The sequence below is a fragment of the Prinia subflava genome, chromosome 3, assembly GCF_021018805.1.
Source record: "Prinia subflava isolate CZ2003 ecotype Zambia chromosome 3, Cam_Psub_1.2, whole genome shotgun sequence".
Lineage (NCBI taxonomy): Eukaryota > Metazoa > Chordata > Aves > Passeriformes > Cisticolidae > Prinia > Prinia subflava.
The window spans coordinates 2768851-2840939 of NC_086249.1; the positions used below are offsets into that span (position 1 = coordinate 2768851).

Here is a 72089-nt window from a genome sequence, read left to right on the forward strand (position 1 = left end):
TTTTGAAAATCTTCTGCCCTACAAAGGTTTCAGCCCAGTTAAATGTGGCTACACTAGGCAGTGGAAATGCAGCAAGTGTAATTTTTTTCTTTAGTTCATTTTTAAATGAATACTTTAATCTTTTTCTTTTTTAATTTTTTTCTTTTATCAGTGACTAATATGATTTATACAACTGCTAAGTGATTTATATTCTGTTTGCATGATTTAGTGTCCTGCGTGAATGCAGTTTGGTTGAAAATGGCTTAATGAAAAATGGTTTCTTTATAGCATAGATGGAGCTTAATCCATGTTTTCAAAAATCATTCTGATTAAAACCTTATAAGGATCAAATCAAGACAGTGTCTGTTGCCAAGGTATCTGCTACAAATATGGTTCCCAGGGAAAAACTTAAAGGCTTTATGTCATGAAAGAAGAAAGAGTTACTTTCTGCAATGTAGTGTTGATGAGAAAACTTTATGGATTTCCAGCTCAGACAGCAACAAAGCAAGCCTTTGAGGGGAAAACAGGGAAATAAAACCAACCTGATTAAAAAATTAAGAAAGCCCCTGAAGACCAGCTCAACTGATATTTTATGCCAAGTAAGACCACTGCCTGTGTCCTAGTTTTTCAAATTCTATACCCTTGGCCCTGAGGAAAGGATGTGAAGGCCCTGACCACATTTTCTGGCCAGCTGTCCTTGGATGGGTGTGTGAAATTTTCAAATAATTTTGGGTAAGGTTTTATAAAATGGGCTTCATATCCAATGACTTTGTCAGGGGGTGGCGATTAGTGACACATTTAATTTAAAATTGCCTCATCTTCATTTGAGTATTTGTTTACACGACTTCTCTGCTAAATGCCACAAATATTGAATAGATCCCTGAAGGTGTTTAGGCTCTATGAGATGAATTGGAGTTGGAGTATTTATGGCTTTCTTTTCAGTTGGCGGCTGTTCTATAAGGCAGGATTTTCAGACCCAAATATACCCTACACTCAACAAAGATTTTATTTTTCTTGGTGGTATAAGCCAAAGTTTTAAGCACAACTGAGCAATTGCCATTCTTCAGCTGTGTCCACTGAGAATAAGTTTGATACAGGGGTGTCAGCACAATGTTGTGCTTGATGCTGGCATGTTTCATGATCATCCCCCATGAACAATGTTTTTTACCTGCTGGCTTCATTTTTGTACACCAGCTTAATGATGCAGGTAGGGGTTTTTTTTTAAGTTGTTTTGTTTTTTCATTGTTTTCAGGTCAAGCACCGATACAGTCAATATAATCTGTAATTCAACTGATCTCAAATAAACCACATTTCTGTGTATAGTCTGATAGAAAAGTAGCAGAAACCTCTTTCTAATGGATGCTGCAGACTGTCAGGAAGCAAAGGTTCCAGAGCCTGGCAATCCAAAGCAAGAGGAGCAGTATCCTCACAGTATTCCCAGCTTGCAGTGGCTGCCCTGCTGCACCGCTTTGGCCCAGGTTTTGCAAGAACAGTGGCCCTTCTAATGCCACAGCCTAAATATTCTGGTTTTTTCTGGACTTTGCAGAAGAGAACTACAAGACTCTCCTCCCTTCCCACACCACTGGTGAACATGTGGGCCCACTGGGTACAGCTCACTGAGCGTGGGTGTGTTGTTCTGACTGCATATGCCTTTAAAGCTGAGCTGATCTGCCTATATGCAAAAGAGAGATCCGTGTTTTCAGATGTTTATCAAACATCACTGAGCATCCAGAAACCACAGAAAAATGGGCCCCATCTGCTTTACCTCAGAATTTCAAGGTGGAAGACAAGACATAGCAGGGGAAATGTGGAACAATGGCACCTTGTCCTACTGCAGCCTTCTGCCATCCGTGCCACACAAAGGCAAGCTCTGATCAGACTTGCCAGAGTTGTGTCACATGTAACCAGGGTGTGACTGCGTGTCCAAAGACACCAGAGCAGATGTCGTGGTTAGGGGAGGAGGTGAATTTTTCCAGGGGGATGTGGGCAGTCCAATCAGTAATCAGCTTTTCTGCTGGCACCTGGATTGGTCACTCAGAGGTTTGGACACGCCTCTGAGGACACAAAGAGTTAAAAGCAGGAGTCTGAGGGGCTCGGCCATCTTTTCAGATCCTCGTTTCAGCAGAGAGACGTGTCAGGCCTCCTTCCCCTGCCCGGCCACGAGGCTGGGTGGGGGAGGGGAAACACGTGGTCGGCTCAGGTAAGCCGGAGCCCCCCCGGGGGGGGGAGAAGAGAAGGGACAGGACTGGAACTGAGCTGCCCCGTCCAGGATGGAGGGGTGGAAAACTGTGGAAGTGCCTTCTGTGTGTGCTCACCCCCCTCCTCCCCCCAAACTCCGGGAGAAGGTGCTCAGCCACGTGGGAGTTGCCGAGCCTGGGAATGCCTCCGCCTGCACCCTGCTGAGAAGAAACTGTTAACCCTTGCTTGGCAGAAAGAAACTTTTCTTAGACATTGATTCTCATGACTGGTGGTTTTTCGGAGAGAGGGAAGCGGCCTGGGACCGAGATGATAAAGCATGATTGGAAAGAACTCGATGGAAGAATGAGAGGAGTAGCCTTGGAGCTGGACTTTTCTTGCATAATGTCAGCCATGGACCGAACTTGAGTCTCTTTTGAACATAAACTGCATTTTTGGGTGGATGCAGCTGCCCCTTGCTTTTGCTACAGTGACTGGCACTTGAAGTGAGTAGCGAGCAGAGAAGAGAGGGGGAGGGTGAGGTGGCACCCTCTGCCCTCAGGGCAGACCTGCTCCTGGAACCCCGGCCCCTGGGTGAAAAGGGGGAGAGCTTGGCATGCAGCATCCTTAAAAGAGCCCTGTATGTAGTTTTGGCCTATGAGACAGCGGTGAGAGCGCTGGACATAGGAAAAAGAGAGAGTCACCCTGGCAGACTTCTCCGGGCGGTGCTATGGGTGACATGGAAACACATAAGGGGTGGACCCGTGTTTTCTGAGGAACAGTCTGTGGTGCGAGAGAGACTCCTCTCTCCCTTGCTGAATTGAAGATTAGTTTGTTTTTGAGTGGTGATGGTTTGATCTAAAACCCAGGGGTTGGTCTGTGAAGAGTGATGGGTGGGGAGGTAGAAACTGGGAGAAGAAAATGTTCTAAGAAGTTTTTATTTCTGTCTCTGTGTGTGTTTAAGAGTATTTCTGTCCCTGTTCTTATGTAATTAATAAAGTTTTGGTGGGTTTTTTTTTGTTTTCAAGGTTTAAGCCTGCTCTGCTCTGTTCCTGATCACATCCCACAGGAGTTGTTAGAGAAAAAACATATATTCATGGGTGCACTAACATCTGGCCAGTGTTAACCCATGACAGCAGAAAACACCACTGATCCTGCCCAAACCCTGTTACCACGCTGCAAATAAATAAATGCAATGGTCTAGAAGCATCTGTTGGGGGTCAGCTGCCCACTAACCCAGTAACCTTTAATTCTTACTTCAGCTTCAGGTAATGAAGGGCATCCTCCCATCCTTGGAGGTATGGGAGACTACCGATTTCTGCTCCTGCAGCAGTTTGGAGAGGGGACAGCACTGCCAGACCTGCCTGCCACTCATACCTCCTGCTTTTCCAACCAGCATCTTGCTCATCCAGCTGCAAATCAGAGTTGCTCTGCCAAAGAAGAGTAATGTGCAGCAGGTAAGAGGAATAGACCAAGGCTTCATGACTATTGTTTTTTCACAGCCTTATAGCTTGCTTTGCCACTTGCATCTCTGCAAAGTGATTCAGAGCAAAGCTCGCAGAAACAGTGCTAAGTCTGTGCATTTAATGAGGTGGTGGTGAGAGTGATTATGCAGGGAGCAAATGGTAAAGAGAGGCTGGAGCTTGTATTTGCACTTGCTTCAGGTGGTTCTCTATTCTTTTTGCAGTCCCTCACCCTTCAGCAAATGCATTTGGGTGACTCTTGGTGCACAGGAAGGGAAAGTTGCAGTCAGACTGTGGAATTACATTGGCAGGTTAGACATCTGAGGCATGTTTGTGTGGTCAGGGGAAGACAGGCACACAGGTGAGTTTTCCACAGCTAACCAGGATAAGCAACAAATAGGAGGGATTAAGTGTCAAAGGAGGCATTGTCTCCTAAGATGGCTGATGTAAAAAATTGACTAAACAGTAAAAGAAGTTTAAAGACGTTTATCTTAACATGCAACGTATAGGCCGCGGTTCAAAGAAATGCCTTGAGTGGAGTTGCAAGCCCGCTGATCTCTAAGCACATGTTTAGATATTCTCAGTAAGGACAAACATACCTGCCTCAGTGCTGTCCTGAGGAGAGGCTTACATGATGAAGGAAATGGTGAGATTGTTTTCCCTGCGGCAGCAGAACTTTGATTCACTTTTCACCTTCTTTTTCAACAGTCTGTTTATTTTCATTGAGCACTGGTTTGAATTCCTGTGTTTTGGCAATAACAGTCCTGACCGTTCCTCGTTCCTTGTGTTGTTCTCCCCCACCACTGCCACCTCTGAAGTTAAGTCTGTTTTTTGTACTTTCTGTGTTTGCAAGTGGGGGAGTGGAGGAGTTGCTGACAGAGATAGCCAGTGATAGTTACTAAATGTGTCTACTTGGTTGAAAGTAAAGAAGCATATAACAAATGTTAAAGGGAACAAAATGGATTATTTGTTATTCCTGGGGGGATTCTACCCTTAAAGTGATGCCCCAGAAATCCAGCTGGAATGTGAAATAAAAGTCAAAGGCCCCCCACAAGTGTGTTAGCAGAGAAAGCTCCTCACAGTGAGGGCCTTTGAAAATTAGAACTCAAAACTAATATTCCATAAAGGAAAAATTCTCCTAAGGAAACAGAAAGCAAGGAAATTTAAGGCAAAATAAGGACTGGTCACAGTATGTAGGTTGTGCAGGATCTATCAAGCAAAATGATGTTGACACAAACCCCTGATTATTTTCACTGGGCAAATACACATGCTCACACTTTATTTGGAGTGGCCTTAAGTTTGCCTTGAGATCACCAACTGAGCTTTTAAATTAACACAGGATGCTCACACTGCCATGGGCCATCCTAATGGCTTTCCAGAAAACTGCTCTTTGCATACAGAAAAGGATGTGGCAGTGTTTTCTATTTCTCCTTCTGTCTCCCTGAAAGGCATCAAGAAAGTTAAGATAACATTAGGGAGAGAAACATGCACCGGTCAATATTCTGAAAAATTATATATATTAGTTTTCTGGGTATTTTTCCTATGCTCTTGAGGTTACCCTATCTGCCGCCTTCTCCCTCCTCCCAACTGATCCTCATTGTCCTACATGTCAAAGCACTTTCTTTAGTAAAGAATAATCTTGCTGTGTTGATTTAACACCAGCAAGGCTCTGCCCCATTAAACTCAGTGAGAATTCATTAGTAAGATACAAAGGACATGGGTCTTTCCTTTACAGGCCAGAGGATCAGCATGTCCTAAACAAAAGCTGTGGAACATAGACCTGGAAAGTTCTTCTTATTCTAAAAGTAAACAGAGCATTAATGGGAATTGTACTGACTTACCACTTTGCTGATATGCCTCAAACGTCCTGCTGTGTGTGAGAAAAGGGACCACCTTTGTGTTTGCTGGGTCACAACCTTCCCTTTTGAGACAGTCAATGAGTTACCCGATGCTGCCAGTTCAGATGTCGTGCCAGTGACCAGACAATTGGATTGGCCATGACAATCCTCATGTAATGAAGCTTGTCCCAGTGCCCTGAAGTCTTTGAGCACAACCTTGTAATGCGTTTTTCTCCTGGATACAGTTCTCTTCTTAATTATTTTCTCTCAAGCCTCCATGAAAAGCATTCATGCATTTTCAGAGGGTGGCACAGAGTGATGGAAGGCACATAAACTATTTGTCTCAGCCTCCATGTCAGGTCACACAGCTGGGAGGTAAAGGGGAGAAAGTGCATTCTTCCCATTATATTTTCTGGTGCCTCCCATCCATGCCTTTTGAAAAAGTCTTGGTAGTCTAGATTTGGCTCTGCTCCACTAAAAATATTTACTGTACATATTTGATTTTGAGAGAAAATGAAAAGGTCCAGAAGATATCTGTGCAGTGGCTGCCAGTGACTGAGTACAAAAGGGGTGTCACATCTTCAGACATGCAGATTCTCTTTCAGGCTGGAGTGAGATTTGCTCACCAGATGAACCCTAATGATGGGGACAGTGGATCTGGACACATTCCCACCAAGCAGTGAACTGACACTATCGATCCATTTTGTGTGAGTCATGAACAAGCCTTCAGATTGCAGGGATGTTTTGTTATGGACCAAACTGAATCAGTAGACAGAGCTTTTACAAGGCCTGCTCTCCATTTCCAACCAGCTGGTGACTAATCTGGACCATTAGAATTTGTAAAGTAAGAAATACTTGCATACTTATGAACTTAGTGCCCTCAGTCCAACATAAACAAGGGATACGTGTGCTAATTACCTGCAAGTAAGGCTGTAGTAATTTGTCAGTTCCTAAGATTTGCAAATTGATGCAGACGTTCCAGAGAGAAAGACAGATTATCTGTCCACTTCATCATAGCTACTTTTAAGAGCCTTAACCAGCATGTAATGGTTGTGCTGTGTGGAAGACACAATACCCCAGAGCCATAATGACACTTTATATGAAATTAAGTGTACTTCAAACTCTTCTTGTGCATCAGCTGAAATTTGTCATAGAACTTGACATGGAAAATATCCTGAATAGCAAAATGCCTTCAGTAATATAAAATTATGGTACCCATTCAACAACCTTTCAATAGGTCTAAAGAAAAAGGTTTAAATCCACTTTTTAGTGTTCAAAACTGAGTTGTTTATGCATGGTTTTTTGTTCATTAATTAAAATCAGTGTGTCTTCATCTACAGAACTCATAAATGGATCAGAGATTTTATAATAAAACAAGTATTTCGACAGTAGATGTCCCAGGAATGTTAAAGTGCTTAAAGAGTACTTGATGGTTATTCAGTGAAATGCCTCAATACTCTACCAAATCTGTAATGAATCAACACCTCAGCATGAGATTAGGACTATCCATATTCTACAAAACCTGAAGTGTGTTGTCCTTTGGAGTAGACATAAAATCCATAAACACACTGACTATTGGTCATTAAAGAACCCCAGGAAACTTTAACCATAAAGATCTTGTAACAGATGGTCTGGGTAAAGAATTCTAACTCATGTCTGATACTCCTCTGTTGGTATAAATCAGCATTGTTGCTGTGGCTTTGGTAATACAGCAGAGATTTGCACCAAAAATCTTCCTGGCCCTGGCTACCTAAACAGTCCCCTGTTCTTTTAACTGGATGTGTTATTTTTTCTCCCTTCTTCTACTGAAAACAGAAAGCAGCTTTCAGTATCTGCATTTATGGGTGATGGGAATCAAGGAGGTTTTTGTTAAACGTCTCCTTATTCCTTGTGGTCAAGTTATCTCCCATTTTCTTTATGGTGTAGGAACTTGCACAGGAAAAAGTGATACAAATACAAAGGCACAATCACCTAAGCTTAAAGCAAGTTGGGTTTTTTTTTATTCACCAGCAGGGAAATAGAGGCCTGAAGTGAATGTCAAGTTCTACAAAATCACAATGTTGGGCATTGTAATACTCATAAATATATATATATATATATATATATATATATATATATACATCCTGGTGTATATAATTCAGCAAATTGCAGAGCAATGCATAGCCAGGCTTCAAGTCTCACTGCTACTGAAAAATTGTCACTCATAAGAAGCTGGATCCATACCTAAGTGCTGGGTATTATGCTGGAGTATTTAGGATGTACAGTTAATTTCAGGGTAATAATTATAGACAGAATCTCAGATACTATTCCTGATAGCTGAGCTTAACTTTTCAATAGCTGGTACATCTCTGATGAGGTGATGCCCAACTACACCACTGAGAACCATCTGAAGATAAAGCCACCTGCACGCAATTTGGTGCTAAGCCACAACTCAGCATTAAAAGTGTAGCCTTCTGAGGCTTCAGCAGTGTGGGGCCATCTGGAATTGTCTGCCTGTGCAGAAGTTCCTAGAGAGTTTTTCCAGCACTTCCAAAGGGAATAAGCAACTTAGAGGCATTATCTACAGCCTGGCTTAGACCTGCTTCACAGCACCAGGGGAGCTGACCCTTTAACAAGCATATACAAGTCATAGGTTTGTGTATGCTTATTCTATTCCTTTTCCCTTGAGTTTGTTGGAACCCTGGGGACACTTCTTCTTCTAAGGCAGATTCAGACACAGCCATTTAAATCAGTAAGATAAAGCTAACCAGGACTGATGTTTGCCTCTAGATTTTAGACAGCAATTTACAGCTAAATTTATCATAAGTAATATCATTAATATCATCTTAGCACTTCTCATGATTATGAGTTGGCTCACTTTAAATCACCAGTCCTGTTATCAAGGCAGCATGTGCAGCAACAGCTGCAGTGGATGCTTCCCATGGTAGGGCCTCTTTTATATGGCCTTTGGTGATTAGGACCACCACACTGTCTCACAAGGGCTGCTTTCAAACAAGCAGAAATGGGAAAATGATGGTTCCAAAAAATGGAAAATCTGCAAATGCAGTCCTTGACTGTTATGATGTTCTGGCAGTAGCAAATCAGAATGGTACTCTAAGGGGGCATCGCACTGGCTTCTCCAGGACAGTGTTTGGCAGCAGAAGGGAGGGAAGCTACCACCTTCCCTTTATCACATTAACTTTTATACCTAGTTATTATAAAATCCATCCCAAGAGCTGCATCAGTGGCACAGAAGTTGCTCATGCCATTCTTCTCTTCATGTATAACACTGTTTTGTTGGGACCTTCCGGAGGAGAGAGATGTAGTTCACCCAAGAAGCCTTAACATCAAATAACTTTCACAGTGTTATTATTTCTATTACTGTAGTGCATGGCATTTATAGTAATAGAACAGACCCCCACTGTGTTAGGGACCTTAAAAACAGAGTATAAAAAGACACTGTTTTCCTGAAAGAGTTTCAAATTAATTATCCTTCTTCATTCCGGACACAGTCTCTGTACCTACAGCAAAGAAAAATCTTGTTTGCTTATTTATTTTGGTTGATTCAATTTAGAATAGACAGCTCAGTTTATTTTTCCATTAAAAAGATGATGCCAAGCTGAGTGCTAACATACATGAACTACAACCCCTTTGTTTTTAGTAGGGGAGGAAGGAGGTAAATGGTTGTGATTAATTTGGCTCATCCTGGTTGAAAAACAATAAAGATTTGTCTTAGCTGGCCATAAGTAGAGTGGATACTTTAAACACAAGCAAGCTACCTCTCAAGCTGTGGGTGATAGATTATCTGGGATATGGTAAGAAAAATTAGCCAACACATTTACCATACCCTCTAGGAAGGCCTGTGATTAAATTTAACATAGCTGACCTTGTTGTCCTAAGTCTAATGAGCCAGAATGGATAGAAATGTCCTTGATCCAGCTGGTGGTTTTTAGTGTCAGGCTTTAGTCTTATATAATTTATCCACTTTAACCCCAGTACTGGTGCAATTGTTTAATGCACTGGCCTGTCACCTTTCAAATGGAATTTTTGGTCTGCTTGATGTAAAGTGAAATTAGACTCAACTGCTTGCTGAGGCAGTGATACAGAGCTTCAGCCTAAGACAGCAAAGCCAGGGTTTTACTCTGAGACCTGTACTGGTGCAAAGGTGAGGGCTGAGCACTACCCAATACACTGAAATTTGTTTCAGAAGTGGAGGGAAGTATCTTCAATACAGCTTCTGCAGGAGCTCCCTGTTTGAGCAAATGTTCATTTGTGCTGTGATAATTCTCTTTTGTGACTGCTCTTTCAGATAATATATCCAATTTCTACAAATTTGTGCCTGACTTAACCTAAGTATTGTGCATCGTGTATCCAGCACATGCTACCCAAAACAAGCAGAGGCAAAGAATTCTCAAACAAAAGGATTACAAAATGCATTTTTGCTGCCTGAGTTACGTTTCCAGTCTAGAGCTCTAGTCTTCAGTCTGTTAAATCTGTCTCTACAACCATGAAACAAGCATGCAACTTTCTGTAGCAAAATTTTACAATTTTTCTGGCGTGTCAGATCTTTCACCGTGAAAAGAGATTCAACCCTTCCTTATGCAAATCCTTTCCCAGAGCTGCAAAAGATAGCTGGCTTTTCCCAGCCAAAACTGGCCAAGGACCCACAGGTGGTGCTTAGCTGAGACACAACAGCACATATTGGTGCAGCTCTGGGAGGAGCTCTGCAGAACGGTGAGGGAGGGAAATCAAATCCCAGCAGATGCCCAGCCTTTCCTCTGGGCAGCTGGGACACAGAAAGGGGCATGGAAGCTGCTGCTCAAGCCACCAGGAAGTGTCCCATGCTGACATTTTCTTGTCCTCAGGGGCAGCAATGCAGGATGTACTTAACTCACAGTGTGGAGGATATTCCTTCTAACAATGGAAAAAATCACACCTGTGTTTTTACAGCCCACAGGAAGCTAATAGAGTGAGGCACAGCACTATCATGGCCACTTATGTAATTTCTTCTGCTTCCTACACTCAAGACCAGTAGAAACCTTTCAGGAGAGCCTTGGTTTCTGTTCTTTTTCCCTGTCTCTTATATTATGTCTTGATAGGATATTTCCTGAAGAAGGTAAAGGTAGTTTTCCAAAAGGTTGGACCCAGGACCCCTTCCACTATCTAGTGCAAAATCTCAAGGTTTTTTTGGTGTTATTTTTTTGTTGTTGTTGTGTTTTGTTTTGGTTTGGTTTTTTGTTGTTTGTTGGTTTGGTTTGGTTTGGTTTTTGGGGGGTTGTTTGTTTGTTTGTTTGTCTTGAAGCTGGAGTGAGGATGTCCCTCAGTTCCTTACACTGAAGCAAATTTTAAATGCCTTCTGAACTTGGGGACATTCATATTTAAAGCTAAAGCCGTTCACTTTATCATTACAGCAGTTGTAAGTTTTTCAGTGGGGTTGCATTTAAGCCATAAGCCATCTCCTGGACACTTTGTACACCAGATGAGTCACAAGGAAAATTTTGACAAACTTTTCAGCAGGGCGAGTCAAAGCAACAGTAAATCAGCTGGCTACTAGAAATAAATATAGTTTCTGAGTATATGTCTATGCTGCAGCACTTCACAAAGCATAGGAAATGCTCATGCATCCTTCTTGCTATTCCACATTTTTGGAGTCAGTACTGACTCAATGTTAAAATCAGGTTCTTCCTAATGCTTACATCGTCTAATTAAGAAAACAGATTTGAATAGAAAAACAAATCTGTTTACTAGAATAATAAGTTAGTGTTTTTATTTTAAAAATCCAATTGATTTAAAAGAGTTTACACTTATATATTTCCACGCTTTTCTGCCTGCTGCTGATCATGGGATGGAGTGTGTATTCATGTGTGTATATATGTGTGTATATATATATGTGTGTGCTTGGGTTATTTTTAAGTCTTTAGCCTCAACTATTTGGAAATATTCCCTTAGGTTTGTACAGAGTATAATTGCCCAGATCAATGCCTGGATGCATTGTAGCATAAAGCAGGGATCAATTACATGGTAGAAGCTACCCCTGCAGGGAGCTGCCCCTGACTGTTGCCTGAACATGAAGCCGGTATCTGCCCCTGGAGGAGTCCCTCTACACTCGGTCTTCAGTGGATGCAATATAAGACACCCAGTGAAACAGATAATTAAAAGACCATATATTTTTTGCCTCAGGGGGTTGTACAGTTTGAAAGTAAAAGAAGGCAGAAGTGGGAATCTTCAAAAACCTGAATGGCAAGAGAAACATCTGAGAAACAACAAGGTGGCATTCTCAAGCATTAAAGGTGGTGACTGATGGCCTAGGATGAAATCCTCATTGATGGAAGCATGGTCATCAGTTCAGTTGAGACAGAATTTTTCTTGTCTTGAGAAGATGATCTTCCTAGAGTGGACTTCAGACATTTGCAGAACATTATTTTAAAGATATTTAGGTGTCTGATTTAATTTTTAGATGTAGAAATGGCTCTACATGTCTCTGACCCTGCAGTTTTGAAGTCACTGATGTTTAATCATTGACTTAGTGACTGTGAGATTAGAGCTTTGCAGCAGAAGAAAGATGAAGCTTCCAGTATTGATATTAACGTTCTATCTACTCTCCACTGAGTCAAAATAACACTTGAAGAGCAGGTTTGCTGCTCCTATACTTTTTTGTGTAGTAAAGCTATGGCAGGAACAGGTATGTTCAGGTTCTTTCATAGGTACAAAAGCATAAGGTCTTATTACAAGAATTAGCTTTCTCTATTTTTGGGAATAGAAAATACTGTGAACAGTATCATGTGTAAGAGGACTTTGGTTTTCAGACAGATCAGGCTCTGGTAGCTTAATTTTTCTGAGTTCTTTTTTCATTATGTTGGTTATGGAAATCCAATTTTTGTTGCTGTTGTTATTCTCATTGTCTTCCCTTGGCTTGTTCATTTTGCTTTTTGGCAGCCAGTAATAGTAGTGCACATCTTCCCAGCAGTGTTCTTGAGCCTGGGTTTAGATAAAGCTTCAAGAGCCTGATCATTTTTGTTCTTTGATCCAAGTGGGGTTTCTGTCTGAAGCTGAAGAGGCTGTTCTTACCCTCCAAGTCAGACTCTAAAACAGTGCAGTGGGGTTTCCATTCTCATACATGAGTTGCGAAGGACCTGGCCAAACCTCCTTAATTCAGTGGAAAGACTCTCTTTGAGTTCATCCAGAGCTGGATCAAAGACAAATGAAGAGGGTATTTTTCCTGCTAGGCAGCATTTCAGTGTTGATGCTGTAACTGTCAGACTGAAGGAGATGATGGAAGGAGGGGTACTGAAAGTAAATGTCAAAGGGATAAAATATGGGTAGAAATAATTTAATTTTCCTTCTTTCTTGGGTCAGTTCATTTCATCTGGAAACTGAATACAAGCTCAGCTCACAGATCTTTGCAAAATCTTCCAGATATAATGTGATTTGGGAAAATAAGTGATCCACATTTTCTTGATGTGACAACATATGGGTATTAGCATTTTTTCATTTCTCCAATCAATATATGTAGAACATGCAGAAGGAAAACAACTCATGCAATAGGACTTGGATTATTTTTTAATACTGTCAAGGTTGTATCAGTCAGCAAATGAGATAAAGAAAGGATAAGTCAATTTGAAATTACATTGGACAGCAGTGAAGCACTCTCTCCTCCTCTCAATTTGTGTCAGCTTTTGGATTTCTTTTGTAAAGAAGTCCTAGTATTTTAGTAAGCACATGGAGAGAGAGAAGGACATGAAGGAGCACATGAAGCACGTGTAAGCACATGAAGGAGAGAAGGACTCTGGATTGCTTCTCTGCAATCCCTTTGCAAGAACTATTCTTTTAATTTCCCAGAGGTTACCAGCATACTAACTTTTTTTTCTTTTTTTTTCTTTTTTAAAATTTGAATTATGCAGAGTAGGAGCAGAGAAATCTTGTTCAAAATACTTTTATTTTGCTCCTTGGAAAGGAAATTCTTCACGATTAAGAATATCTAATTAAAAACTCTCTGTATGTGTATGTGTGTGTGTGTGTTGAGGGTTTTTTTTTTCTTTCTCTTATTCACTTCATACATCAGTTTCTCTGGCATTGCCACAAAAGATAAAATTTATTGTGTAATTAGATTGTGGTGTAGGAAAAAAAGGATAGTGATCTGTATTAGTCTAATATTTTGTAATGTTCCCAAGCATTTGTCCATCTGAAATTGTTCAAGCATGGCAAAAGAATCAAGGGAATATAATTTGACTTTGCTGTAAAGAAAACATTAGAACACTCTCCTGCTCTCCAGCAAACAGTACAAACAACAAACAGAGGCCAAAAAATACTAAGATACAATTAAGGAGATACAATACATGTATCTCAAACTTGTAGTTAGGGCTGACTTAAACAGAATTTAATATACCAGACACATTGCACTGCAAGTGAATTCTCATTTCGCCAAAACACTAACAGATGTTTAATCAATAAGATGGACCATAAAGGGCAGCACAATTAGTAGGTCTGAGAAATGTTCTCCTGTGATGTTAGAAAGCTGTAATTATGGACCAGATTTCATAAGTGTTTTTCACAGATGACACACAATACCAGTATTCTAGGTTATAGAAAAGTCTGCGTGGCACTTTTAATACAATTACAGGAACAATGACACAACAACCCTGATCTTAGAGAATCTTTTTTAAACAAATATCAAAACTGTCACTGAATTAAAAGAGAAATAAAAAGCTGAAATCAGCTCCGTGCTTGACCCAGTTCCTTGCTGCATTTCTTGTCACATTTTTGCTCAGATGGGCGCAGAAAACAGCCTCACGTTCCCCAAGTTGCCTCCCCTTATACCTCAAGGCAGAAAACTCAAAACTCTGCCATCCCCCTCCTCAGGATAGGAGGTCACGTACAGCTGATGCAAGCCAGGATCCTGCCAGCATGAGACAGGACAGAAGGGAATGGCCAAAGCAGATGAAAGCATCCTGAAGGTGCTCTAATTTTTCTTGAGGAGCAACACTTCTAGGTCTCATCAATACCATGTTTTTATATTACATACTCCAGTGTGATTGGGACTCCAGCTAATCAGCAGCCCATCATAGTCCCTCTACTTAGCTTCTGTGGCAGGAGGGAGAGGTTCTCTGCTCCTGGAGAAGCACAGAAAGCAGAACTATTGAAGTGATTTTTTGAGTCCTTGAGTCCTTGATTTTTTTGACAGTGCAATCACAATGTTGAGCAGAATGGCAACTGGGAACATCACTGGGTTCATGTCTGTGGTGAGAGGTTTTTTCACCCTATCTTCCCTTCATAATTCCCTGCCTTGTCAGAATATGTGAAAACATATGTGAATATGTGAAACACTAGAAAACAGTGGAGGAAGTTCAAGTAATCAGTATCCTTCTTAAAATAAAATAAAAGTCCTCTGTGCATCCTGGTCTTGAGTTTCTCCAGCAGAGAGATGCCATTAGTTAGACAAGTGTTCTCCCATCCACACCACATTCGGAAACATAATCCTCCTAAATTGCTGGGATTTCAAAAATGTAGCCTTTGTGCATGAATTTGAACTTCCATATTTAATGGTTTAAACGAATCAATACAGCAATGTTGAACAATCTGGATTTGCCATACTTAACCTGTAATTACAGCTCCTTACTGAAAGTTATAGCTGGGCTGCAGCCCTTCAAATCTTAGATTAATCAGACTCAGTTTAGCGTCCCTTCCTATAAATTCTGGAAAGTTGGATTTATTTCGATATAGTGAATCATGAAGGTTTTGGCAACAACCTGAAGAGTATCTTTTTTCCATGGGAAAGTGAAGCAAGAAATATTATTGGATGGATTATGTAGAGGGGAAAAAAGTCCCCTTCAAAGGCATGTTCTACAACTTAATTAATAAATAGTCCACTGATTGGCTGGTGCAGTGATAGGTTTCATTGTAGCTAATGAAGCTTCATCAATGTACGCCAGATGAGAATCTGAAAAATAATTCTTCATGTAAGATTTATAAATAGTGCAGAGGAAATATGTTGTCAGAAAATGTGAACAGTAGCCCTATTAATGCATCCTTTTAATTTAGCTATTTCCAAGGAGCATACATCTCATTGCTCTGGGCCTGAAGTAGTGGGGGTCACTTTATCCCATGATGGATGTCCCAGGTGCATCCCACAACAATTCCCTGCAGCTGCAGGCCAACCCAGAGACACACACGAGTGGGTCAGTGGGCAGCAGGGCTGGGACAGGTATCAGCACCTGACCCTGCTGGGCACAGCTCCCTGCACTGCACCCTTCTCCTGGCCAGCAAGGACCCCCACTGCCCCCTGGGATGAGGACCTTCATCCCTACCTCTTGTAGGAGTGGCACCTAAAGGAGGGGGGACCTCAGTCATCAAATGGGTACATGGAACAACTGATACAGGAACAGGTGGGGAGGAGTACTGTGAGGAGAACAGGGGGAATACAGTGCCTGTCTTAGAGAACAAACTGGGAAACACTTGGACTGTTTAGCCCAACAAAATGAAAGCTGAGATGGGATCTGATTGCTATCTATAAATACATTACGAGGGTAACACCAGAGAGGGAGGAGAGCAATTTAAGCCAAAGGACAATGTTGGCACAGGAACAAATGGGTCTAAACAGGCAATGAATAATTTTTGGCTGTGTAATAAAGCAAAGTTTCTGAGCATTGGAAGATGGAGACTCTGGAGCAGCCAGAGGGGATAAGTTGGTGCTTCAGTCCTTTTGAGACAATGTACTGAGATGGCACAGAGACATGTGCCAGCTGTGAGCTGAACCTGCTAACCCAAATTGTCACTTTCCACCCTCTGCCTGCCCCTTCTGAGTCATCAGCAGGTGGAGGCATCTGGCCCTTAGCTTAACCACTTTGTCTGCTCAGAGTCCTGTCCCATGCACTGCTGTCTTTCACTGGGAATATCAGTAGTCTTCAGGTGTGAGGCATGCTTGCTTTGGGTAAGCACTGTGCTGTCTTTTTTGTATTCTCTGTAAGTCAGAAATTCAACTTACCCCATGAATGAATATATATATTTTCAAATAGGATGCCTTTTTAAATGGTATCAATTTTCTCCAAATTGAAGTAAAAAAGTCAGAAGTTTGAAAAACTGATGAAGAGTTTGATGTAATTCTGATGCTGATTTGTTTTCATAAAAGCCTTTTTGGAAGCAGTCAGACTAACTATAAAAATATTTTTGGATTATTTTTGATTGTTTGTTTCATGACCTTGCATTTTTTCTTTCCAGTCAGTATATAAAAACATAATCTAATTTAATGTATCTCATGAGAACAGACTTAAATCAAATTTTTGTGTATGGAAGCATCTTCTAATATTTGAGATGGCATATACTGCTTGGGCAAAATAGCTGGGATTTTCTTACCTCTGTTTAGCTTCTTTGATAGTCTTTTCCATTCATACCTACAAGTTTGTACACACTTATATGTGTGTCCATACATTTAGTTAAATTTTAGTTTTTTAGTTAACACATAAACTCTTTCTGAATACTTTCAAGAAGACACAAACTTGTTCTCAACTGTGTTTCAAATTTTCAACTATCAGCAAAAGATACCAAAAACCAGTTCAGATTTCTTAAAGACATCAAGTCCCAGTTTTATTCAGTAACTCTCTGTCTTGGGTTGAAAAATGTAACCAAAAATGTGTATTCTATTTTCATCTGTTGAAACCCATTGGGAGATATTGCTCTTCTCTCCTGTTCCATCCATCCTACTGCAGCACCCATCCTCCTCCGAGGGACATCCCCTGTGAATGGGCCATTGAAGGCTCTCACATGACTGATAACATCACCTCATCTCATTGGGAGATGCTCCACCCAGTGGGAGGAGCCAAAGCCTTTCCACCGGGATAAAACCAGCAATCCCAAACACTAATGCAGCTGGCTTTCTGCTGAATCCTTGGAGGGAGATTGAGCCCATCTCGCCAGCACTGACTGAACCCTTGTTTTCTAAAGGATCATCTCTACTTCACAGAACAGCATCTGTTACTCCAGGAGGACTTATTCAGGCTGCTTCCAACACCCTGACAACAGGGTGTCAGGTCGTATCTCTGACTCTGTCAGGGTTTTCTAGGACTTTTGTTTGTTTACATGATTGTTTTTTGTACTACTGCATTTGTATTTTTTTAATATATTCCTAGTAAACAACTGTTATTCCTATTTCCATATTTTTGCCTGAAAGCTCCTAATTGCAAAATTGTAATAATTTGGAGGGAGGGGGTTTTTACATTCTCCATTCCAAGGGAAACTCCAGTTTTCTCTAATAGATACCTGTCTTTCCAAACCAAGACATTCTCTGTTTAGGACATTTACTTCATGGGATGTAGGCGCAGATTATGTCCCTCTCTGTCCAAGGGCATCCTAATGCCCCAGCACCTCTTTTTTCTGGTAACATGTCCCAAGGCTTAGATTAGCACCTTGTTCAAAAGACTGTGGATGGAGAGCTGTTCCCAGTCCTTCCAGTTGGTGTTATTCCATTTTGGATAAACAACTGGGTCCCTGATGTTTTAGCATTCTGACCAGCAGCTGCAGAATGGCTTGTGTTCCCTCACCAAATATTTAAGTGGCTTATTCGAAGTGGAGCAGTTTGAGCAAACCAGCCTGAGAGGCCCAGCTTCAGTGTGCACTAACTTAGGAGTTGAGAGAAAGACTTACTTGAGAGGTAAGAAACCTTGGGTCAAATCATTGCTCTGAATCTGTAAAGTGCAAAATATTAATAAAATTACCTACTTAATTCTGGTCCCTATTTTCACCTGTTGTAAATGCGTTCTTTATTATTATTTAATCAAACCCATATTTTTTTCCCGGCTCAGCTGCCAAACCGAACATTTCCTGCTGATGTGTGATGGGTTCACATGGAATATTTCATGATGCTGCAGTACCATTTTGTCCCAGAGATTGCCTAAGCACAGCAGCTCCACGCCTCTGCATACATTGCAAGTCTTAGGACGTGCAGGCTGTACACCACGCTGTACAGTAGACAGACATTTGAACTGGTTTTAGTTATCTCGGGTACTGAAGCAGAATAGCCACATTAGCATGATACAAAAGTAGAGTAAATTAGCCCTGGAAATGTTGCACCCATTACTGTCACTACCAATTACAATAATTAATGTTATTCATCTCTAGGCAGCGGATTAAAACTGAACTAACCCATTAGTAACTGAATGTCACTGCAACTGGAGGGTTGTTGGATTGCCTGCATGAAGGTGGTGATTTCATTTCAGTTCCTACTGGCAAATGGCCATGTTCTTTAAATGAATAATAAATGAATACACAACAAGCAAAATCTTGGCTCCCTGGAGCTCTCCATTAACTGAAATGGTGCAGGACGCAAACACATCTGTGTCAATTATTGAAAACTTTATCATGATACCAGATAGTTCTGGGTTTTAATACAGAAAAGATTGGAGGATAGAATGGATCATGGAGACTGCGGGGTTCTAGTTCTCCTTTAGAAAATCCCTCTAGAATAAGGTTCACATACCCATTTATAAGTTTTTAGTAGATGAATGAGTGCCTGCTCCACTGCTGCTTGTTTGCATTATTTCCTGTTTGTTTATTAAATGATCACTTACAATGAAACACAGGACACAGTCTGGGCAGAAATCACCCCTCAGTCACAGTACATTGCATTACTTTAATGAGATTATTTTATGCATTTCTGTGTAAGCACACACTAATCAGTTCTCCAGGACTGTTCCAAAAAATAAAATAGAGTTTAAGTTTTAGAGACCCATTAGTTGTAATTTGGTAAGCATGGGAAAGAAAAAACTTATATTCAGTCCTATAAATAGCTACTGCAATTAGACAATAGACAATCTCTTCAGCTGGTTTACTTCATTTATTTGTAGGGTGTTTTCCAAATCTTATGTTTTTTAATCCTTATGCTCTTAGTTCCTGTTTAACATATCTATTGGCAAGCTGGCATGCTTTGACACCTCACCTCTCAATGTGGTTTCTTCTCACTTGCCCCTTGGTGAATGAGAAACAAGCAAGGAGAATTAAACTGTCAAAGGAAGAAATCAAGACTCATGCAATTTATTAAAGAGAACTATGAACAAGCTCTGTCTGGAGAGGATGTTTTGTTGGGGTGGCTTTCTGGGAGGGTTGGGTTGGATTTTTTTGTTGTTGTATTTTTTAACATGACTTTTTATACACAATGTACAGGACTAGAAATGGGCCAAAATTTTAACCCTAATGTGGAACTGACAACATCTAGCTACTAGTCAGCAGAAAAATAAATATTTATTGTGTGTGTTGCTAGAGCCCATAGCCAAGATGAGAATTTAACCTTATGATCTTGATAGAGGGGTGCTGAATGGGAAAGAATGACTTCTCTGAGCTATATACGATACAATTATCAAGTCTTGGATTAACCTTGTATACAAGCAATCCAAGAAGTGCTGTGCAAAGGAAGTTATTTCTTCCTCTGGGAGAAGATAAACTCGTATGGAAGAAAATGTAATTTTTATTTTCTTCCCAGCTGTGGCACCCTATTGCCATGTTTTTGTCCTCTTTTTTGAGCTCCTCAGCATATAGTCATGTCCTGTTCCACTCTACGCTGTCATGTAAACCAAGCAAGACACTTTCAAGTGTGGAATTTGGGGGAATATCAACAATGCAATGATTAGAGTACGAGCCTCTCAAATGCTCAAACTTCCAGGTTGTAGTCCACAAAGTCTCAGCACAGGATAAAGGTGTAAATAATTATTAGACTCCTACTGCTTCTCAGAAGCTTATCCCTGCATTTTGCCTACAGCATTAATAGAGACACAGCTTTCTAATTTCATTATATACATTATGTTACATTTCAGTCTTGGTAAAGCAAATTAATCAGCCGTGTCTAAAAATAATGACCGTGGCTCTTTAAGCTAACTGTGCATCCCATCCATCTAAAATCTAACTCCTACGTGGTTTGCAGTATCGCCCATGCTCACAGACAAGCAAGATGTTCATGCTGCAACATTTAAACTCTGTAATTCTTTCAATATGTGAGGTGCTAATCTGCTAAAATGCTTCTGATAATCATTTTTTCTATGCTTTATTTGTCCTTATTAAATTACTGAAACCCCTTGGCTAAGACTTTCGAATATTTGTCTCTGTCCTGCACAATCCTCTTTAGCTCTGGGAGTTGACCATGGGATGGAGCTTTAGATCACAGTTTTAGATACTGAGAAAGATTTATCTGTGTCGGTCAAGGTAAGCACCATACATCTGTCCAGGAGGCTACACAAGAGACAAGGGCCCTGCAGTGGGCAGATGCACAAGCGGCAGAGAACGTGACAGTGACAAAGTTACACACATCTCTAGTTCCAACCAGAGGAAGATGGCTTTAAACTCTTTGAGGGACCTCATTTGTGGAGACTGCCAGAATGGAAATGGTTTGTCTCCCATGTGCCCTGCATTCATCACCTCTGCACACGTCCTGAGAACCTTCATGATAGATCCAGCTGATAGACAGTGGCATTGCCTGTCCCAGTAAGAATATATTAGATTGCTGTAGGGGAGATTAGAGCAAAAGGGTATTACTTTTTCCCCCTGTGTTGCAAGAAAAGGATATGCTTCATAGTTTGTGCCAATTGGAGAAGAACTCTCCTGAGACTGCTTTCTATAAAGGAGTTTATTTACTGTCCAGCAGAGGAGTTCCCCAGCAGTCAAGACTCCAGACTCAGTTGTGCTCTTAGTGCTGCCGATCCGGTGCTGCAAGTTTAGTAAGCTGCAGAGAAGTCTCACTGGAAAGATATGGGTAAAGAAAGACAAACTGAGGCTCTGTTGAAGACAGGGAAGAAAGTTTTTTGTTCTTAATGAGGCAGTAAATCCTGTATTGTACAAACTGCAGTAGCAATAAAAGCACCCCATATCTCTACATAGGGCAGTGGCATAACCGAATGTGTGGGAAGCTCTCAGTAATCCTTTCAGCTGTTTTCATCCCTGCAGACCCCAAAATGTAGCTGAACTTACAAAGTCCTTGTTGGGATTTTCTTTTCCTGTCTCCTCTTTTTACAAGACACAGCTGGCACTTCTATTCAGCATCCATCCCTACATCAGTTGCAATCCTTACTGCAATCTTCCTGTCTCCACTGTCGCCCTGTTTTCTGTTGTGCTGCTGTAAATGAATCAATTTGTGCAATTAGCACTGGAGCTGTAAAACGCCTAATAACAGGGAAAACAGGAGCCTGTGAACTGAGGAAACTGGATTCACAACCAGGTTGGATGGTGTCATATGTTGCATTTTCTTCATTAGCAAAAGCAAAATATACTCCTTGCAGCTTCATGGTATTTGGAAGTATTAAAACCGTAAAAGTCTCAGCCAGATGATTCTGTAAGCAGCTGGGAGGTACCACTGATAGTAAGTTTAACATAGACTTTTCAGTGTGCCTTTTTACTTCAGTGTAATGTTCTTGAGAATCAGTAGAATTGGTGTTCGAAGTGGTCATTGGCTAAAATAAAACTTTACATAAAACCAAGACTGTCCAAGGACTTTGTTACCTGAATAAATGGAAATGTTCAGTTTTTCTCCCAGTGAAATATGGCAGTCTGGGCACTTTACTGGCACAATGGAAACAATGGGAGAGAACACACAAAGTGCAATTTGACAGTGACTAGGCTTGCATTTGAATACTGCAATAGTTAAAGGGGCCACAAGCTGGGTGTAAGTTGTACATCAGTGATACAAATAGCATGTGGCAGAGATCCAAACACATGCAGAAAATGCAGGGCCACAGCTCAAAAGATGGAATTCAGCTGTATTGTGTTGTCCAGTTTGGTGAGGATGAGGAAGCTTGTGCTAAAATGCTGGCTTGACCTTTAGAGAGGATCTCAGACTGACATATTCAGGCATGGCTGTCTGCATTTAAAGGACACAGCACCAGTAGCCACTAAATAGGATTGTTCAGGGTTTTCCATTAAATTCAGTGGAACTGCTCAAGTATGTAAATGTTATGCAGCTGCATGTATAGTGTCAGGTCCTCAGACATGATGGACAAGTTCATTATTAATAGATAAAAGTATTTATGAAGCTCAGTTGTAAATTTTGCATTGGTTTTTAAATATACAGACTACTTTCATACTTGTTCTAATTGCTCTAAGATAACAAAGCAAGTCTAATATTGATGACATATCTGTTCATTTCATCTTGACACTGTGGAGATGAACTGATGGAGACAATGTCATGGACTGTTTTCAAGCACTGATAACCCTTGTATCTTAATGTTGGTATATTGCAAACATGGAAAACAAGAATTTGAGCGCATGTACTTTAGGGCTACAAGGTTTAGAACCAAACAGCTCTTAGTCAGTGGTAGAGATACACACACTCCACACAGTGTGAATACTCACTCACTACTGAACTGATATCTCATGCTGTAGTACAGGACCTTTCGAAATTTCCTTGGTTTCTGTTTTCCTCTTTGTCCTATGCTATCACACAAAATCCATTTGACTAGAGATAATAAGGGTGCATGGGAGGTATATTCCTAGATTGAGCCATCATCTTTATGTCAAACATCCATTCTCTTTCAGCTTTTAAGAAGAGAAACAACCTCATGCATTTAGCCTCATACACAGCTGACACACACTGCCCCTCCCAGCACCACCAGGTTAAAAGATGTTCTGATATTTATGAATGCACAAAGTCACATGTCTCATTTATCTCCAGACCTGAGGCCCCATTATCATGTTAGCTCACTTGCTCAACCTGCAATCCTTACAGAGAGAAATTAAAGAAAAAGCTGTAACAGAACAAATATTCCTTAATCAATTGCCCTCTGACACCTCTCACTCAGAGGTTGGCGCTTGCGAAATGAATTAGTGTAATAAGCTCAATATGTACAGCAGATGGCATGGACATTATAATAAAAGTAGATGAAATAAAACCTCAAATAACTTGTAATGATTTATGACTATTGATCCCACTAAAGCATTTCTCTTCCTTCAGGGATAGGAGTAAAGAAGGAAACATTAGCTAAGTCCTTTCTTATATATTGTCTATATTTTTTCCCTTCATACTGAGGTGTAAAAAGCATTGAATGTAGAATATCTCTAAGCATTCAGGTAAAAAACCTTTTATGTAAAAGTTTAAATAAATTTTCTATCTATTTGAAGGAGTTTAAATAGGATTTCAAACTGATATTTTAAATAAAACTGCTTTATGAAGTGATTTTTTGGAGGGGAAACTACATGTCTAAATCTCTCAGCTTTATGGGGCATATCCATCTGCATCAGTCACATTGCATTATGTTGTTTCACAAAATGTCATAACATCTCATAGGACATATTTTTTCTGAAAACCATTTTTACCTAAATGGGAGGGTATGCTATTCACAAGGAAAGTGAGATTAGCTGGCAAGGTATGACAATATAAAGCTGAAGGGAAAACAGAAAAGCCAAAGACAAGAAGCCTAATTCAACTTTCCCTTAAAAATAATATATTCTGAAGAAAGGGAGGGAAAAAAAATCTAAAAGACAATGTTCCTGCATGTGTATTAGCAGGCGATAAAAAATGTCTAAGCTTTGATTTATGCAAGTTAAATCTCAGATCCCAGGTCAGAAAATATTTTCTCCAAATGGGGGCTGCACATATGTCATTGTGATTGCTACAGTGAGGAGTTTTATTTCCAAATCCCAGAAGATGAAAGAAATAACATCTATAAAAAGTTTAAGTATAACTGAGTTATCTGCTGGTTACGTGCTTCCCAGTTCAGGGAACTATTTGCACAGCTTAAGTCTGTCTTTAGGCTAGCATTTGTTTAGTACAACTGACCTCGAAAATACTTCAGCACAAAGGGAAAGTTACACACTAAATTAAAGCTGTCACGCAGACTTAGGACCCTGTTAAATTACTTAACCTATTAGTGTAGCTGAGAATTAATTTAGGTAAAAGCAATTTACCCCTGTTAATTTACAGACCTTAATAATATCTCATATTCAGCATACAGGTGTGTTACACGTGGGGTTTTCATTCAACCAAACACCACTGATTTACACACTCAGCTGTAATTCTTTGCCTTGGTGAGAGCAGAAAGCCTTTCAGACCCCTGGTGAAAGGAGGGAGCCTTTCAGACCCCTTGGATGGGTTCCACTGACAGAAATAAGGGATTACTAATTACTGGAGATAAAGGCTTTATAAGATTACGTGATTTGCCATAACATTTAGGACACCATGTGCGAAATTGGGTGGTGACTGAAAATTGCCAAAATTGGTATTGGAGGGTTTATTAACAGTTGCAACAAGCATCCAAAGTTCCCAACTGGAATGCAGCACCTTGTTATACTCAGTCCTCTGCCAGCCCCTCAGAGGGTCATCTGCTGAAGGGCAGTGCTTGTCTGAAATGAGTTCTACACTCCCAGGTGAAAATGAAGGCTATTTCAAGAAGGGGAGCGTGTTTTCTTAGGAAATTTTTGGAGCAGTTTTCATCTGCCTTGGTAAAGAATGGTCTCATGTTTTAAAAAACTAAAAGCATCATCTGTACCATTTCATCATTTTTAATCACAGTGGGATTTGAGATTGTCACAGAATCATTCTGCTTGTTGTGATTAAAGTAACGAGAAAAAATGGCATTTTTTTCTCACCTGAAACTACAGTGAAAAACCTTTGTTTAAACCTCTCCCAACCAAAACCAGACAAAGAAAAAGAGGCATGTGACAGGTTGTCATTGTAAATATATGGGAGAGGAAAGTGAATAATCAAAAGAGGCTACAGCACAGGAAGGCTGAGGCTTTGCTGTGTTCACCTCCTGGAATGCTATTTTTACCTCACCACATGCTGTAAGCCTTGTGGTGGGCTGCCATCGTGCAGGGGAAAGTGAGGGTCCCACACTGACATGTCAGCAAGGAGCAAATCCAGCTGCCAGCATTGCCCCAGAGGGAGGGAATGGCCAGGCTGGGCACAAGTGGGGCATGACCCTGGGGCTGGGTGGAGCAGTTTGTCTTTGGGTGGGTGTCAGGGCCCCCACCCTGTGCACACAAAAGCAGTATCAGCACAGCCAGCTCCTTGATCAGTGGTGGTGCAGCTGAGCTTCCCAGGCACGTACAAGGAAGACACAGCTGCTCTTTTATCTTCAGGGTGGTGTGTAAGACTCCCTCTAGGTCTTTGTGGGGAACTTTGCAGCACTGTTTACAGTACTCTGCCTGTAGAGATGTTTAGGTGTCTTTATTAGATTTAATTTCATGGAACCCTATGCACCGCAGCTTCCAAGCCCAAACACTAAGCTCTTTCAGCTATCAACAAAATTTTGTTAAAAAATTAAAAGCCTGCCCTTCCTTTTCAGATGAGTGGAGTGAAACCTGATCATGTCTATCTTTTTTCATGCTCTGATATACATGGATGTATACAGACTCCTTTTGCTCTGGCAGTCCCTTAGGGACCCCCAGCCCCTTGCCAACACCATGTGGCACAAAGGTGGCTTCATAGGTGGTGCCCTCAAAACACATTAATTGTGTTTGGTCCAAGCAAAACTTCAAGTTGAAATACTATTGAGAAATTGCAACTTGTCACTTCAGAAAGTTCATTTGGAAACAGCTGGGAGGAAACTTGTTCAAGCCATATCAAGCAGGCCTGTCAGACCAGTCAGCATCCCTTCAGGAGGATTTCCATAGATTTTTAAGAGACTATTTGAGTGAGACCAGGTTGCCTCTTTCTGTTAACGAGGCCTGCCTTCCATGGTTGAACCTGGATTTTGCAAAGTAGATTTTTTGCAAGACTTTGTAGTGTGTTTTTTGATGCAACCCCAGGCAAGCAACCATATTCCTGCTGTCTCATTTGTCATGGTATAATTGTGAACCATGGCATAGCAGGTTATGCAAGGTTTGCAGTGTGAAGGGGGTGTCGTCCTGAAAAGCCTTTGACTTCCAACTTTTTAGTATTTTTTAGTTAGAAGCCATGGTGTGAATATAAGGGAGGAGCAGAATTCTTTTCTTTCACTTTTGAATTAGAAAACTAAAAAAAAATCTCAGCAACACACATTAAATTCTGTCCCCAACCCAACAATAAAAAGCAGCTGTAGATGAATCTCTAGGAGAGAAAAATTCTGCTCAAATTCTGAATGAAACAGAGACGTTTTCATTACCATTTTCTTTTTTTTCTTTTATCAAACATTTTAATTATCTTTCCTTCCACATATTTAGCCTTCTGTTTAAAGTTTTTTTTTTTGTTTGTTTGGTTGGTTGGTTTGGTTGTTTTGTTTTTTTTTAATTGAAGGTTTTTAAAAAATTAGTGCATTAGAGAAAGACAAAGAAAACAACTCCCCCACCTTAACATAACCACATTTAGTCACACTTTATTAGGGCTGAGAGATGGTGGGTTTATGAAAATCCTTGAAGAGTATCTCCTAAGACATCACTCCCAAGAAACATGGTGGCTGCAAGGGTGATACTGCAGTACGATAAAAGCAAAATAGTTTAGGTTGAGTGCTGGCAGTGATCCAATTGCATCCTCCAGCCCCACCTGAACCCTCAGCACAGCCTCTTTCACATAGGTAAGTTGTACAGCGGTACAAAAGGTAGCCACCCTGAGATAATACCTACTTTTCCAGAAGAGGATGAAATGAAAAGCTCCTGTAGCTCAAGTTAATGAGAAAATTGTTTCTGTGCTTTGGGATTCTTAAAGGTTAGCAGAAGTAGAAATCACCAGCAGTTAGGAACAACTGAAAATAAAGCCATTGAAAGAGACAAAAAAAAAAAAGTAAAGAAAGGGCATCATAGCTGGGTCTTGGGTATTGTTTAGCTTCCAACAAGCTTTCATGGCTGTTTTTACAATCTTATTTTTCAGACTTTCCCCTCCCACTGTGTTAATGAGGCGGGAACTGACCTGCCTACTTATTTTCTGGCTTCATACTTAGCAACAGGGCAACATGCTGAACAGCTGACTGTGTGCACTGTATTGTGGATCAGATCTATGCTCTTTTGTGACTGATGATTGTTACATCTCTGAAAAAGTATACACCAAGTTCCACATTTGTATTTGCTTTGGGTAGATAATAGCATTTTCTCTCAAGGCAAGCTTTTCTTTCTCCACAGCATGATCATCAGACATCATGCTGAAGTGACATATATTATTCTAATTAACTCCCTTAGATATAAGGAGGAATGCCTCTGTAACTGCATGGAACTCCATAGAAAATTCCCGTGAACTCCAGGCATTTCGTTCAGTACTTACAAGCTATGAGCAGCTCACAGCTGTGCCAACCCTGTTTGCAGGGCAGCTCTGCACCCTCTCTTGGGCAAGGAGTTTTCCCCTCACCTCTCTTTCTCTTTCAGCTTGTGGCCTTGGTTTCCTTCCCATTTATGAATGTTGCTGGGAAGCCTTGAGTACAGATTGTGGTGACATTGCCACTGGTGATACAATTTAGACAAAGTGCTTCAGAGTTCGGAGCTGTGAGCTGGCACCACGTATGTGATTCTGAGCCCTTTGTAGGTGATTTTTTTCTGTTCAGCATGTATTCATCATGCATGTTTCAAGAGTAGCCGATGTTTGCCTTTGAAGTATCTCTGAGAGCACAGAAAATCAAGAGAAATATGGGACTGCTGGTGGGAGTTGCAGGCAGCTGATGTGGACACAGGAGGAGGTGTGCTTATAAACAATGTGAGCCAGGAAGAAGGAGCAAGTAAGAAACAGAGAAGGATGTAACTCTTTATTTGGAGCGATATTGGATTTGCCCCAGTCTGGACACAACTGCATTTTCCTTTTCCTCTCTAACAAAATCCCACAAGGATTCACCTGGAGAGCACAGTGGGCTAGGAAGAAGTAAAGCCTCAGCTGGAAACCAATTGCTTTCCCGTTTATGAGCTTTCCAGCTCTTTCCAAGATCAACACGGTAAAACAATACAGCTGCATACCTGCAGACAATATAATGGCAGAGCAAATTGCTCTCACAGAATAAAAGCTGTGTTGCTGTACCAGAAGATGCTTTCAAAACTCCGTGGGAGAGCTGTGTGGATCGCTTTGACATAGACAGGAAAAGCATTTCTTTGTTCAGAAAGTGAAATGACAGCTTTTAAACTATGAAAGCAGCTACAAGTTACATGTATAAGTTTCCTGAGACGTAACAGGCTTTCAAATCAAGTAACAAGCCTTAAACTGGGGAACATAATCAGACATAGTTGAGACGGGAGCTGAACCTAATGTAGGATTTCTTTCCCTAGTGCATACTAAGTTGTGTTTCACATCCACATAGCCTGAAGCTTCAGCATTTCTCAGGAGGAAATGTATGTACAGGTGAAGTTCTGGAAGAACACTAACTTATTTCAACAATTTTCTTTGAAAATATTAACTGCTTCCTGACCAAGTTATGTCAATGAATGTGTACTCAGCTGTGTATAAACGCTGAGAGAATCATGTACAAACCAGAGTATACTCCTTTGGCTACATCAGACAGGTTTCTGGAAATGGTTTCGGTTCCTGGTTCTTGCCATCTTGTGTCACCTTGCAGAGGGCACTGGGCATTTTTATCTGCTCAGAGGTTAAATCCTTGGAAATCCTGTGACTAATTCAGAGGCACTCTGATCTCCTCTGTCACCCCATAGTGATGCTGTAATCTAAGTAACAGCAGCCACATCTCTTAATTAAAAGACCATGTTGAGCCATATGGCACTGCTACATATCAAACTGCTGCCGTGTGTAACTCTGGGTGCTGGGTACCCATGTATGTGCTGCTTCAGCTTTTCAGCCTCCAGATTCTGAAGTACAGCAAAGTTGATGACTACACTGAATCTTTGTTAAAGACCAGCAGAAAAGATCCCTGAGGAATGCCAACTTCATGTGAAAAATGAAACATCCATGGTGTTAATTTAGTTCAGTTTAACTGCACATTGGGAAGGCATCATTTGGGTTTTTTCTCCAATTAAAGGGTGCCATGTGCAGTGCACCCAACCAGCCAGGAATTAGGGAGAGCTACCCTGGGACTTCTCACTGACAGTGAAGGTTGCAAACAGTTCTCATTAGCATGCAGCCTACTAAATGAAGTGTAAGTAAGGCTTTGCATTAAGAAAGGAAAGAATCTGTGCCCCAGAATACTGATTACTGTGAACAGCAATGCTACAGTGGAAGGCATTAGATGGGAGAATGCTTTTGAGAGCAGAGCATAAAGAGGGTCTGGCTGTTTCAGGCCAAGTACTTGATTTTAAGAGATTCCTAATCAGTTTATACCCTAAAACTGAAGTACGCATCTTTCTACTTTGTACAATGAAGGTCTTAGGAACTGCATTTTCTCTTCAAGACAAGTGTGGTAAAATTCATGGGTAATCTTGCACTACCAAGATTGTATATCGTATAACTGAAGCTAAACTTGCCTTGCTTTTGCACTTCAGGATTTTGGTGTGGCTCTTTTGGAATTTAATGGGATGGGGACTGAATTCAGGCAAACTGCCTGACAAGCAGGCATGAGGTTCAGATCTCAGCTTTTTCTTCAGATCTCAGCTTCAGGGGCTTAGGCTCACCTTCCTCACTGATCCCGAAGGGGGCTGTTTTGCTCTCAGTCACAGCTTTCTCATGAAAGCAATCCAGCAAAAAAGCAGTGACCATCTCAAACTTGAGAGCTGTAGTCAATAAGTACAACTGCATACAAATTGCTTCCTCCCATGCAGTGTGTCCTTGCATCTGTCAGAACTGATGGCTCTCCTCAGACAATGTTGGAGCTCCCTGGTGCTACCAGCTCCCAAGAGAACTGAAACAGAGGGGGGCAGTGGAGGGAGGCATGCTACACACATTCCCACTCTGCTGAGCTCTCAGACTCTACTAGAGCCTCCAGGAGTGTCTCGTGCTTGTTTCAAGACCTGATAGATATTTTGGATAGTGCAGTTCAGTGCTGAGTCTCAAAATACATATGCGAATGAGGTAATATATTTGAAGATGTGGTGACAAACCTTCTGCATTGTACTTAGCCTTAAGGTTACTCAGGCAACCTAGATATCAATATGCACATAACCAGCTGGATACTGGAACAATTACTGTTTTCCACACAGCATTTGCCGTCTGTACATTGTTATGAAAGTGATCTTCTGGCACCATCAGTCTCACCTACATCACCCTATTACTAGAAATAGAGTCTTGTAATTATCACCTAAAAGCATACATATTTGAACTACCTTGCCATTGTGAGGCTGATTTTTAGCTGGCATGTTTTTGGTTCCTATCGATATATTTCTGTAGCAGAGGATTTTCAGGGCTTCCTTTGGATGTATTATCTAGAGAAAGCTTTTATAGGAAATTTTTGTATTAAAAAAGGAGAGTCTTGCTCAGAATTTGTTCTCCACCATTTTCATTAGCAAAGATGCTGAAATTGAAAGGTATGGTCCTTGGAAAGTTCTGCCCCACTTATTTACAAGGAAAAAGTTACACATATTAAGTGTGGCTCTTCATAGGCCTCCTGCAATTGCCCTCTAAAGCTTTCCTACATACCAGTTTCCCTCAGAGGCCACAAAAAAGGGGAGAGCAGTTGATGTTTCAAGATACCTAGCTGACTCTGTCCTGGAAGTGTTCTGGTCTGGGATGCAGGTAAAACAAGCTGCATTTTTAGTTTCATAGAGTCATGGGACAATTGAGTGGTTTGAATTGGAAAGGAGTTTAAAGATGATCTCATTCTAGCCCCCTGCCACGGGCTAGGACACCTTTCACTATCCCAGGTTGCTCAGACCCCCATACAATGTGGCCTTCAATATCCAGGGATGGGGCATCCACAAGTCTTTTGGGCAACCACTTCCAGTGCCTCACCACTCTTGTAGTAAAGAATTTCTTCTGTATAAAGCTAAATTTCCCCCAAATCTTTTAGCTTGAACCCATTACTCCTTGTCCTATCACTATGGTTCTTGATGAAGAGTCCCTCTCCATCTTCCTCACAAGCCCACTTCAAGCACTACAAGGTCCCCACACAATCTTCTCCTCACCAGACTGAGTTGAGGCTCACCTCAACTTTCTCAGCCTATCAGACAGGTTTGTTTTTCTCTGATTGAGAAAGTGCAATAAAAATGTAATAAAGGAAAGTGCCTGTGTAGTCTGAGATGCAACAGGCAGCTGCAGACACAGCAGCTTAAAAAGCGACACCTTCACCTGTCATCAGAGACGAGTCTGTGTTTAGTTCAACCCTGCAAGAAGTGGCAGAATGGAACACCCCACTGTGTGGTAACAGCCCAAGAACTGGTAAGGGCTGCCTACCCATGCCAGAGGTGCTGTGCTTCTCCATCTGTGCTCCAAGGGAAACAAGGTGTATTAATGACAGCTGGGCATATCAGTTCATCTGGAGTACATTACTTGCTTTTTTTCCCTCCAGAATTCAATAAGACACAGGTTTATAAGAATTATCACTGAGCCCTGCTTGTGCACATTTGCAAATCTCTCTGGGTGTCTATTTTGAGCAAGATGCAGTAAGATGTGAAATCTTGTCCCAGCTCATTTTCAGGACATGCCTGATTTTACGCACATAAGCAGTCTTACTATGTTCAGTGGAAGTACAGAATTCTTTAAATGAAGCATTGAGATGAGTTTCATTACAGAATCTGGCCCACTAACCTGTGAAATCTGACCTGTGAAACTTTGCTAATTATCCAACTTTTCTTTCCCTGTTAGCAAAAAAGCAAGCCAACAAACAAAAAAAACACCACAAAACACACGTTTAAGAACAGCAACAATAAAAACGAAAATATTTTAGTACTGAGATGTTTTTTAAAGAGGATTGATAATGCTTCAAGGTCATAGATTGGAAAATGCACCTTCTTCACCCTCTACATCTCAGTGCAGAAACAAAGCTGTAACTTAGTATAACCTGGTTTCTTTATTTGTTCTTTATTTGCAACATGATGATTTGCCATTAGGACAGTCTGAAGACTGTTTGTAGACCACCATTAGTGTGGATAGCAAATAAATGGCTTTGGAGGTCACAGGTTTTGTCAAACAGTATCTTTGAGCAGACTGATTTTCAGATGGCTTCTTAACACTTTCCAAAACTGGAGCTCCATCAGTAGGGATTTTAGGGAGACTCCAAACAGACAGTGTGGACAGTATAGCAGGGCTTTGCCCACTACAGCTAGAGTTACAAATTGAAACAGATGAGAGACAGCTATAGACAGAAAAATTTATTCAGCTATATTTATCTTCAGAGACTTCCTAGATATTGCCATGTTACAATTTTCTTGGTCCTAGCACCTTTAAGACAGTTTTTCCCTTGATTAAACCCCTTGAATAAAGAAATTACTATAAATGTACCAGGAATGATAAAAAAGAGACACCATGCTTTCATCCATCACATTTTTCCAGTCTTAAATTTAGTAGGGGTTGAGTACTCAGGTTTTGCTCACAGCTGTTAAGTCACAAGGAAAGCAGTGAAAAAGAATGCAGAACAACAAAAAATAGTATTGTGGTGGTGAAGCAGGTTAGCAGGTAGGAGTGGGAGACCTTGATTGTTGGGAGAGCACTGTTTGATACATGGAATTGTTTGGTTCTGAGCCGTGCAGTTCCTTGTGTTGAACAGCCAAGATGGTGCTACAGCAGGACTCTGCTGGTCTCAGTTGCCAGCAAGAGGTGGTCAGGAACACCCAATAGAGCCAATGTTTGTAAAATTGGTTACAACTAATCCTTACCAATTTTGTTTGCTGTATAGCCTTTCCATCAACATTTTTCTAGCATTAACAGAGGAAATTATTGCCTCTTCAGTTTTGTTCACATGCTCTGGCAGTCGTTCATTCCTGAGAAAGGGACACAAACCCATAAAGTATCCGGCCAACTCAGTGCTGCACATTCAGGGCTTGGGGTTTAACTTTCTGAACCTGTGTTGCCTTGTGTCTTTAAATGCTCAGAATGTCTAGCCCTGTGGATAAAGATCAGAATTGGTAGCTGATCAATTTTCCTAGAGCTGGTCAAATTAGTAGTCTCTCTGTTACCCAGGCAGGAAATTATGCAATATTTTTTAAATTTATATCTCGTACTCCACTAGTATGATACTTTGAAAATAATAATAATAATTTGAAGATAATTTATGCAAACAAATATCATTCTGTGCAATCTGATTTTGATTACTCACCTCTTGCTAATATTTTTTACAAAGTACAGGCATCAAAATCACATCATATTTTTTGTTGCTTCCTTATTGGACACCTAAAAAATATATAAAACCTTGTGGGTTTGGTCTGGATTTTGGTTAACCATAATATGGACACTTCAAATGTTTTACAAACATTTCCAGAAGAAAATATTACAAACTTAGAAATTCTAAAGTATTCTAATTATAGCAGATCAAAATTCTGAATTAATGTTGCAGGAAGTTCTGAAAGATTGAAAGGTTTGTTCTTATTCTGGAATGAAAATCGAAATATTTACAACTGCTGAATGAAGAGATAATACAAAATATCTCATCTGAGAATTGTGAACTATGAACATTAATAATTAGCACTTCCTTACTTGTGTTATAACCTTGGCCATACTGAAGGATTAAAAAACAACCTGAAAAGCCTACAAAGAAAAGTGGCTAAGTGATCTGGAAATCTCAGACATGACTGCAGTTTTCTAGGTTTCCAAAATTCGTTCCACACAGTCAAAAAAGCAGGGTTTCTTAAAGCTTTGGCTGAGTAAATACTGATTGAAGTGTCACTGATTTCAGCTGTGTTTTGTATTACAAAGCTACACATGCTTTCTTCCATTTAAGCCTAACAATCCCAAGAAATAGAGATGACAGGATAAAGGTCAATGGTCAAAGATGTGAGCTGTTTAGTGAAATTTACTGCAACAGGAAAAATTACTGATATATCTCTGTGCTTCCCTTTCATTTTCTTTTTTTTTTTAGATGAAGTAAAATGTTCTGGAACAAAAAAAATTCTTTGCAATGTTGCTTGGTGTAATTTGGCAGAGCCCTGAGATAACTGGCTAACCCCTCATCAGATCAGCGAAACTGAGCTATTTCTGCAAACATTTTACTTTCAAGTGACATTTTTTTCTTTAAAGAAAACATTGAAAGTGTATTGAAAATTATCTGACAAACTGATGAGTGATATCAATCCATAACTACAGATAACTTTATGTTGACTTGCATAAATATTGACTGTCAATGTAATGAAAAATTCTAGTTTTTAGTGTGCATTTTAAATGATATTTGATTGATTTCTACAGGCTCTTTAGAATTTCTGCTGCACATTTCAAACCGTATTCTGCTTTTTGTGTGGAGAAGCAACGTGTTTTCTCCAGTAAAAGAGGATGCCCTTTGCAAAAGATCCATTTTCACTTCTTGAGGTAAGGTGAATGAGTGTACTGTTTAATTATTTAGGAAGTGAAAGCTAATGGAGTTCCTATAATGTGGGTTCTTATAATTTCCTAGAGCATCCTTCTCTGTATACCTGTGTGTGGTTCATCTCTGTCCTCATAAATCAAGTCTCATGACAAATTGCAGGAGTATTTGGGAAACTGAATGCAATGTTTTAAAGAAATTTCTTTGTGCCAGGATATCACTTCATTTAATAAAATAAGTAAATGAAAGAGAAGTGCGGGAATATAATCAGTAATTTTTTCTATTGCAGTAAACTTCACTTAAGAGCTCACATCTTTGACTATTGACCTTTACCCTGTCATCTCTGTTTCTTGGGATTGTTTTTGTTGAATTTAGTAAAGCATGTGTAACTGCAATGCAAAACACAGCTGAAATCAGTGACACTTGAATCAGTCTTTATTGTGCTGAAGTCGCTGTAGGATATCCCTTACTTAAACTGTAGTGTCACAATAAGGCAGAGTTGATTTCAGCACAAGAAGGAATGGCAATCATATGCAAATATATAAATGTCAGTGCAAACAAAGGGCAATATGCAAACAGATTTGCTCTTGGCAGAATTTGTTTTAATTTTCAAATGTAATAAAAGAAAGTAGATGAAAAGAAACACAGAAAAGAAACAAGATTAACTAGTCATGTCGCCTCCTGGCTGAAGTCTTCAAAGTCCTGCTGTTCAGAACATTGAGATCAGTTACCTGAAAAGTCTGAATGCTGCAGCAGAGCTTATGTTAAGCTTTCTCAAGACATTTAGAAAGCATATTTAAACCTAAATGTTCCTGATCCAAATGTTACACAATTGAGTGCAGATCTTCGATGTGAAAACAGTATGCTGGCTTCCATCCACAAAAGAAATTAATGTTCAAACAAATCACAGTGTTGTCTAAAATGCACGCTACAAAAGTAAGTAGCAGATGACATTAAAGCACTCCACAAATGTATGTGATCAAATAATTTCAGAGGAAGCCTGCAAGCACCTCAAAACATGCTAAATTATCAGCATAATAGAAAAATATACAATGAAAGTAGAAAGGAAAATGTGAACATAGTCACAGTCCAAAAATGGCAAAATTCAAACAGTATAAACAGGTGGAGAGGGCTCAACAAGGAGCTCAGTGGATTATTCTTGGATTACTTTTAAATCTGTGTTCAAATCCTCATTTTTACTGCAACTGAAATAAGCACTGATGACGTGAAATTTGTCTGCAATGGAAAGTAATCCACGTGCCAAAGACTTCAGGAGTTAGGAGAGTTTCTTCATGTTCCTAGGTGACTTGCAGCAGTCAGGATCTACATCCATGTGCAGGCCCAGATCTTCCATCTGTCTTTTCACATATAATCTCACCTCACTAGATAGGCAAACCTGACCATTTTTACTGACTTACAGCAAATCTGTGGGAGAAAAAAAAATATGTAGAAACTGAAAAATGTTTTCACATAACCTGGACAATAATACAGAGCCTGTGAGGGTGTTAAATTTCAGATTTAAAGGGTGATCCAAGGCGTGATATTTACGTGCAGTTCCTCAGGTCAAAATGGCTCTGTGTCAGTGAAGCATGAAGAGAATGCATACACACACATATCCACGGATACAGTCTCCAGACGTTCAGAGCAACTGTGAATGAGAGCTCCTCAGCCCTGAAATGAACCCCTCTGTCGATGTGCTCACAGAGAGCCAACGGGCTCTGTCACCGCTGGCCCAGACACAGCGACAGAGTGGGATGGGGTCAGTCTGCAGGCTCACAAGCAGTACTGACTCTGTGGGTTCTTTGCCTGGCAGAGGCTTATGCGAGCGATGGAGATTCGACAGGCAGTGGAAAGAAAGGAGGAAACAATTTCAGACGAACAGAGGGTTTATTGCAAACACCTCCTCAGCCCAAAACTGCTCGGGGGGAGAGGGGTGCGGGGGGTTTTTGTCCAAAGGATTTGGAGGGGGGACAAAGGGGGTGGCCAGCCACTGCCAGCCAACCGGGGCAGGTTGCCAGGGGATACAGGTGTAATAGAACATCGCTTGGACTAATCAGGGGAAAAATAGGAGGGATTTACAAAGGCGGGAGAAATGACAGGCAGCTAACCGTGTGCCGCATGGCAGGTGCTGGAGTCATGTGAGTTAAACAAAGGAACAATCGAGGGGTGGGGTACAGGGAACCCAACAAGTACAAAAGTATAGAAAGCCTAACCGATTAAATTAACACACTGCCACAAACCCCCAGCATCCCCAGGCTGAGCCGAGCGGAGCTGCTGCCGTGGCTCACACGCGGGAGGCGCGGGCCGTGCCGTGGGACACACCTCAGTCCGGGCCTGGCGCCGTTCCCGTTGGAACCACGCTGGCACCGCTCACAGGCAGAGCTATCTCAGGGCTCACAGCTCAGGCCAAGAAGTGACACATCTCCTCCAGCCAAGCATGCTTCCATTTCACCACACCACTCCTCCGGGGGGAGGCTGGCCCTCTTCCAGGGTGCTGCTGCCCCCATGGTGGGGGCGCGTTGTCTCGGACAGAGCCGCTGTGGGAGCTGCGGTGCCTCTGCCGTGAGGCTCACGGGACAGCCGGGGCTGGTGACTCCTGCACCACCTGCCCTGCACAGCACCTCTGGGCAAAGCCTCTCTGAGCCACACTCCAGCCGCTCCTTCCTCCCTTCCCTGCTCCTGGACAAGTAAGCACAACGCTGCTGAGCATTGTACAGGCCTCCAAATGTATTTACCTCGGGGGATTTCCTGACCCTAGTGTTGTTTGCCTGTACCTCCCAGCAGATCTAATCTCCAGTGGCTTTTCTCATATGTGTCCTTGGAATCATGTCAAGTTTTGCATCCACAGACTTGTTTGCGTCCTTAGCAGTGTGGCTGTTGTATTTTGACCCTCAGCTGTGACTGCTTCTTTTGATTTGCCTTCTCCTGACATTTTTCTGTGACCTAGCATGGGTTAGAAGCTGTAACAGGAAAGGCATAATTAAACAGAAAACTTACATGTACTGACAAGGAGTGGTAGAAGTACTAAGTCCTTTATAACAGCTATATGGGGCCAAGAGGTACAAGATCATGTAACCTCAGCTGAATTTAGCTTAATATTTGATAGAGTCCATTCAAAGCAGTGTGATAAACTCAGAACATCTGCTTTTCATTGTCACTGTTAATGTGGCTTTTATATGTGACTGGCTCATAAAAAAGATTCTGCTCTAAGGTGTTGTTTGTTCAGCATTGAGCTGATGCAAATGCCAGCTTTTCTACCCCCTGATGCAACAAGAGCCTAACTCCTTTGCAATGTAGTATTTGGAACCTAAGCAATATTTGTTTATAAGTTCTCCTAGCAGTGTTTCCTAGTATCTTAAAAGTTACACAATTTCAGGGTTTTCTATTGGCTGTAAATATTATTCAAGTGAAAATTTTTTTCATCTTTTTGCTACATTAATTGAGTCAATCATTACATAGTTATTTTTTCTTTTAAATTTGCTTTCAAAAGTGCTTCTTCTTTCTTTCAGGAAGAATTTCTTCACTGAAGGGGCTGTCAAGCATTGAACAGATTGCCTAGAGAAGTGATGGAGTCACCATTCATGGAAGCATTCAAGAAATTACTGGAAAAGAGCAAAAAGTGACATAGCTTTGTTGACAACGTGGTGTTCAGTCAAAAGGCTGAACTCTATGATCTTAGAGGTCTTTTTAAACCTTAATGATTCTCTGATTTTATACTATGATCCCCTGTCTCTTTTCTTGAACTCTTATCCCAAATCATACCAGGGGTCAGTATTTTGCCTCCTTGTCATCAGCATTAACTTCAGCATTCAGCCTGGCCTCCCTTATCAGCTTTCATGTCAAACACTGGTGTAGATGCCTGATAAAAACAGGGGACTTCGTGTTTTTAAAATGAAGCTGGTTCCTAAAACAACTAAATGTAGCTGCCATTCCCACCCCATTGCCTTCTCTGAACATTTCACACCTGTTGTCCCTGCTCTCTCCTTCTCCCATCAGTACATCCCTTGTACCTCCCTGGTGGTCTTGGCACGATATCAGTTCATGTGCAAGTAAAAATAAGCAAGCTGTGTGACAAAAGATACTCATGGCTGTATGTCAATTTTATTTTGCTGTTTGCTTTCCTATTCTTTAAGAGGGAAAGGGAGTCAGAATTACCCTGGCCAGGAATGTGAGGTTTAAAAAGCACTTGCTTTTCAGAGGGACATAGCTATTCCTGTATAGTTTATGGCTTTGCCATTGCTCTAGAAGCACTCTGGCACCACAGCCTTCTCCTGTTCATGCCCCTTGTTCCATAATCTGCATACTTTAAGCCTTTCAGCACACATCATGTGTGAATTACCAATCCAGCACCAGAAGTTCACAGAAGGGACTATGTATCTCAGCAAAACTGCTTTCTTTTTTCCCTCTTGGAAAAAACATAGCTAGCTATATCCTATCCAATATCCTTTTCAACGTGGCGTGCATATCACATAGAGAAAGCTAGGCCATTCCTTGGGTGAACAGGATTTTATGGAACAGAGCTAGATGATTCTTATGAATCAGTAAGAGTAACAAGATGGAAAAAAATGAAGTCCCATTCAAGTTATCTGTTGGGAGGAAAAGGGTGAATCAACATTGACAATGTATTCATCTTAATGAGGACAAATATTTATACCAAATAAAATTTACATATCAGAAAATGCAAGAGAGGCATATAATTAACAAAAGGCAAGGGAATTGGCATAACACTGATAAATGCTTCATTAATAAAATAACTATTTTAAAATGTCAAAATGAGTATATTTTATTCATAAATTGTGTAGAATTTAGCACACTAATTAAAAAAAGACATAGACTTCATAGATATTTACATGGCAATTAAATCCACAATGCCACTGACCCAGCTAAATTAATGTTGGCCCCAACTTAAAAGTAGACAGTATAAATAAATAATTCACACCATCACTAAAGTCTTTGCTTAACCAAACAGTTCAGTGTAGGAAATTCTAGGAATTATGAATTACTTTGATGTGCATTAAAAAAACACAACAAAATAAAATGCAAAATAAAACACTCAAATGTTTTATTAGAGACTCAGATTCCAATCTAAGTTATATCAACAGTGATGGGAAGAACGCAAGCACAGCAGGTGATAAGAGTCCAGCTGTCTTTTTAAAGCAACTAAATCTGCTTTGCAGATTCTTAGGCAGCAGAAGGTCTGTGCTTACAGTTCCACACAAGAGTTCTCCAGATCCTCAGGCATTGCCATTGGTTTTGACTGGGCTATTTATCACAGAAGAGTTATCAAGCTTGTGCCTTACCCTTATTCTTGTTCCTAGGGAGAAAGGGAAAAATCACAAGCAGCATGCTAAGAACATGAAGAGAAAGGAATAGGCTCATTTTAAATTACCATTTCATGGTATGTGTTCATGTGGTGGCACATGGAGCTCCCTCTTTCCAGGAATTCAAAATTTGACTGTCATCAAGGAACAGAAACATACAAAGGAGCTATATAAAAGTAGCTTGATCATAGCTTCCTTGAAAGTCAAATCCTAAAAAGAGGTAACCACCCTGGCAATGTTCCTGGTGAATCAGCCACTGTCTTTTAGAGCTGACTGCAAAGTAGGGCACTTCTTCATCCTTGGTCAGGTTGGGAAAGAAGGCAACAGAGTTAGCTGAAGTCTTGGCATGGCCTGTGCACCCAAAGATAGAAGTGCTGTACACTGATGCTCTGTATCTGCCTGTGTTTAATAAGAACCTCAGGCAGAATCACTAGCAGATGAGACTGACTAACAAAAGGAAGCATATAAACAGAAGTGCTGTGCCAAACACAGGTCCCAGAGCCAGATCAGGATGAGTTCAAGGTGATATAGAAAAGAAGGGGCCTGGAACAATGCTTGTGTTATATTCTTCCCATTACAACGTCCTGTCTTGCTCCTTCATGGTGCCTGGTACCATACCCCACAGGATGCATGCTGTCCCCTAAGAAAAGAACCATAAAACTGAACTAAAAAATCAGCTTTATTACATGCTGTGATCTGCTTGCACAGAGGTGACTAATTTTTGTAACTGTTAGGGGTAAACATACAGTCACTGTAAAGTATGCAATCCATTCTCAGAACATCTTCCACCTCAAAACAGCTCTCAAAATGAAATTTAGGTATCAGGCAGATTATCCACACAGAAGGGAATCTTACCACTGGATCTATTCAGTACTAATTTTAAAAATGGGCTAGAAAATATTGATGAAGTGTTTGTAATTTCCACAGATCAAAAAGGCTGCAGAGGACCATGAAGTCTGCTTTGAGTATCAGGGGTTTTTTTTCCTGGCTATGTCCCATGTGAGGCACACAGCATTGTTATGCACACCATACAGAACAGACCACCAACATCTTATTGCTCAGGGTTACTGGAATGTAGATTTTTTTAATTTTTCGCAATTACTTACAGGACTTAATAATGCAAAGTCCTTCTGAAATAACGATTCTCCTAAAACACTGGATATAATTCTAGGTTTTATTCCAGAAAGATATTGATAGGTTGGAAGATGTTCAGAGAAAAGTAACAGATGTGTTTAAGGCACTGGAGGGACTGATTTATGGAAGGAAATTGCCAGAAATAAAAATGAACATTATATTGAAGCTTCGACCAACCCAGAATGAAATGGGAGGCCAATGTGACAACAATGTATGGGGGTTTTGAAAGGTGAGTGGTTCATTTATGGAAAGGAATTTGTATGCAGGTCATCCAAGGGCTAAGATAGTAGGATGTAAAATCATGGGTAGAAGTATCAGGAGAAAAAAAGGCATATAAATGATTAGTTAGTAGAGTTGCATCCCATGAGAAGCCACTGAATTATTTTAAACAAGCTTTGGTAATACACTAGGGCTGTACCATAAGGGAAAAGCTCTACATAGTCACAGAGAGAGATTTAATAATTTTTTCTCTTTCTAATTTCAGTGACTCAGTACCTCACTTCATAATTTCTGCTGTCGCAATTATCCTTTTCTGTTGTTTTTTCTAAATTTTTTTTTTACTCACACGTGCCACTCAGCCAGTAGTTACAATGATTTCATACATTATTCAGCAAATGGTTTCACATCTCCTACACATAAACGTCTTATCTGCATGCCAGTTATGTGTCATAGCAGTCCCTGGACCGGGAGGAGTTATACCAAGTCTCTGGGGAGAGTGCCTGCAGTCTGATCCACCTCTTCCCATCCAAGCTCTCCTCTGCAAGTTTGACTGTTTGAGGTTAGCTCAGCTTCTGGGCCCACACCATTGAAATGCTGAGTGTGCTTGGTTTGGGTTCATCCTTCAGGACTGGCCCTTCCAGCCACAGTAAAGTATAGAGGGTATGTCACTAAATCATAATCTATCCCGTCTGGTACTGAATTTGTTCCATAATAAGCTGTTCCTGATACAACTCTGCTGATGTCATCTCAGTCTTTCTTGGGTTTCAATACTTTAGCTGCATGATTGAAAGCTCTCATTTTTGGGGCAAAATTTCGAGAATAGGGAAGTTATCCTGATATTGGCTCCTTCTCTGCTTTCAAGCCATTGCTGCATGCAATTTTTCTTGTAATGTACTTTTCCGGTAATGGATTCAAGCAAACATCACTTCAGCCAAGGTCATAATTTTGGACTGAGCAAGGTAACAGATCTGTTTATATGCAATTCCAACAAAAGCTCTTACAAAGGCAGCAGTTTCTGGTATTAGCAGAGCCAGTTGTGACCTGATCTTGCAAGCTCATCCAGACTGTATGACTTTGTCTGGAGTTTTTGATACACAAGGGAATATTTCACTTTACAGTCCCAGTTAAAATGAGGATCCAGTTCCTGAATGGATATTTTGAAAATTCTTCGAGGAGTAAAACATCAGTAACAATTTCAAACTCAATTCTTTATATAACTTTTATAAAAACATTTTGGAGGATAAATTAATATCATTGCCTCTATATCACCTCTAAGAATTCCACTCCTCCTGAATGAAAGTGGTACTTTTTCCTCCATCACACGTATTTTTTAACATGTCCCTAAAGACGTCCAACAAAACTCATCTCCAGGAAATCTATTCTGTCATTTTAGTACTCTCAATTTTAAAACTTTTCTAAATTGCAGCTAACCCGAATATTTCTGGTCATAATGTAAGCTTGTTGCTGCCTGTCTGCCTTGCTGGGGGCTTTGAAGAGTCAGCCATGCCTTTGCTCTCTGCTGCAATCAGAACTCATTCAATCTGCTGCCAGAGATTGTGCTTTTCTCTGTTTTTTTCATTAACTACACTGCATTCTTTTTTTGTTGATCCCTATATTTCTTGAGGTTTCTGCCCAAAACCGGACAGTTGTTCTAATATTCAGCTGAAGCTTTATGGAATTCTGAATAGAGGTCAAAGTCTATTTCACTTACTCCTATTTATACCCTCTGATACAGTATTTTATAAAATAGCATAAAAATACTGGCTTTTGTTGAGCATTTAGATCCCCATATCTGTTCTATAGAAATGCTACCTATAGGGTTCTTTTTGAGCCTGAGTTTATTCATGGTGATGATTCCTGTACATGTACTTTCTACTGGTCCCTACTGAATTACAGTCTCTTTTATAACTTCAGTTCTATCCCCCTTCTAGGGCTTTCCAGAATTATCCTGTCTCCGGACACAGTTGCAGGTCCACTTAATTTGGTCATCATCTCCAGATTTTAATAATCATCTGCTTTTTTCCATCCTAGTAGTCATTGATGAAAATACTGAGTATCACTGCATCACAGACACTTTTAAAACTCCAGAATTGCAATGTAACTGGTCCAAAAAACACTCATGTTTTCTCTACAAATACAGCTTTCCTACCAGTTTTATTTCTCCCTTGTGACACATTCATCCATTCTGTACTCCCCTAGCTTGTTCATGCGGTCTTCCTGAGTTACCCCACTAAAAAATGTGTTAAAATTAAATTATATGATGTGTATATTTTCCCTAACCACAAAGGAAAAACATGCTATCATCTTCCTGAAATGAATGAGTTGTTTGGTATGGTTTCTCTCTAACAAATACTCACTGGCTGTTGGCTCATCTTCTTGTTTTCTTTCATCCATTTGCAGCTAGGTTGTGGGCTTCATTCTTTTAATAATTTTTCTTCCTTCCCTTTCTATAATGTTAGATGCTTTGTTTGCCCTTCTCCTGTCATTTGCATATATTGTTTTCTGTGAATCATTCCTTCCTACAATCTCTTTTGTGAGTTCTTTTATGTCTTTTTTAGTCAGAGGATGGGATTTGTTGCGTACAGACAAGCAGAGATGTTGCGGGACTTGGAGCATGTTCTGTGTTGAATCAATTTCTGCATGATTTTGAATAAGTAGCATTAATGGAGAAGGCATCACAAAGCTGATTTTCCAGGATCATTCTGATTTCCCTGATATTTTTATACAGTGGCTGAAACAGAAGCATTTTAAAATAATGATCTTTAAGCCACAAGCATAATACTTCCAGATTATGCTCAAGCATAGCTAAGACTCTCTGAGTGTTCTGGAATATCTTGGTTCTTTCAGTGTCCAAAAGAAAGACAATGATTGTTTCCAGGAAAATGTAGACTCTATGCTAAAGAAACTTTCTGCAATATTTTGCTTCAAATAGTTCACTAGTTTCTAGGGAGGAAATAAAAAAATCCAGTAAATTGTAATAAAGCACCGCCCTTTTGACAATGAAAGTTGTCATTTCACCCCCAATGTTACTTTTATAGTTTCAAAACTTGTTCTTGGCTACATTTCAAATATTTATAGCTCTCATATAGTGTCTCAAGCAAATAGTCAGGTCTTGCCAACTCTTGCATAGTGCTAAACTCTGCTATGTGAGGTAGTTAAGCATGGGAGTGTTAGCAACAGCAGAACCCCAACATAAGACTACGATTTAAATCACACTGACAGACCAAAGCAACTGCTGCATGTTTCACAGACACATGTGGAGATCTGTGCAGGACTGGAACATTTACAAGGTGAGAAGAAAGGGAGATAATGCAAGATAATGCACATGGAAGAAGTCCAGCATAAAGCTGGGACATTGGATAAAGTGACTTCACAAATAAGTTCATGCAGTCTGTACTTATGTTGCTGTTTATTTTCCCTTTTTTTCAATCGTCTAAAGTAAGCTTGTCCTCTTTCAGCATCATGAGGCACTCAGAGGCAGCTCCATTTCTCATAAGCCACTGAGGATTTTGGAACTGACATTCAGGACAGTCAGATTTCTGAAAGAGAGAAAAAGAATAAATAAATGCGTTTTTCTTTCTTATACATTTATGACATTTCAAAACTGAAGTCTTTTCAGCAATCTTGGTAGCTGAAAAAAAAGGAAAACAAGTAAATGGTGGCAAATTGCTTCCTGTTGCTCTGGGATGAGTTTGAGAAAGGGTAACTGGCTGTCTCGGCTCCGTGGGCTTGAGTAGAGTGGAGCTGGGTGCCTGGACTGTCCCTGCCTCAGAGGTCTCAGTGGTGCCTTCAGCACTGAAGAATCAGGTCTGCATGGCTGATTGTGACTCCATCATTTGGGGGGGATCTAATCCTTCCTGGTAAACACTCTGAGCAGTTCATCACCCCGTTAACTTTGCCACAGCCCCTGGCTGTGGTCTAGTTCATCCATCCGTTCTGTTGACCCTTTTGTCCAAACAGCTGCTGCCCTCTCTTGGGATGTGGTGCAGCTTGGGCTGAGCATTGTGTGAAGGGTGGACACATCATCCTCTTTTGGCCTGGAGGTGTGGGGGCAGTTTACCATAATGCACTGTTTACTTCACGGCTGTCCTGCTCAGTGGCAGGTGAGACTTTGCACACCAGCTTTGGCCCTCACTTTTCTGCCCCTTTACACACCTGCACTGTCCCCTGTGTTTCCTGTGTTACCCACCTCCTCCTCTGCTGCCACCATGTCCCCACCATACATCTCTGTGTGCTCTGCTGCTGCAGATCTGTCTCCCTATCTCCCTGCAGCCTCTGTCACAGCCTCTCCTGCCTCCTGTTCCTGGCCAGCCTTGTCTGAGATCACGGGCACACAGCAGGGCCCCACTGCAGGCAGCAAGCAGAGCAGGAATCCCCCAGGCAGCCAGGCTGGGCAGGAGAGCCTCCAAGCCAGCCTGAGTCATATCTGCTCCTGACTGCCTGTCAGGCTGGGAGACAGGCTGCCACTCAGCTGCTAGCACACCATCTCCACACCAGATGTTCTGCGGGTCGCCTTTAATTTGGTCTGAGCTGTGGTGCAAGCTTCATTTTTGTGTCTATGTTTCAAGGGCTTCCTCATCTGGTTCTGTGATTTTTATACACCAGTTTCTGTTTTAACCCTTAATCTACCAGTTCTTCACATGCACTGAAGACTCCTGTAAACACTCTTACCACACCATTTTCCTGCATGCTACTGCTTTCCTTTCTGTTAGTCTAATGTCGGTGTACAGTGAATTTCCATTTGCTTTCAAACCATGTCAGAGCAAAAGCAGTTGCTGCAAATTTTTTAAGGCAGCTTACTTGTATAGAAGACTAAGCCTCCCTTAGATGCCCAGGGACTTGAGTGAATTTAGATGAGAAAAAGGAGTTAGCTACTTAAGGCCAAAAGTCTTCAAGATGTGTAAATAACTTTAGACTAGTCTGAAAGAGTTTTCTAAACCCATACCTTGCATCACCTACAAAAGTTCTGGTAGATATTTTTAGTCCTACTAGGCATTAATTTTTAAGTAAACCTTCATTTAAACCTTTATAAACCTTCATTTGTGAACTCTTCAGTTATAAATGATTCCAGCATACTTCTGAAAATGTTTTCCTTATACTTTTTTTTACCCAATGTTTGAGGCATGACTTTTTTCCCCCAGTTTGTGGCCTCTACATATGTTTAATATTTCTTTGGTGGTAGAAGACTGACAAGTCTGATAACAGCATATTCTAAACTAGTTATTAAATGTTAACCTCTTGAGGTTAAACAATTTCTTCTCATATCATTAAAAATGCCCCAGGAATCCTAATGTACCCTCCTCATATTTACATCACTTGTTTAAAGAGAAAAATACTGTAGTTCTTTCCACTCCAGCCACTTTGTGCAGAGCAGTCAGACAGCAGGTCTTTGTTCCCTTAATTCATTTTTCCATCCTGTCCTGACAGGACCCCCTGCCAGAAAACCTCCCCAAACAGTCTTCAGTTTGCAGGGAATTGAAGGTATAGGAGTGCAGGAGAACCTATTGTGAAACACAGTAAAGCAACCTCCCTTTACCAACACTTAGTTCAGAAAATCAGGGCCACTCTCAATCCTCCTGCCAGCAATCCCATACCAAGGTGTGCACCATCCCTGAACAGTTAACTCCCTCAGAGATTTTGGAAGAGCTGCACCCTGCAATGTCAAGAAGCATTACAGCTGTTTGGTCTTTATGACTGCTGAGCCATTTATTGATGTGCCTCTGCTCGGATTTGTGTGTCTCACTCAGATAGGAACAATTTAGCTTATTACTCACCCTCCCCAAAATGATACGTCTACAGACTGACATTTAATGGTTCATTCACCCAGAAGAACAGATGAGATGTCCAAAGCAGTTAAAGGAAGAGGCATTTTCATTTCTAATAGCAGTCAGGATATTGGGAATGGATGACGCATCCATCAGCTAAGTCAAACTGCTGGATTTTCCTATTGCGGTACAGACTTCTATTATAGCCTCATTGATGGTGTTCAGTAATCTCTCAATGAAGTGCACTGTACACAGTAATTGATGTGTAACCTTTCTTCAGGGCAAAAATGAAGTCCATGAATAGAAGCTGGCTGTGTTAGGGCTGCACACCAAGGTCTGGGCTATAGCTCTGCTATCTCTCATTTCTCTGGTGCATGCAAAGAGGGAATGCCTGCAACTGCTTGGCAGGCAGGTTTTGTGACTAAGATGTTCTTTTCATAAGGCAAGAAGCATCTAAGTTTAAAAAACTCCTTTTGCCCTTACCTAAGGGTCCCTCAATGGACTGGCATCCTGCACAGTGCTTTGGTTTGCACTGGGCTCCTTTGCTACCACACACTGCCCTCCTTCTCCCATCACGGCATCATGCCAGAGCCAAGGCAATGGAGGAAGGCCACATTTCCATGCCTGAGTATATGAAGGTGTCAGTGGAACCTCTGAGAGCATTTTTGGCCTAGCCAGTTTATTCTCACTCACCTTGCTTCTGTACTAAGCATGTAGAGCCTACACGTTGCCTACTTTGAATCTGCAGCACCCAAATTAGCCTTGACATGCTGAAAAAATTGGCTTGAAATCCTTCTCTGGGATTTTCTCATTGTTCCTTTTTTAATCAGGGGTGGCTTTTGTCTACTTTTCACTCAAAAAAAGTGTTGTAAACTGCAGACATCATAGCTGAGAAGAGGACTGTAACAGAAACATGCTTTTTGACCAAATGTTTGTAAGACTGGAAGTCAGCACAAAAAGTACTGCAGAAGTGTTGTTTGGCTGCCTGACAGAGAAAGTGATCACTTTTTACTGTTGCTGCAAAATTACCATATAAGGTTACTTTAAAGTTGTGCACTACATCTAACTTTCTCTTTAAATAGCCAGGACATAGGGAGAGGAGAGCTAGAGGGTGGGGAGACCACACCAAGGCGGTCTGTAATAACATGTTTGATGATGTTTACTTTTTGCTTTTGAAAGACGAATGAAGTACCTTCTCATTACAGAAGGGCAAGAAAACACTTCTCTCTAAAGTACCTGGGGCCAGGATCAACTTCTGTTCACAGACACTGACACACCATTTCCCTTGTCTTCAGCAGGAGCTGCTCATGCGTCTGAAGAGAGCCCCTAGGCTCTACAGGTTTGATAACTTCCCAGCCAAGGAGTGCATGTTTCTCCCTTCTCAGTTTTTATCACTCACTCACTGTCCTCCTGACACATCCTTTGTTAAACTGAAAGCCTTGAGAGAAAGCACCCATCTCTCCAAGCCCCTGCTCATGTGTGTAAAAAGCAATTATGATTCTTCCATGTGGAAGATTTTAATAGACATCTTCTGCCTACAGTTTGATTTGTACACTTTGCCTAGCCTACCTGAGAAGCCCAGAAATGGAGAGTACACAGCTGTGATTGCATTCCTGCATGGGTCTGTGCATGGGGGTCAGCACAGAATTGAATTTCCAGTAAGGCAGTAAGGTATTTCTCTCAGTTGGCAGCTTTAAAGAACTCTTGCATATCAAAGGTCTTTCTGCCAGAACCACTTGTGTGAAGGGTGGGACTGCTGAGAGGCTTTCTCTACAACAAAGCTCCAGAACTACCTGGCAGTAAAGTGGCACTGGCATTTTGCTTTTGGCCACGGGTACAAGTACACCTCTTTTGACAGTGCTGCAGTTTGTCACCTACCCTACAGCTGTGCCCTGGTAGATATACGTGTGAGATGTTCCTCTGTTTAACCTTCCTGCCAGTCTGAAGTGTGGGAACTGCTCTTTAAGCTCCCAGCATGGTAAGTCCTTCACTACAGGCCATCCTGTCTATCCTCCTTGAATACAAGAGAGAAAAATTATGATCTTCACGACCAAGAGTTAAGAGCTGTAAATCATGAATGAAATCACACATAAATCTTAGGAGGCACTGAGATTTAAGATGCACCTTTGCTTTCCCTTGTTGTTTTAAAAGGTTTCCTGCTCAATCTTCTGCACGTCTCAGACCCTGTTCCGTGGTGTAGAATTCTCCCTGTGCACATAGAAGGTCCTTAGTTTGGACATCACAGAGCCCATAGATGCTGGAGGGGACTGGAGGTGTCTGGATATGATTAACAACATGGGTGCTGCTTTTCCGAGTTTCTGAACACAAAGCATTCATTGTGGCATCAATACTAGATATTCTTGTGTGCAGTATGAGCCTGTGCACGTCCGTACTGCTCTGGGATTGAAGGCATAGACTAGTTTTTCAGTGTCACCACAATAATGTTTGTTTCAGCATACTTTAATGCCTTCAAAATTTTGCCATCATTTCCTAGCTGGGGGATCTTTTCTGCTTCACTTGTTATCTATATGACAGTAAAATAAATAGTCCGTTGGAAGTACACAAAGAAGATTTAGACTTAAAAGTTGGAATGCAGGGGTTTTTTTCTTTAAGGGAGCATTTGAATTTTGTGTTAGGAGATGTGAGGTTTTGCCAATTTCTTGCTCATATTCATAAGGTATGAAGTTTGAGTAATACATGAAAAATGCAAGTATCCATGTAGCTAGGAACTGCAAGCCGAGAGTCATAGATAAGAATATGAATAAGGATCCCAGTGAAATGTTTCCGTGTTGTTTAAACTCTGGCATTAAGTTACTTTTAGTGAAAGATGCTGCAAACTGAAGTTTTCCAATTTTTTGGAAGAAATAGACACAACACAGTCAGTGACAAAATAAACCTCCCACAGATTGTTCTTTTAGGCTGTCCTCACCAGCTGTAAAAAACTAAAAGGATATGGAGCTGAAAATCCTGTTAGCCCATCGAGGCCCTTTCCCACCATTTCTGACAGTAGTGGGAATTGTGATTCTGTATCCAAAGAGCTGAAGAAAATGTTTTTTGCATGTTTGCTTATTAACACCTACAATATCCCATCTACTGCAGAATCCAGAACGAGAGCCTGGTCATGTGTAAATGTGTTCAATAAACATGCAAGCATGCAGCAAATCAGGAACTTTTTTTTTTTCAGTGAACATTTTGTCAAGGATGCTTACAGATCTGCCTCAGACATAAAGGTCTATAGAGTAAGCATGACAAAGATTGCTCTCCAAATATTTTCGTATTTGTTCCAAAGCAATGAGTATACTTTTGGGGTGCTCAATAGCAGCTAGCACTAGAGTATTCACTGAAAGTTACACTTTTAAATAAATATACAATCTATTGGCTTTGAAGGAAGTTCATCTGTAACCCAGGCAGGCTGAAAGTTGCTTAGGGCCTAACGCAGTAAAAAGGATTTTCTTTAGAAAATCATCTCATGAGTAATATGGCATTATTTTTTATTCTTTCTATAATAAATATTTTTATTATAAATGGGTAATTTTATTATTTTTAGATACAACTAAATCCTTTCTGTAGCCTTTTTTTCTTCTCAGTTTTCCAGAGGTCAGCAAATACAGGAATTTTCTCTTTTATCTGTGTGACAGTTATTACCTTTTTTATTTCCTCCCAGTTCTTCTATTACAAGATAAAGCAACGAAAGGGAGCTTTTGACCTTCGTAGAGCCATCCAGTATTTTGTACACTCCTATCTACATGGTTGCAAGGGCTAACAAATGCCTGTTTAAAAGCATTCCTTTTTCGTTGCTGTAAAGGCAAACATCAGTCACATTTAATGTGGATATTACGTGGCAAAGTGATTCTGGTGGAACATGGGCATCAACTGGAAGAAGCTCGATGAGTCTCTTGCTCTGTATTAATTTATTTGAATGCTGCTAGAAGACCATTATCAGTATCATGTGTCTGAACAAGGTTTATTTAGCTCGTACTTCTTTTCTGGGGGCGTAGGAAAGAGTGCTCCCTTTAACTGGTTGACGTCCAGCCGTGGTTTTCATGCATTGTCACCATGTCCTGTTCTGCAAGTGTTTTTTGAAAGACACACCCTCAGCTGTAGCATTTGCCCAATCCTCTGCAGAATGACATTCTCAGAAAAAAAAAATCACCTTCAAAAATATTAGAGAACCCCCAGCTGGAATATATGATAAAAAAGATTATACAAAGATAAAATATCCATTAATACTGTCCCAGATTGATATTTCTAGAAGCTAACTATTTTTCTTCCAAGTTTTGTTTTTAAATTTCTCTGGACTTTCCCAATCATCATGTAGTCATCTGTCTCTCACCAAAAAAAATCATACACTCAGTGTCTACCAATGCCAGTGACTTTCAGAAGCTGTTGTCTTGTGGGTGCCATGAAATATTCACTAGACAGCTCAAGCTAGTTTGCAAATATAAATATCTGTCTGTGGATTTTTTTCAGAGGCAGATGGGGCAGAAATCAAAATTCACAAGAATCTCATTGAAAAAAAATAGCCCTATAGCAAAAGAGCTTGTTTGGATGACTTACAGAATAGATAAAGGAAGTTATCACTGCAAATGAAGTACACATTAAATTAAATTCTTTTCAATTATTAAAAGAAACCCATGTTAATCTACTAGAGAAAAGTTATGTGCTAAGACACCAATGACATTGATTTATGCATAATTGGATATAAAAGAGCAAAATAACATTGAGCTTTCAGATGTGAAAATGTATCTTAAGAACAAACGGACGGTTTCTTGGACATTTTTACAGACTAACAATAGTCAGTGCCCTTACATTTAATCTTTAAATCATAATATCAAAGGATGCAGTCTACTTCCTCGAGCTTCAGGAATTCAAAAACATGGCACATAGCCCATGCTTATCAAGGCAAAAAAATGTGGGCATTTCCAGAGGATAATTATTGCTTGTATTTGAGACTCCTGTAATGGCGTGGAAGAAGGCAGCTGCCTTTTCATGAGCTCAGGAATGCTGAAAGGTTACACTGGATTACTAAGTGGCTGCACTTCTAGTTCATGATGGAGTAACAGAGGGAGGTGGTGCATCAATGAAAACATTGGTATAATCTGAGGATTGAGACATCTCCATTTTGCTGTACAGGAGGGAGGTGGCAGTATTGGAGAAGGGGAAAAGGGTTGTGTAGTGGGAAATGGGCCTGACTTAATGGTGTTGGTCTGGGCAGCTAGGAGAGCTTGTGTTAATAAGTACCAGTTCATGATGTTCTGGTCAAAAAAGGATTGCCCTTTAAGGAAATCTGATCTGTGTTTATGGGTGTATATGCTGTGTTTAGGGGAATATGGGTGGTCCAGAGCTGCACTGAATATTGAGCTGTGAACAGCCCCAGAACTAGGCACCACCAGCTTCAGTTTCTCTAGATCCCCTCTGCTCCACTCTAGAACAAAAGGAGAATAGGATGGGTGGATGGGAGGCTATAGGCAAAGTATCAGGCAGCTAAGACTGAAAAACTTGAATTGTCAATCTAATTAAGTACAGCCTCCAGAACAACGCTGCATATCAATAGGAGCATAACTGGTATCCTGCTCTCAGATAAGAACCATTTTACCACACTTTCATAAATCCATCCCCTTGAGAGGATATGGATACTGGGTGACAGTATCTTGGGTACTCGGATAACAGTACTGGGTGATAGTGGATGGTATCCAGTGTATGAAGCAAAACATCTATCACAAGCATTTTTGTCTTGTTTAAATTATGAGAGATAATGTTAAGAATACATCCTCAATTATTTATCCTCTACACCTTTTTCCCAAAGCTTTCATTGTCTAATTTCAGAGCTATATGAACTTGCTTCTTAGTCCATACATGTTCAGGACACATCTTTGGAAGGCAAAATTATGGATAGTTTTATAAAAGCAATTCTTGCCAGTGCAACACAAGAAAGCATCCTGGCTTCTGAACTATTGCATCACAGCGAGGTCACCATTTTCTTCTCTTTGCCATTGAAACTGTTTGTAGCTCATACCACCAAACTCTATCCAATTGTGCAGCATAAAAGAAGAGCTGGCAAAAGAGATAGATCTTTACTCATGATGAAAGTTTGCCATTAACAAAAAAAAAACAACAAAACAACAAAACAACAACAACAAAAAAAAAAAAAAAAGAAAAAAAAAAAAAAAAAAAAAAAAAAAGAAAAAAAAAAGCATCAGAAACAGAATTAAATTTCTACTTTTTGGGGCTTGGACCAGTGCGTCAAGGCTGAGACATGAAGATCTCCTCACTTCCTATCCATACCATGCATCTTGGGCGTGTCCTGCCTGCAGATGTTTGGGTGTCAGATGTGTGTGTGCCATATATCTCATAACTTCTGGTTTCCCGTGGAGAAGAGCTTTGGTCTGCAGACAGTCAGAAAGCCACAAGGTTTCCACATCTGGATGCCCAGTGAAGCCAGACTGAGAGTGTTCCCAAGCTCACCAACCCTGACTGCCAGGTGGAGCGTCTCCTAAGGGTGCAGGGGCTGTACTTCCACCAGTCTGCTCCCCTTCACTGTTGCTCTCTGGATCCATACCAGGAGATGCATCCACTGGCACTGAGTGAGAGCTCTGGAGTGAGGCCTCAGTCTGCATCACTGGCCATTGTGCATTTTCCAGATACATGAGGAAAGCTTTCCCACATGGATGCTGAGTGTGTATCAGGACTCTTCTGTGGCTGTATCATGAGAAGGTAGATATCTAGTTAAGAATTTTAACTCCAAGATTAGACATCTTTTTAAGGCCATCTGTAGCCTCAGCTAAAATGCAGCTTCAGACAGTTGAAAAGGCTCTAGGTAGATGACTGATCATTTTAAAGGGTGAGTCAAAAGTGGCTGGTTTTGATGACAACTTTGTTATTTCCTAACTAAAGAAGTTGATTTAATCTAAGTAAAGCATACTTGCCATTGACCTTAAATAAAAAGGACCCCAACTTCCACTGAAAAATCCCTAGAAGACGAAGACCTGCTTACTTTGCTCCCATTCTTTACATTGATTACAGTGGCCTTTGGTTAAGGCCCTGAGTGAATTTTATGCTAACACGTGCATGCTAAGTACACATTTGTACAGCCAAAGGTTAGGGGGCTCATAATTTGGAAAGCTGAAGCTCCTGCTTTTGTCTGAACCAAAAGGAAAGACTTTGCTTCCTCAGACAGCAACGGTGGATTTTATCCCTGGCTCTGGATAGCCTGGATAAGCACAAAAACCCTCTCCAGGCTGAACTGTACCTAGCCCTTCCACCTACCATAAGCTAGTGGGGTGCTTGTGCTGTTTTTCTTAAGCAGGTAAGAGCTGGCTGTGCCCCTGTCTGCCTGTGGGAACTCTGTGCTGGTGTGTGCCAAGTAACTCAAACCAGCTATTTTTGCTGCCAGCAGCAGAAGCCTTGCTGATGGTTACCTCAGCTGGTGTGAACATCCCTAACATCCTTGCTTAGCTTGTGCAGCCCAGGTTAAGTGCACAGTGCAAAACCTTCAGCATTATTATCCAGCTACTCAAATCTCCTCAAAAGTCAGTATTACTGCCATTTGCAGTGCAGGCAAATCCCGAGGTTTCCTGTCCTATTTGTGCTTGCTCCTTGACAGTGTTTCTCTGTAAAAGTGCAATGAGTCTCCTCTCCCATTCAATACAATATTTTTTTCAGTCATGCTAATCTCCAAAGACTCTGTATCTGAAGAGCAGCCTCATTGGTTTGCCAGATAGATCAAGCTGGGGTTGGGGGGAAAGGTGGAAGCAAATGTAGATTACATTAAGCAGCTGTGGGAAGGATGCATATATAGTCAGTATTAAAATGTGAAGAGTAAGTTAATGGCATAATTTCAGCATCACTGGTGGTACAGCTAGAAAGGTTAAAAATAAATAAATCCTTTGTGAGCACAATCTGCTTCATTTGGGTATTGTATGAGCTATGAAGATCAACTTTTGTGGAGCTCAAAAAACCTCAGACACACTTGTGACCATCCCAAAGCACAACAGTACTTTTCAGCCTTCAGGAGGGACTTGGTATCCCCAGAAGTCTTTCTTGTTCCTCTGATAATTTAGTACCTGCCAACCACTAGCTTAAACATTGGTGACTTTAGGATGAATAACCAGGAATGGGCTATTTTTGGGGGGAGACAGGGAGAGAGCAGGAGGGATTTGTCTGCTAAGTTTTCCAAACTTGTTTTCCACCATTTCAGTGTTTGGGTGATATGGTGTTTACAGACACTTGTTCAACCAAACGGAACCATAAAAGGAAAATAAAAGCATAATTCATGGATGGGAGCTAGTGTACAACCAGCCTGAATAAACATATGTCAAGACTTATGGCTGGGAGACTACAAATCAATTTCTCAAATGAGATGGCTCTTCCACCCACCAATTATGGTTAGAAAGCAAAGGAGAGACCAGAGTCCCCCTAAATGGAAATTATAAATTACTTCTTATGCTTCAATAAAAAGACTTTTCAGGCCCATACTCACCTATCCATCAGGTTTTCTTCCAGCAGGAAGAGGTTTTGTTGTTTTTTGGTTTTTTTTTTTTCTTTAAAAGGAATAATTGCACCAGATTTCATCACAGTCTTCCTGTGGTGGTTTTCTCTGAAGCTAAGCAGATAAACAGTGTCTTCAGGGACTCCACCTAAACTCTTTACACACATTTGTTCAAAATAAAAATGTGAGCTGGCAGCAAGCCAGGCTTCCCCCATCTTCTCCCACTTTCTTTCTGACCCCCAAGAGACACCACGGATGTGTACACACTGCACGTGGGCTTTTCTGCCCAGAATTCTGATCATCTCAGAGCTGAGCTCCTGCTAGAGAGAGACAGCCTAGGTCTTCAGCTAATCCCAGGATGGTTTTACATTTTATGGCTACTAAATTTATTCAGAATTCACCTTTGCTTTCTTAACTGTATGGCAACATAAGCCTGTACCTTTTAGGGTGTTATGTGCATTGCCTTCGATTTGAACAGCTTCTGTTTCCTGTCATTTTCCTTTACCTGTAGAGCTCGGTATAAATCCCTGCTGCAGGTCCACTCAATTAATGTGGAAGGGTCACTGAGCAGGCAGAGGCAGGAAAACTAGGCCATCAATAAAAACAATAAAAATTCAGTAGAACTTTTGATGCCCTCTGCAAATCAGTGACATTGTTCTTTTAGATGTCAAACAAAAATGTGTTACCATTTACAAGATAAGCTTAAAGAACAGCTAAAAATCAAACAGAAATTTCTTAGCTATCTCCTTGTCAGCTGAGAGCATCACTGAGACCGTTGTTACCAGCATATCTGGTAAGCTTGCTGCATGCAAATAGCACTTGATTTATTTCACAAGCTCCCAGATAAACCCAGTGATCATTTGAATTGCAGTTAGCCTGAAGCATACTACAGAAGCATGGGGAGTACTCAGGAAACAAAGACTCAGGGAAATATGTGTGAAATGTAATCCTGTTACCATTTGCCACATACTGAATGCATGTGTCATCAGCACAGGAAATGAATAAGCTATAGATCAGGAATATCCCCTGAACCTAGGAGACAAGCTGTAGATGATTTTTCATTGAGCTAACCTCATAATCTAGACAAGCTTTCAAAATGTGTAGACACTGCTCTCCTTATCCTGGCAATACTGCCCACCTTTCTTTCCTTGCTTCATGTTTATTATTGTGCTTAATTGGCCAAAATGATTGACATGTTTCTGCTTCAATACAAATTCTCCTGGGCTGAGGGTTGGGGCTTAGCAAGGGGATTAGAAATAGGCCTTACTTGATGTTAATGGATTCCTATCTAGTACAAAGCAAGCAAGGATGAAAACAATAATACTACATTTTTCCAGTGGAATCATTCCTGCTTCTTTTCTTCAGTTCCCAAAATTAAAATTGTTCTTTATATTTCCATTTTCCGTGTAGCATCAAGTCATGAGCATTAGTGTTTGCTGTGATGCAGTTTATAATCAGTTTATTCATTATTTAGTAGTGGATTTTTTTTCTTTTTCCTCCTCTCATATCTAAGAAACCATTTTTAGGTTACATTTTTAGTTTCTGAAGATATAATTGATATAAGCATGTGGTGCACAAAGCAAGAAGCAGATGGGGTTGTCACCTGTGAAGAGATTGAGAACAAGTTTTATTTCCCTCAAGGAACCCTCTGTCTGTATGAAAATGTCCGTTTTCTGCCTCAAAGCTTAAACCAAAGAAGTTCCTGCCAAGAGATTACCTGCCTGTTTTGGAATTCACTGCCTGCACTCTGTCTCAGAGCCATACATTCCTGGAGGTGGGACAGGAAGTTCACAGGTTGGGATTATCTAGGTGCCTGACAAAACCAACTCTGTGATGGTACTTCATATTGTCGTTATTTCTCCTTAGCAATTAAAGCAATTTAAGAATCCCTGGATTCTTAAAGGAGAAACTCCAATGGCACTACGTGGTACAGTTGTAGTGCACTTACAGTTTGCACTAAATCCACTGTTGGTAAAAGTCATCCTTGAGCTGAGGGTGGCTGAGCTGCCTGAATCTACAGGGCTTGAAGTGTATAATTTAGTTATCAAAAGTATCTGTATCCACTATGATCATCACCAAAACCACTGTCCTAGTTCTGCTTGCTACTGTTTCCTGCAGCTGCTACAGGTGCATGAGTATGGAGGTGAAGATCTGCTACTTAAAACAATGCCCCAAATCTTCTGACATCTCATAATGACTACAAGCTCAAAATGTCTGGTTTTACCATGTTTTTGAGAATCCTGCTGCTGTATTTGAAATTCAAGTGAAATTCTCTTTGGCCCTCTTGAGTCTGTACACATCATGTGCCAAGCAGCAAGGGGTACTCAGGAAAGTTGGAATTTATTTTTGACATACAGCGTTATCCTAGCACAGAATTTTCAAAAAACATTCAAACACTTTTTGAGTGTTTTGCACCTTTTTTCCCTGAAGTTCACAGTGTCAAAATCATACATGTTGCAGTGCCCCCTTGCTCCTCCTCCTGGTCTTTCTTCCTCTGTCTGTCACAGAGCTCTCAGACAATAATCAGCTTCCAGCTACCTCACCCTGCAGTCCAGACTCCCAGCTATGAATAAGAGCTCTGACCTTTACATTCAGAGCCCAAGGTGTCTCTGTAGTAATAACAGCTCTTTAGGGAAGGTAAACTACAGGTAGGGCGATCCCTGCCTCTGCTCCACAGGTAAACTGCAGCCCAAATGAGAACTCTGGGGCATGAGCATCATCCCTCCTAAAGGAAGAAGATTTGGCTGAAGAAATCCAGAGCATCCCCTTGCCCTTCTGTAGTTTTCTCCTCTGCTGACTTTTTTTTTCCCTGTGTTATCATGAAAATTGGTCATGGGGCCTACATTACTGAGACAGAAAGTTAGGGCAGCTGGCATTTAATCTGGCTGAGGATGGCATGTATATCTGCTCTCTTTTCTTGTTTAAACTCTGCTGAGTCATTTGTGATGAATAGCCCTAATGGCCCTGCAGATCAACTATACTGCTGGGTTTTGGTGTTCCAGGAAGGTAGGATAAGGATTACTGAGGCTTTACAGAGGAGATTAAGTGTAACCCACTTTGAAGGTATGGTAAAGAAAGCAGAAGAAAAAGAGAAAAATAAAAATAAACAAAACACCAAACAAAAAAAACCAAAACCAAAGGCCTTAAAGAAAAAATATTAAAAAAAAACCAAAAAAAAAACAAAAAAAACCCTGCATTATTTCTTTTTATTTTGTGATTCAGGAATGCTTAGAAAGAATACACCTTATGATTATACATTTTACTTCTCTTTGGCAACAAGACTAGAAACTCTCTGGAAAATGCCTGTGGCCTGAACTTTGCAAAATACACCAAAAAGGGTTACTAAAAGGCCTCACAGTACTTGATCAATTTAAAATTTGTTTCTTGTGACTGAACTTTTGTGTCACTTGATATGTCACACCTGACATGCATTTTCTTTCGCCATGGTCTCTACATTAATGTTCAAGTTGCAAGCAGGGGGAATGGAGGCAGAGATGAAGGCAAACAGCCAGGAGTACTAGTCTTTGAAATGACCCTCCCAAGAGCTTTAAGTGAAAACATGTGTAGATTTTTAAAAAATGTAAATAAATCCTTCACATTTGTTCTAGGATTCTTACCCTTTTTGTTCAGCTTTGCTTCTAGCCAAGAAACTGTCTACATTCGTAGTCTAAACACATCCTCCTTGTCTTTAATTTTTCATAATTAAACACATTTTCCATAGTGTGTAATCCAACTGGGCCAAGTCTAGATGATTGCCTTTCCATGTTGTTATAAATCGAGGCCCTTGCTGCAGAAAGAGGGGAGAACCCTCTGAGCATGCCCAAGTAAAACATGAACAAACACAAGATCCAAAACAGATTTAAATGTCTCTGCAGTTTGCCAGCTCCTTCTCTGACCCCACAGCACTCGGCTGTAGCAATAAACAAGCTCAGACACATCTCCTGCATTTGCTGCAGTCCTGCATGTGACTGCAGGAGGTGCATGTGACTGTTTGCAGGTTGTGAGCAGCCCCAGTGGCTGCAGTGCATAGCTCCTCATTTTGAGATATGCAGGAGTGCTCCTAGAATGTCCCAAAAGAGAAGGGTGGCTTGCAGATTCACCCTCAGTTTTTCCCATGTGGTGTCAGCAACGGTGCAGCTTTCTTCTGCATTTAAGTGGCAGCCTGGATATGGCAGAATTTCCGAATAGTCTGTGATAGACACCTCCAAATTGCCAAGGCATTTCTCATAACTCAGGAACAGCTGACCAGGTGTCCTCCCAAGACTGAAGTAAAGGAAGACTAGGATGAGAAACCTTCATTTTTCTGCATTAAAGAACTGACTTTGTTCATTGACCATGATTTGAATATGAGTGGAGTTCTAGTTGAGGTATGGAAACATGCAGCACAGACTCCTAAAATCCTGCCAGTAGCCAATGAGAGCTGCCCTTTGCAGTTAGATAACTTCAGTGTTTAAAATATCCAAGGAATTTCCTGTAGTAAGTAGAGAAAAATACAAATTATACTGAAAACTCGGACACAGCTGTATCTGCTTATCTTAAGTAAAACTGAGAGGTTTTCAAAGGAAGCTGTTCTTTGTGTCTCTTTACATCTGGTCACCTAAACACAGAAGTTGCAAAATAAGGATTTCCACCAAAACCAAAAAGGGATGGTTGTGGCATTTCAGTGTTGTCTGAAAGCACATCAGCTACAACAAGAATTTCAGAAATATCAGAAGATTTGAGTGTCTATATAATTTTCAAAAGTCTCTCTAGTTCAAAAAGGACCCTTGTCTTGGATCTGTTTATCTCCAATTGAACAGATTCTCTGGATTGCTTTTACCCCCCCCCCCCTTACTATTTAGCTCACTCTTTTTTTAAACTTAATTACTTTGCTGACATAGAAGATGGTTTTGTGAGTGATGAGGTCTGAGACCACTCCCAAGCAGTTACTCATTTCAGATACTTCTTCTTCAAAGTCAGGAGATGTACAATTTGTAGGATAATAGTCCTCTGAGGAAAACAATGCCAGGCAATGCTCAGCACCTTAATCCTGCTAAGAGAAATGAGGAGCATCCTTCAAGCATCCTGACACAAAGAACCAGAGGCTCTACTTGGCAGAGACATATGAGAGACAGAGCAAACTTAGCCAAAACCTGCTTTCTCAAGTCTTTATTTATTTAGGACAAGCACAACAGCAGGTCTTCATGTATATTTGCTGTGTGCTTTGAAAGCACCTGCTTGCCCCCACTACATGACTGAAGAGCCCTGTGACCAGTGTTACTGTCACTGAAGCAACAAAATACACATCATGTAAACTTAGACCACCATCCTTCTGAGATTATTCCATTTTTCATTTCTTATATCTTTTACAGATGGTCTGTCTCCTGATATTTTCTTTGATTCTTAGCTTACATCTGGAATTTTGCTTAGATTAATTTTCCTGCTGACATTTCTTAATTATTTGTCCTGTCCTGCTCTAACTTCACAACGATTTCTATTGTTCTGCTTCTGTGGAAGTTACATGGTATACAGTAATATAGCCTATTTCTAATATTTACCAGGCATGTCTTCAGAGTGAAGGACTTTGCCTTCTAAATGTTGGGTTATTTGTGTTCTTGCTTGATTTTCATATGTCTTTTACAGTTTCTTTAGGAAAATAAAAACGCATCCATGATGTAGTTTGGCATGCTGTGGACAAACACTGGGTTAATCAGGGATTAAATAATGCAATGTTTCAAATTGAAAAGAAAAAAAAAAAAGAACTTCGTGCCTGGAGAATTTACCATCCATCATGATGTCTCTGCACAGCTGCAGATATTATGTTAGTCCTACTAGCAACATTAACATCCAGCAAGGTAGAGGTCATCTCTCTCTCACACTTGTCAGACTTGAAACCATATTTGAGATACAGCTCATATTTGATGTCCCTGTTTGCATTGCTTTCAAAATTTTCAGTGCAAACACAAGCTACAATAAGTGCCTTTCTTTATGTGCAGCTCCCTTTTTACCCAACCCTGCTGCTAAGAAACCAAACAGCCACTCCCTGCCCCATGAAAGGGGAAAAGGCAGATGGAGCAGGCTGCAGCCCTGTGAGAGCAAACAGGAATGACTCATCAGCTGGCCTGGGTGTGCAGTGGCAGAGGGGATGTAATCCCACTTTGACACCAGGTGATGGATTTGAGAGACCTTTGTAGATCCCTGGGTCATTTCACAAACAAGCAGAGCAGGTTCCACCCTTGGTGTGAGCTAAACATGCACCTAGGTGTGCTGAAACCCAGGGGGCTTCTGCTTAGATCCCAGCACTGATCTAACTTCCTTTTGTCAGTGGCTATTAAACTGAGCACAGTCTCCAGTGTAGGCAGCTCCTAAACTGCTCAGTGGCAGCAGAGAGAGTGAATACCAGAGGAAGGAATGCTCTGTTGTGCCCTTCTTCTCACGGGTTTTCATTAAACTGATCTAAAATCAATGACATGACAGGGGGGAGGATCTTTTATGCCTTTCCTAAAGTTCATTAAACCAAATTACATGAATTAGGTGATACAATAGTGCTCTTGGCCACTGTAACTCTGGTTCTACCAGCATGAGGAGACAGAGATCAGGTCCACTGATCAATATTTGACTCGGTTTGCTGATCCAAAAAGACAATAAGGAAAAACATGGCTAATGTAATGGTGGAGAACAAACAGAAACCCAGGACAAATGGACATGAATAGAATATTTTCCAGTCCGTCTTTGTCTCTGCAGGTGTTGGGTGTTCCCAGTTTTCATTCTGATGTGCAAACAGAAGAGTTCCCACCTCCAGCTCCACAATTGCCTCATGCTGTGTGCAGTGTCCTGGTCCCATGAAGAACCCTAAGAGAACTCTGAAAAACAGAGTCTGAGGTCAATATTTGAGAAACTGGCTGGTGATGTCAACAGGTAGTACTAGCTTTCCAGCCCAGAAAGAAATCAGATAAATACAGAACAAAGACAAAGAGGGGAAAAAAAATCAAACAAACCAAACAACCTGCCCACACAACAGACAAACAAGGGACAAACAAACACACAGAGGAAGGTGTCTGAAATTTGAAATGCTCCAAAAGTGATCTCGTTAGAGATGTAAAGTAGGATTCTGTTTTCCTTGAAAGAGAAATAAAGCAAAATCTTAAAAACTTCCAAAAAATTCTCTCTTTTCAAGAAATTACCCATAAGTTCCACAAGAACACATCTCTTTTTCATTTCATTTGTTAACTGTAGCTTTCTATGTCCTTTCCTTTACCTAAATCTTGTCTTTTCAAGCCCAATTTACTGGATTAACCTTGTTGCTCAGATAGCAAAGTTTAACTCCAAGATAAGCCTCACAAGGGGATTTATGAGCAAAATAACTTTTTAACCTCACGAGCCTCCTCCAGCTCTGACTTAGTCATGGAGAGTCCATACCAGCTGACCTGAAGGCCATCCTGGCTTGGTGCCTGGCTATAACTCAAATGTTTTTGAGCAGTGGCCAAAGGAGTCTGTCAGAAAGCAAAACATATGGAAGCTGTTTTTCTCTGAACTGTGGGGCCTGAATACTGAAGTAAGAGGTCCAGCAAACAGCAATATGGCTCATCTTCAAAGCAGGAAAGGAATAGTATCTCATCATGCCTGAGAAATGCTGTGGTAGCAATTATTCAGAGAATAAGCATCAGGAACTGTGTGATTCATTGGTATCAGGCTGGTTTCTCCACTCAAAAGACCAAGCTGCTGAAATGAAGGTGACTATGAGTGAATGAAAGCTAATTTGTGTCTTGATTATGATGGAAACGGGGGTTAGTGTCCTCATGGTGAACTGCAATTGTTTTGCCTAGTTCTATTGTGAGTTCTGAGTGGGTGGCAACTCAGAACTGCATTGCAAGCCAAAGTGACATAGTATGGACACTGAAGAAAGAGCTCTCACAAAGACCAGAAGCAGAAACACACAATTATGTGGGTATGTGAATTGCATTTTTTAGCACATGAAACATCCCTGAACACCCCTGGGTTCCAGTGTTCTGTTACATCATGACAGAGCAGCCCACAGATGCTGGTGTCAGAGAACTGGCCAACATTCTGGCTGCAGATGGTCTGATTAAAATGGTGTCTGCCTAAAATTGCTAAATTTTGTGATGGGGAGGAAGCACGATGACCTGCCATTCTGCCCAACTCCAGCATTCAGAAACCTTGAATGACACCTTCCCTTCCTGACACCCTCTCCTTTCTCAATCAATCACAGGACTGACTTAACACCATGAAAGCAGACAATTTCATTTTACAGTCTTTTTATGTGTGTTCTGGTGCTGGAGCATTTAGAACTTTCATTTCCAGGCACTGTGGGTGAGAAACACACTCCTTTAAAAATAAAGTGAGATTTTCAGGCAGTAATCTCTTTGCAGCAGCTATAGTTTTCAGAAAAAAAATGTTCAGACTAAAAGTGCAAAGCCTGTGACTGCTCATAGACTCCGTGTCTGCACCGGGCCTTATGCAATAAAGCCCCAGTCTGGCTGGGACCCCAAAACATTCACAGATTTTAAGTTATAATATGATAAAGATATAAGGTTTTTTTTTTCTCTCCAGTTCAAGATAATCCTGTTACCTAGCTAAAGAGATCTGTCTCTAAAACTAACTAGAAAAGCCATCTCCTGCACACCAGTTGCTAACTGGCATATTTCCAGGCTTTCTTTCTTTCACCAGTTAACAGAGCAATAAATGGGAGATATTTAAGAATTTAATTCTGCTAAAACCTGACCATATGGGAGATAGTCCTATTTTTTCTGTGATATATTCCTTTTATGTGAAAAAGTAAGATCCAGTTAGTGCTGGAATCTTTGCAAGGTGACGTTCACTGGTGAGCAATTCATATTTGCGATATCTGTATGATATAAAAATACCATTAAAACATAGCTCCTTAAAAAGAGCAACAGCCAAATGCTGTCCTATGCATTGCCTGTGGGCCCGACTGCTTTATTTGATTTTTGTAAATGGTGTTTATTATTTGGTCTACACTGCTGCCACCACACCATTTGGCTGCCACTGTCACTTTAGATGATGCTGGCCCGAGCTGTCCTGTTGCAGCTGACCTGAACTTCTCCTCAGGGACCTGTGCTCACAGCCACATCCAAGTGTGCTCAGCTAGGAGCTGTGCCTCAGCTGGGCACAGGCTCCTCTTGGCAAAACCGAACCCACCTTAAGAGGAAAATTCACAGCTGGTTTGATGCAAGCCTTAACTCTTGAGAATTAGCAGTGAAATTTGTCTACCACTGTGACTGGCTGGACATTGAGGATGTGCCTCCAGGAAAGACCAGGCCATGGGCATCTGATCCATGTGCAGGTATTTTTTCCCCTGCATATCCATCCACTTGAGGTACACAGTGCAAATGCTTCACCAGGTCTCAGAGCTGGGCATTCAGCTATTCATGCTGAGTCTTGCCTGGTTTTCTTTAAGCTACTGAACTGATAAAGCCAGGCTGAAAGGTCTAGCTGTCTCTTCCAAGAGTGTGTGTGTGTGTGTGTGTGTGTGTGTATTTTATGGCCAGGAATTTTCTGCAGTGTTTCTCATTTACTTTTGTGATGGGCACTAGGCCAGGATGACTGTCTGCCTCCAACCTAAATGGGCTTATAACTTTCTCAAGCATTTTTCACTGATGCTTTGGGGATGAGGAAAGTGGACAGGCTTTGCAACTCCAGAGACCTCCAAGGAAGTGATGTCTTGGGCAGCTCTGAGTGCCTGTACATGCTATCTGCAGGCTACATATATATAGGATTGATTACTGCTTTTTCAGCGTGACAAACTTACGAGGGCAATTTTAAGAACATTTGTATGTTCCTTTGATAGGGGGAAAGATTGAGTACAACTTAGTTTCTCAATTTTCCTTCCGTGCCTGAAGAGCCTGAAGCAACCCTACGGCCTGTTGCACCATTTCCCCAAACAGAAATTTTAATTTGTAATGTTGTCCACAGGCCCTGACAACAGGGCCAGTAGACTGCATCACTAAATTAAACAATGGCCTGTTCCCCAGCAGGAAAATTGATTAATAGACAAAAGGGCACAAAAGAGTAAAAGTACATTGCAGTCTTGCTCTTTTCTCTTTTCTATTTCTTCTGTCACAGGTAAGTCTCCTGTACAGCAATTTTATTTTAAAAAGGCCTCCACTTCAGCTTGACTCTACACCTACATCATTCACAAATATATAAGCATCTCCAGAATGAGTTCCTGTACCTTCTCATACATTAAATAAAAAAGACCTTTAAGAAGTTACTAAAGACCTGATTGAAGTAAAACAAAAGTAGGAAAATTTGAAGATAATGAGGCCAGCCTATCCTTAGTTCACCTAGAGGTCCGGAAGATTATAGGGATCATTTATGGTATCCACTATTGCTGTGTAACATGTTACAATAAAAGAGAACACAAGATGCATTGGGTAGTGGCAATGGATTGATTTAATCAAAAAGTCTGAACATTTACTTTGAATTTTGTTCCCTTTGGCAATTTATAGAGAGAACACAGGGCCTCCAGCCAGCTTCTCCCACTATGCTGTGTGTGCAGAGATGAGGCTGTCTCTTATATATCGTGTACTTTAAACATCAGATGTCTGCCTACCTGTCTGCTCAGGACTACCAAACCCAAGCACTTAAATAAAAATTTGTGGACTCTTTTTGGTTCACACACTCCCCATGAAGACAACCAAGATATCAGGTTAAAGGTCACAAGGACTTATTAATTATACTCTCTTATACAGCACCCATGTCAGAGGCTGCTCTCTGAGACCTACAGTACTTTTAATTTGCTCTGAGAAAAAAGGGAGGCGAGCAGAATTTCCCAGGAAAGTTGCCTGTTTCCCACAGGTGAAGCCTAGGGAGAACTCCAAACATCATGGAAAGTCTGGGGAGTCATGCTGCATGCTTCAAATACATGGAAGAAGCAAGAGGTGTGTATCTCTCCAGACAACTTCTCTCCTTGCTCCCTGTGACTTTTTGTTCATTAATCTAAAATTAGAAAAAAAACCCAACCAACCAACCAACCAAAAAAAAAAAAAAAAAAAGGGGGGGTGCATATAAAGAATATGTCCCACTTTTGTATGTTAAAAGCTTAACAGCAGGCAGAATTATTAGTGCCACAGAAAAAACAATTTGACCACACAAAAAAAATTCTCACGTGCTAGAAGTTAAAAAGGCCTTTGTGGATTTGAATGGAGTGTGTTGAGGGTAGTGAGGAGAAGTTTCAGGTGCAAATGACTCTCATGCTGTTACATTTCCAGTCTATTAAAAATAAGATATTTTTCTTTCATTTCAGAAACTTAAAAGCAAGACAGCACTAATATAATGGCACGTCTTAATATAGGGAGTGAAAAACAGGACGATATTTGATGAAAAGTCACATTTTCAAATCCTTAGTGTATTTCCACTAAATTGAAAGCAAGGAGGGAAGTTAACATCTGATTTGGGTTGACAGCTTTGCAGCCAATACAATTTCCCTTTCTGCTGCTATTTTCTAACGTATTTTTTGCCCCTGAGAGTCTTTCTGTAGCAGAATGCTGGCAGCAGCAGAACCCAGAAGAGGGCTGTTTGCAGCAAAGGTTCATTCTCATTAGGAGATGTCAGCTGCCGGCTGGCTGCTGAGATTTACAGGAGCTGGTTCCAAAACTCAAATGCTAAGTGCCTCTTTCTCTCTTCTCCACACTACTTCACAGTGGAGCAAGGAAAGTTAAGAATTAAAATGGAGGAAGAAATTTCTTCCAGTATTGATTTGTCAAATAGAGCTGAAAGCATAAGCATAAACAGACAAGCATGCTCTGCCCTGCCTGATAGCATCAAACAAAACATTCACTAAACAATGTCTCCTTTCATAATGAAAGTCACTACAGTCCTCATTAATGAGTGCTGTTCCAGGAGCCACAGCTACAAAAATGTATGTATAGTTGTGATCTTGTGGCCTCTGCAAGTCTGGTTGTGCCTAGGACTACTCATTTTATAAACTTATATTTCTCCTGAGGCCACTGAAGGAACAGGGCTAAGGTCATAAAACTGAACAATAATCACAAAGAAATCATTCCAAGGAGATACAGAATCAGAGCCTCAATGACACCTAGTATTTATCCTCAAAAATATTTGCCAGTTTTTCTCTCCTGAAATCAAGTTATTTTTGAGAACCAGATGTGAATGGCTAAGTGCTACTGGTGATGCTTTTGTGATGTATGCATTGCAGTGTGTCCATCAGGCTTTCAGTGAGACTGCAGGTCTGTCTGGGGATGAGCCAGCTATTATATTTATCCAGATTTATGCCCTTTGGGGTTTTCCTGACTCAGAAGCACACAAAGTGTATCCTGGGGCTATTTCTAAAATTATTACTTATAATTTCCCTTCCCCCTGGGTCCTGTAATTGGACTGATGCTAGTAAGGTGTCTGGCTTTTCAGGAAAGTACTTTAGAAGAAAAATCCTAACAATAATTTTAAAATGTGTTTTTAATCATATTCTGTTTTATTACCCATCACCATGACCCCATGAAGCAGAGGCTGAGTATAGGGCAAAAGAATTTTCTCCTGACTTGACAATGGGTTTATTACTTGCCAGGTAAGAGGTAAAGACTGAATCTTTATACAGACCTTTTGAATGCTAAATCATCAAACATACACAAACAGAGACATATAGACAAATTTCTTTTCTGTACTGCACATACCATATTCATGTGTATGTGCATTTTAAGGCAGATATTCTTCCCCGCTAATCTGTCTTTACATGCAAAACCCAGTGCCTCCTGTTGAATTCAGTGGACAGGCCCAAAGGCATATAGATTTTCTTTCTGTTTCCCTCCTCAAGTAATCATTTGGCACCTTCTGAAAATACATAAAAATACCCTGTAAACAGTTATATAAAATAACCACTCACCTCTGTACTCAAGTGAGAAAAATATAAAGAAGCCCAGAAAATGGAGGCCTGTCTAGCCTGAACTCCAAGGCACTCTGCTGTGGTATTATGGTTTTGTGTGACCCTACATCCATGAGCCACAAGAGATATTTTCCCCAAACAAATCATACAGAATCATTTTTCCCCAAAATCATCATGCAGAACTTCCATGCTTCCCAACAGCTGCTGAAGATACTTTTGAGGGCCAGGTTGCTCTGGTGGTGAAAATCCAGCTGCTGGAGATCCCAGTGCCTCTTTGCATGAAGCTGCCTACACCTCAGTAGTACCAAGGGCTGAGATAAGCTCTGTGGCACTGTCTTTCCCTGCCACCCTCCTCTCCTTTTCCTAAACATTCAAGGTGTGGCAAGGGAAGTTTAGTACCATGGGCACTGGCAGCAAAGGACTACGTTGTACAGGAAACAGAAGCACAGACAGAAATGTGCATCTGGGAGCCCCTGGCTCACCAGCTGGGTGTCAGCTCTCTTGGATGAGGGAACTGACTAATTAGCCATGAGATGCCAGCTCTTACAACTCCACATGCATTTCTTACAGCTGAGAGGCACAAGACATGTACAACACACTTTGGTGAACCAAGAGAGGAGGAGGTCCAGCAGTACACTGAGATTGTTGTCTCCTCAGGAACCTGCCTTTCCAAGAGAGTATGGAAATGGCTCAAGCCTGTAGCACTGAGTGCCTGGGCAAGCTGATGATGGCTGCCTTGGAAGCCTCTGGTAACTCTTTCCCTCTCCCTGCCAGGTATACAGATTAAGCAGCATCCACTGTTGGGAGTGGACCTGGCAGTGTTAGGTTAATTGTTGAACCCAATAATCTTAGAGGTCTTTTCAAAGATTAATGAAACTATTATGATTCTACAAGTCCTGTGGCTTCATGATATAATGAGGTCAGACCTAGTGTTGTGTTAGAACTGTTAGAGCACTAAAATTGGTAACATCTCTTTCCATTTCTCTCCGTTTGCCTCTGACCCAGTATAAGATGTACTCAATGCCTTTCCAAATTTTGGATCTAGTTGCCAAAGGAGTGACAGAGGAACTGTCTTTTATCTCACAGAGTTGTTCTAAGTACCCAAAAGATTGTGAGGCATTCAGATAAGAGCACAATGGCAAGATAAATAGCTGGGAATCAACATAAGCACCGCCAAACCCTCATGATATGGTGGAAGCACACAGCTCCCAAGGTCCCCATTTCTTTATCAAACACTAATCCAATACCTAACATTGTCTGGAAATTTGGGGGATAGGAGGGGGGGATGGGATAGAGGGAGAGGAGATGCTTGCTTTGGGAAAGGAAAGAAACTCTTCTTTCATGGATAGGTTGAAAAATGACAGCTATATGACATTACCAAGATGTCTGGGATATTTGAGCAGGGAAGATGGATTATTGGTCAGGGTTTGATGAGCAAGCTAAGAGTGTTTGACAGATTTGTGACTATATGATGAAAAATGTATACTTTACATATTTTTTGGATTAGCTTTTCATACAAATATATATGGGGAGGGGGCTTTTGAAAACTTCTGTAAATATTCATCTGTGGTGGTCAACTATCTGTCCAGTCAAGTTCACTGTGATGTGAAATTTCTACTGTACAACACTGGTTGCACTTGGGTTGAACTTAATTAGAGATGTGCAGCAAAAACTCATGCTGCTTTTCCACCATTTTTGGAAATAAGGATGTTAATAAGAACAATGTTACAAATAAGTTTAAAGTTGAGTCTTTCCAAATCTGCAACAGCATTTGTCCTTTAAAGGGTGTCACAATGGATATGGCTCCAACACCTGATCTATTACAGCTCAGAGAATCTGTAGTCTTAGTTTAGCTCCTTTTATAACTGCAGTTTTTAAAGTTATCACCAGATGTATGTAATTACTCAGAGTTGCTGTAAAATCAGTCTCAGGCAAAGGAATCTATTATTATGACTGTAGTTCTTTTTACAAGATATGGAAGCAAAATGATGCTTGTAAGGTTCTATTTTTTGATTAAACTCACTGCTGACCTATTAAAGAAATTTAACTTCTTTTGTTTACATTAGGAGCTTGATTGTGTTTGCTTAAGCCAGGGCCTCAAACACTAGATTTTGCCAGTTTATTCTCTTGGATGGTATTGTGTGATTGAGGTCATGGTTTTGTTTCCTCACTCAGCTCACCAGCCCTACCCAATGATTAAGCTGCTGTATTTTGTCTCAAAATCCTAACGGAATGAATTCCTTTATAGCGGGTTTGGTAAGGAGGTTGCATATTTTTAGTCCTCCATGTAAGTTTTGCAGGTAAACCAGTGGGTCTTAATTGTAGAAGACTGGAAAGTAAAAGGTTTGAATGTCTTTTCTTATCTAAGTTTCTCTTGATAATACCTGAAGTTGTTACACATATAGCTCTGTCCTAAAGCATTTTCCTGGAGCACTTGGAGAGTTTTCAAAGGCACTTAGAGTGGAAGGGGATAAGATATTACTAAGAGCTATTAAAAATATCCAGACATGATTATCTAAAGAGTTTCACTTGCATTAAAATGAGATTCCCAGTATGACTATACTTCACGAACAGTTATTCACACACGAGATAAACATTACTGTACACATGTTTTCCCACTTTCCCTGGAAAAGCTCAGCTTATAGGCATGACAGTCTCAAATGCTCCACAGTTTTATTGCTCAGGCTGTATGAAGCAATAAAATATCAACAGAACAAAAATGTTAAAAGAATGCTCTGTATTTTGCCTCCACTTCACAAATGCTATTTCTCTTTGACTTTCTCCTACTTTGCAGTAAAGTTCTCAGGAATCTGCATTTCATTATCTCATCCCTACGAGATTGTCATTAAAATACACACACTTTTGAATCGTTGTGCTACACACAAACCAGACAGTATCTCTCCCATAGATCTGAAGAACATAAGCAGGGTGTTTTACATATTAAAGATACTTATCAACCCATACACATTTCCCCTTTCTATTTAACACTCTAGAGTTTAATATATGGCAGAAAGGCCAAATGCATTGCTTTCTTTTTCAGATCAGAAGAGATAACACAAAACTTATAAAGAATGCATGAAGCTCTAAATATAGAACTGGATTTCAGCTAGTTTAATGCTGCTTCCTATGCAATAGAACTGTGTTTTACCTCTGGTATGCAAAAGCAATAAGCACCCAGGGCCAAGATATAGCATTTAAGAGCCAACAATTAAATGCCAGGCACTGGGAAAGCATGGAAGCACTTCACAAAGGTGTTAGCTTGGCTGTTAATGGCAGCTTTACTCTTGGCTTTGACCAATATAAAAATAAAGTAGATCTCCGTGGAATATTGCAGTCAAGCGTTCAGATTCTGGTGCACTTAGAGACTATTTTAATAAAATGACGACAATAATGAACTGTAGTTTGACACAGTGTAGGCTATAAACTCAATGGAGTCTGAAGCAAGCTCCCAGAAATAAGACAGCCAGAGTAAAACACAGTCACTAACTGTTACATGGCCAAAGCAAAGGAAATATCCAGGGCATAGATTCCAGTGCACTCAGCAATGGGATTAGTTCTAGATAGAAAGAATTCTCTCATTCAAATGCCAGCGAACATACCTAGATATCTGCTGCAAATCAGAGTGAAACAGAAGCAAATACTAACCCCTAAAGGAAAAATGCACAAAAAAAGTGTAGAGG

At 40.7% G+C, this 72089-nt stretch overlaps 1 long non-coding RNA gene across 1 annotated transcript; it reads left to right on the forward strand.

Moving 5' to 3' along the window:
* The first annotated feature begins 3294 nt into the window (after nt 1-3294).
* On the forward strand, nt 3295-39488 carry LOC134548768 (uncharacterized). Its single transcript, XR_010079887.1, has 3 exons — nt 3295-3611; nt 34509-34628; nt 38133-39488. It is a non-coding gene; the product is annotated as an uncharacterized LOC134548768 (long non-coding RNA).
* Nucleotides 39489-72089: the final 32601 nt, after the last annotated feature.